Below are 53977 nucleotides of genomic sequence, written 5' to 3' on the forward strand. Positions count from 1 at the left end.
CGCTACAAAATGAATATTATCACAAAACTTTCGACATCATTTTCGTCATTTTGGAAGTTAAATTAAGTAAAATTTTAAAAATAGTCTTCAGATTTTACAATCGTAGTATAAAAGAATTACGTTTATTTAAATAGAATTATTGTAATAAAATACCTTTATTGAGGGTTTTGTATATTTTATACATTAAATTTATAAAATTTTAGTAAAACTTTTATAAATTTTATGAATAATATATACATAAATTTTATAAATTTTATTAAAATTACTATAATTATTTATAAAACTAAAATTATTTAGACTAAATCATTGACTTTGAAATGAATGATGTAAATTTTAATCAGAACAAATATATTCTAGTAAATATATTTTCATTAGTTAATACCAGATGTTATAAAAAAACAATACGTAAACATAAAATATACTTCATGGAATGCCGGATTAACTGGAATAATCGATTAATAATCAGTGAAAGAAATAATAAGATACTTTAATTATTTATTATTTATTTCTCAACCCCTGTTATATTTTAGTTACTTTTTTACTTTAATTATGTTGTTATTTAAAATTTTTTAAAATGTTCTAATACAAGCAGTATTAGAGGGATATTTCGTTTTACTATTTTTAGAGGAAACGAATTTAGGAAAAAAGTTGTTGTTTAAACAAATAATTAAGTACAGCAAGTTTAAACAATAAATTAAAAATAAAACAAAAGAAACATATTAAAATAAATTGTAATAACTGTACTAGTTTTAAAATTCTTTTATACGAATTTTATTATTGCATATTTTAAAATGCCGGAAAGTATGACGTCTTTAAACAAAGTAATCATGTTTAAACTCTTATTAAAAAGACTTGTACAAGACTTAATAATAGTTTTTAAACAATATTCACAAGGTAAAAGACACTTAGGCTCTATAATTAAAAACATGATAATGAAAAAAAGGTTTACGTTAGAAGCATATGTAAATTTTTTTATATTAGAATATTAAAATTTTATTAATTTAACGTATAAAATATAAAAAATTTTCCATAAAGATTTTTTATTACAACAATTCTATTTAAATAGACATAATTCTTTTATATGTTTTTTTGTATGTTTTTTACTTTTTATTAAATAATAATTTTTTATAGTTTGAAAAACATTTGTCGCAAATATTTTCAAAATATTTGTTTGATAATAAAACGTTAAATAATTTAAATCGAGTAATATATTTTTATAACTTTTTAGATACATGTATGAGAGGAATTATGAGCATTGTACTGTACATAATATATTTCACAAATTATCCGAATTAAAAATATACTTGTGTTTAAATTTCAAATATGGTCAAATGATATTTTGATGGATTTTCAATTTTTGTTTGAAGATTTTCGTCCGATGGCGATGATTATAGTTAATTTGAAGACATTGTCCTTCCCAGAAAGGAGCCACCATTTATTAGCTTCAATTATTGCGACGCTTCGAAGCTAAACTTATTTTCTAAATTACGTTTTAGTTTAACGAACTTATTAAATCAATTCGTTTTTTCATTTTGATTTTTGTAGTTTTGTTGTTTTCCGATTATACAAAAAGTTATTATGCCTTTTACGGTGCATGGAAGCACATCTAGAAAAGAGATTCACAGCCCGACCAGAGGTGACCAGCTCCACGTTAACGCCGAATTTACTTTATTCCTGGAGATCGCCCTTCAGATACTTATTTAAGTAACCTTAGATCTGTGCAAAGTTTAACAGGCAGAATCCTACTAACGTAGAGATCCGATTCCCGTTTTAATCGTTGAATAAGATCAATTTGAAATGTAACATAAACTCCTCTCATACATTAGGATGACCTGGATTCGTTACTTCTATACTTCTAGCACACAGGGGATGAAGACCTGGGACTACTCAGAGATATTGCCCGGGTGAGAAATAAAGAGAAAAGTAATATTTAGAGAAGAGGCGAAGGTGAAATATAAAGAGAAATAGGAAAGGGGATGAAGGAAGAAGGCTCATGGGCGTCTGCATCGTATTATTTACCGAAACCAACAAAATGTAAAGAAATATTGAGTACCGAGTGGTAACACTAATACAAAATTTTATGTACAGAGCCCACTACCACTTGTGGGTACCCTGGATTCGTTACGCATTAGAAGCATATCAGCGTTGTTTAACACATATAGAAAAAGAGATTCATTTCTTCGTGACTATTTACAGATGCACTATTGCATACAAAAAAGAGCGAGGGTAAAGAAACTAATAATGAATAATAATTAAGGGTGATAGATTCTCTCTAAAACCATATATTTAACACTTAAAATAAGTTAAAATTTACTTCCCGAACTTAACGATTTCCCGAAATTAATTATTTTAAACAAAATCTTAATTTCTAGGTATTTGCATAATATTAAATTTGAAATTCTAATACTTCGTTCTTGTAAGTCAAAATTACAATGAGATGATGTCGGATTATTAAACAGCCACATTCAGAAAAAAATATAATAAAACAAAAATTTGAATAATTAACAAAATATAGATCCAATATTGCCTTTATTAACGAGAGAAAATCTAGTACTGTGTACTCATATACATCAATATCTCAACAACTTTATATAAAGAAATAATTTGATATAAGTTTAAAAAGTTATTAAATGTATAATTTCATACTCAAAGATAAAGAAATTTGAATTATTTCACATCATCGTCGAATTTAAAAATATGAGAGAATATTAAATCAAACAAGTGTCTATTGATGTTGATCGAGTTATAACTAAATAAAAGATAAAAATATTTAATAATTCCGTGAGTTTTAATACAGTAAAAGTCTCCCCAGTGACCGAATGAAAAATCCATTGTAATCGTAGGTTCGTGCCAAGTCCTCCCAAGAGCAGCTTTCCTAGGCAGATCGCCCACGTCTTTCAGGGGTTGCCTTAATCTATCAATTCAATCCAACGTTTAATTACACGATGTGGTTAAAGAGTAAGTGTTATATCTAAAAAAATACTGAATGTCTACCGTTTAATTATGATTACATTGTATATTTAATTTTCCATTACTTGTGTTTCTTGACGATGCTTATTACAATACAAGAATAAAAATTGTAAGATTACAAACGCTAACATTATAAATGATCATTGCTAAAACAATTCATTGAAATAAAATATATGAAACACAAAGTGACTAAGCAGATCAAAATATTCAAAATTATTTTATGTTAGAATTATTTTTTTTTTAAATATATATTTAACAGTTTTTCTTTCAAAAGATTATTAAGTTAATTTTTATAAGAAGCTTATTGACGTAATCACAACGCAGACATTTTATGATCATAAACGGTCGCGATAAAAAGATAGTATGATAATTACATTTATTTCATAAAATATTTTCTACTAGAGGGATATCTTGTCAAGGTATATATAAAACGTAATTTGTTTTCAAGATTATTACTATAAAAGAAATTTGAGAGAAATTCAAACCATAGGTAAAACTAGAAATACCATAAGATTTTACTTCCTTTGGTAAATTATTTAATCGTATTCATAAAATTTTATTTGTTTCTTAAACTGTGCTTTCAGTTTGTATTTTCTTCAGCGATTAATGCTTTATTTTCTCTTATTAAATCATTTTAAAATTATAATATAATTTGTTTATATAATTAAGTTGATGCGAAAGTTTCATATATATAAGCAAAATTCTTATACAGTGTAGAGAAGACATATAGCCTAATCTTCAACTTACATTATATACTTAAGTTTTATATTTTTCAATTCTAAATTTCGACAGATACGGTTAATAGGTCTGAGCAATATATAAAAAACCTTGACATAAACATGCCATTCTTAAAAAATATTTATTTATAACGCCCATGTTCTTATGTAATTCAATTAACAGTATTGATCATATTGGATTAACATTAATAATAAAATAAATTTTCTTTGCAGATTACTGAAGTCATCAATCTTTAAATATGAAGATCTGTGTGCTATTTACAATCATCTTTATTCTTTGTTGTTTTGGTAATTATAAACTAATATTTATTTTTAGACTATGCTTTTATCTAATATCGTAATATTTAATAATAAAAATTTTCATTTACTTTTTCTTTTTATGAATCTTTAACAATCGTTTTCATAAACATTAGACAACTTTAATATATTACACTTTTTAGAAAATATATAGTTGAAATCTCTTACCTACTTATCATTGCAGAGATACAGGAGATATATGGTAAAGAAGGAGGTTATCCCAGATATTTCAGTTTTGCATACAAATGTCAAAGATGGGGAGAGAACGAATACTGCAAGGATGTTTGCAAACTTCATAAAGGAGGCTATGGATATTGTTATGCAGGAGAATGCTATTGCGAAGGTTTAACTGAAGAGAATATATACTTTTTTGATGTTTATAAAAAACATTGTAAAAATTCATTTTTTAATTAATATTCTATTTTCTTGTAATTAACGGAAGAATTATTACTTTCAATGTAAAAGACAAAAATTCAATGAAACTAATAAATATGAATAAATACTATTATTAGTAAATTCAATATAATCTATGAAAACATGCGCTTTACTTTCATTGGAAAATTTATGTATACGAAAAGTAATGAAAAGATGATAATAAAATGAAGTAAATGGATATATTATATAAATCAGTCGTATATTTCATATTTAGACATACAAAATTAAAATCGGAAAAAGCTTTTAAAAATAACATTAAATTGCCTAACTGAAAATGCAAAATTCCGTTTATAAAGGTACGAAGGTTGTTACTTTAACAGAAAAATACGTTTAATGTAAAATATTTCGATATCTTATGAATAAACAGAACTGGTGACAACGAGATATACTTTGTAGCCAAGACATTTATAACCTGTTGGCATGTATTTTTTTAGTGACAAAGAATTAACTAATAAGTGATATATACAGTATATATACACATCGCTTATTATGTTATACTATTTGACTTTTATTGCTAGTAGAATTATTTCATTGAATTATTATTAATTATTTAATGAAATAATCGTTATGTTCTTGTACTACTCCGTGAAAAAAAAGCCTGATCAAAATCTCAACTTGCAAAATTCACAGCTGAAATTGGTGGAGTAGGCATTTCTTTGTTCGTGCTTCTTTTTCAGGCTACTTATGATACACACACACAATAAAATCCAAATAAGATCTGAAAGTCATCTAATAATCCGTCTACTTTTCCAACGAAAAGAATGGCTAGAATAACGCTATCGATGATAGGATAATAAATAATCAAACTCAAAACGATCCTAAAAGTTTTGTTCAATGTCGCATAAGACGAGTTTGCAGCCATATTTCTAATTTGCAATTAGTCACAGTTTGTATGACTATTCTTACATTTGGGACATTAATGATATTTCAATTCGATAATTAAAGATAAAGGGAGTAAGGAGACAAAGGGAGGGCATGTGTCATATCACAGGTGAGGTCAAACATAATGAAAATTTTACTTGTTGCATTCACAGTTTTTTTCTAAAAAAAACATTACCTCCAACCTCAAAATAAGTCTTTGCATATTTATAATAATTAATAATATAAAAATTAATTTTTAATAAAATCTCCTAACATAGTTTCAACTCTTAGTGTTTTCTAAACTTTAATTAATCCATTTAAAGCTTTTATTATTATTAAACTTTATATTATACTACAATGTATAATTAGAAATAATCGGAATTCCTTCCTTATACTCTTAACTTCCTGTTCGAGAGCCAGGAAAGTCGTGCATGACTCTTGTCAACTTTCTAAAAAGCTAATAAAAGCTCCTCTACATTTTCCTGGCACTCTTAATACAGTTTGAAATTATGCGATTCATCCACCTAGTACAAAAAACGAAATTTTGTCAATAATTCACTTTTTTTTCTACAGTTCACAACGTAATTTGAGAATTTTAACTTCTTTAGACTCATTGCATTCTGTGTTTCTATTTCATAAGTCGAAGAGGTTTTAGAATCATATTTCGCTAATTGAAGATTTAAAAACTATTTCATGTCTAATTTCGTGTTATCTTTTGCTATTTGAAGGAAATAGATAGTATTATCACGAAGATGAAGATTGGTATTGCATAAAATTATGCCATTGATCGCACGACACAAAATCGAAAATCTTAACGTTTCACACCGAACGATCTTTATCATAAATACAAATTGGCAAATTATATCTTAGGGCTTTAAAATCGTTATTTTTAAAATTTTTTCATTTTGAAAATTTAAAAATGTAACGAAGATATCTGTGATTTAACAACTTATTGAGTGAGTGGATGAGTTCGTCTATGCATGCCGTATTTTTTTATTTGGTAATAAACGTTCATATGGCTTATTGGCTGCTGTTCTAATCATTTTTATTTCCTACCAAGACGTATTCACCATGAAAATTTCTAGCCAATTCCTTGAGTTTTCCTTGAGATTGCAATGTCTACGAACAGCAAAGACCATGCTGAAATTATTAAGAATTATAAAAAATCGCACTACGTTCTCATAAAAATATAATTTGAATTAAGAATGTTCGACTTATCGAGAGTCTATTGTATTCGTTCCAGAAGGCCGTTCGAAGTATGAATTGTTCGAAGTCCTTATAAGTTTTCTTCATTAGAAATAATGGAAAGTGAATTAGTCTGTTTCTGGACCATAAGTAATGCCCTTTTCGATAAACTAAAACTGCAAATATACATAATGATATATACACAATTAAATGCCCTAATAATAAATTAATACGTAAATACTGTATAATCAAATAAAATTTGAGTTAATTGGCGTCAAACAATCGATTTTGGCATGAAAATATAGCCGCAGATTCGCAACACATATACAGCTTTTATGCCTTGCATAAGTTTCTTTTTCACTTCAATTGCCGATACTACAACTTTCCTCTTAGACTACGTTGCAGACTTCTTAGATACCATAGTTAATAAAAGTTATATCTATTACAAAATACAAGAAATAAAACGTAACGCAAGAGATACTTTTACAGCGAGAGCGATAAACGACTTGGACATACAACAGAAAGCGTTTACGCAGCGAGCGCATTTTTTTCACTGACTGAAAAGTTCGAACATAGAAACATCGTTTGAACTTCAGCTCAAATTTCTTACGAATTCAGCATTCGAACTCTGGAACGTTCGAAGTTACAGCCTTTCGAATTACGAGGCAACACTGAACTTAAAATAGTTTTCTAATTCAATAATGACAAACACTAAAATATACTGTATGTAATAAAAGTTTGGACGCTAAAAATCATAACTAATATGATTTTCGTAACTATTTGTTTAATTTTTTAAGCTTAGCTATCCCAGATTAAGTAGTAATTAAGCATATTCAGTTTCAGTCTCACTGAAAGAAATTGCGTTATAATACTTTATATATACTAATAGAATATGCTACTTGAGAAAAATATATGAATGACAAAGTATTCGCCACATCGAGTAGCATTCCATACTTCGCTGTATTTGGATTATTAGATACTGGAGCAGGGAAGAGTCTGGTTTAAAAACCAGCATACAAGAGTAGGTTTAATTAGCTTCGGAATAAAATAAAATATACGATATTTACAAACTCATAAATTCGTAAATTTTATTATATCCAAATTATTACATTTTATAAAATAGAAACCGATTTAAGAAATTTACATGAATATTTGTTTTTTTTTTTTTAAATAATATAATAAATGCCAAGATAATAAAACTGAAATGGTACGGAAACGTGTAGTGATCTGTGCAAACATGTGGTTGTAAGAATAATATAACTAATTTAGTAAAATTTGTTGCTATTGGAGGAAATTTTATTGTTTGAGGAATTAGATTAATAACACTAATTCTACATTAGGGTATAAATAGCAGAAATTTGTTAAATAATTTTATAAGAATATACACCATTATATAAACTATTCTGCTGCAAAAGTTGAAAATATTTTTATCAACACATTAATTTGTAAAAATAAAAAAATTGGAAAGTATGAAATTCTTTTTGATTGTCTCTTTAGCAACATTGTGCTGTTTCCTGGGTACGTTAATGTTTATATTTATAATTATTTAGACAGAATAAATTTCTATATTCAGAGATTTCATAAATGATTTTCTTTTCAGAAATGAAAAGAAGTATACGGCGACGAGAAAGGAAATTATCCCGTCGATTTTCAAGGAGTTTATTATGAATGCATCGTACACCCTAATTGCCCATTTTACTGTAAAATACATGGTGTGAGTTACGGCTATTGCTATGCTGGAGTTTGCTATTGCGAAGGTTTACCTGATGCAGATATAAATTTCTGGGATGTAATGAAAAAACAATGCGATTATATGTAAAATCGTTATTTTCTTACAATAGTAATGGGAATAATGTAATTCGAAGCTGTAATAAAAGTGATACTAAATGAAAATGTGTTTTATTATTTTTAATTTTTGAAAATTATACATAAAACGTTCATAGTTTTGAGTGAAATAAGTTTTTTTTTTCTGAAAATAATAAGAGAATTGTTACGAAGGTTATTTGCAAAAGAAAACATCGAAATTTTATATCACATTCGCGGTAGTAAATTCGATGATAAGGACAAACGGAAAAAACGAAAACAGCTATCATAACAACTGCAATAAAGGAAAATGGAGAAAAAACGAACGAACAAACCACTGTGAATTACTTACATTAATGGATTGCGCAGTTGATATTTCAGTTTTTAAAATTTTTATTTTCTCCCTTTTTCAGTGTTACTACTATGCGCTATCAACGTGAATATATTAGTAATAAATAAAGAAGTTCACAAAATGCTTTATTGTATTAAAAAATGCTTTTTCCTTTTTTTTTTTTTTTTTTTTTTTTTTTTTGTAACTCTTTCCGCCCAGTGGACACTAAGAGGGCCTCTTATAGCAAGCCCATTATGGGTTCGGCCAGGCCCACAATGGGGCGGCCGGGTGGTGAGGGACGGGGACCGACATATCCGGACGGACCACCCCCCGAAAAATTCCTGGGGATTTCTCGACCCGTCCGGATTCGATCCCAGGTCCCCCAGGGCGGTAGGCTGCTAACCTTGACCGCTCGGCCATCCGGCCGCTAAATGCTTTTTCCTAGCAAGAATAAACAAATTTTCTACAAATACTTAGAAAATGATGCATTTTTAATCAAACGTTAATTGAAAGGTATAGTAAAGCAGTAAAATTAATAGTAATTTTAACTGCTTCATGGAGAAAAGTATTATTTAGTCATGCTGTCTTTTGTTTTATATGCTTCGCCGAAGAGACATGTTGTTTTAACAGTAGGTTTTTCTCATTTGAAGACAATAAAAGTAGTATAGACGTCTTGACTTTACAGTAAAACCTTTATTTGGAATTCAATCGCAACGCAGAAATACTTTAGTTTGTGATAGACTAAATCTATCAGTGACTCCACCTGAATACAGTTTAATCTCGTTGTCAACTAATTATTAAATTCTCTATTTTATCTTATAAAATGTATGTAAAGTATTTGGTATAATTAATCATCTTTTATGATAAATGATTTTTCCTGTTGATTATTGTAAATGTAGAATAAATTATTAATTTTAATACAGAAATAAAAAAAAGTAAGACAATTGACACTAAGCAGCACCATGTATGTTTGAATTTCACATTGGGTTCAGTAGAGAAATGCTTTAGAATGCCATTTGACCTGTAAATATGCTGTTGAAAACTTTAAATGCTTTATTGATTTTTAATGCTTTCATATTACACAAATTCTTTTTAATATGTGGTCCAATTACTGAAATGTCTTCTAAAGTTATCTACATATCAGCAAATAATGTTTCATGAGGCCTTTCGCAGGTTTTTAAAAAAATGCTTTGACTGCTTATAATGCTTTTGATTATCCTTAGTAATAAATTAATAGACTACTCGAATTCGTAGTTCCCAGTATCAAAGCTTTCAAACAGCTACAGTAATTACAGTGCACAGAGAATTTTATATAAAAAACATACATAAATAGATTGAAACTTTTATTGACATTATATACTTTTAATATTTATTTTAGATTATATTTAATTATCAGTTTTTGTATGTTTTTTTATGTTATTTTTATTTAATTTATTTTAAGAATTTTAATAGGTGACTGAAACATTTTGTTTATTTTTACATTAAATGACTACTGAATTGATATAGTTTGTTTTGTTGACATATGATATACAGTAATACCTCAATTTTGGTCTATAATTCGTCCGAAAACAATCGAAGAAATCCGAAACTGACGAAAACCGAGGCAATTATTTCCGTACGAATCAACATAAATCCAATTAATTCATTCTAGACACTTCAAAATACATACCAAAAACACAATTTATAGAGAATTAATATAGCGTTAAATACTAAAAGCAATAAGAAATTAATCTAAAAAGACTAAACTAAAGGAAAGCGGTGGAATTGTTTGGCTAGACGCTCTTGTCTTGTAGAAGTTAGTTGGACATGAGCTTCTAGCCTATATCGCCCCGTGGTAAAGTGTGACGTAATTGTCATGTAATAGTAGTTGTATGCGTTTATGGTGGTCGTATCGTGGGGAATAATGCCTTCCGGGAGGTACGTTTAAGGGTAACTGGCCCCTATTCAGGCGTTACAAACGTGGAGAAAACCCGAAAACTCCACCTGACCAGCCCGTCCTGGCGAAGCGCGAACCCACGACCGAACTCCCAGTGTTCAGAGAACGGAAACGGAAACGGAACGCGACGGCCCACCATTCAGCCAACGGAACGTTGGCCAATGGTGGGCCGTCGCGGGGTAATGCTCACACGAGAAATAACGCCACACAGCCGGAAAATGCGTGGGTCGCCATTTGTTTTCGCAAAATTATCAGCGAGGTCACTTGCCTACGCTGACGAAATCCGAGGCAATCGACGAAAACCGAGACAAATTTTTCAGGAAAAAAATCGACGAAAACCGAAACCGACGATAACCATAGTCAAACAAAACCGAGGCATTACTGCAATTTGTGTTTATTCGTATATTATTGATAAAATTCATAACCCAGAAAAAAGAAACCTCTTAAAATATAAAAAGTTTCTTACAATATTCACACTTTTAAAATAAAAGTATAAATTATAAAAAACTGTTTTATTGTTTGTTTGTTAATAAAATTTAATTTAAAATAGAATGAAATGAATTCCTTTCGTTTCATTCTTCACACAATACATTAATTAAATGAAAGGATATTTTTATAATATAATTGATGAATGCACTATTAAATTTAATAATTTTATTTATTGAATATTAAAAACGTTCTTATTTTTTAATTATATTTTGCGATTAAATCAAACATCAAAATCAAACAAACAAGAAAATATTTGTCAGAATTATAACACTTGAAAATCTTCAGTAGTTTCCATTGTATTTTAAATTTAAATATTATCAAATATAAAATTTATTTTTTTTTAAATTATAGATATTATAATCAAAGACAAATACTACATATCAAATCTAAATAAAAGATTTATTTTATGAAACAAACAAACTTTTATTATTGACTATTAGTGTCTAAAGATTCTTTAGAAAGAGGGCATAAAAAGAGAATTTTGTACAAAATTAACTATTCTACGATTGGCAAAAATGCTTTTAATAAAACTCGCAGACAAAACCGTAAATGTAATTAAAAACATTTTCCTCATAATAAGGAAAAAAATTATGTCAGCAGCATATGTTTTTCTAAATATTAGAATATTAAAGTGTTATAAATGTGATGTATAAAATACACAAAAGTCTATAAAGATACTTTATTGCAATGATTCTATTTAAATAAACATAATTTTTTTTTATTGTTGGAAAAACATTTGTCACAATTATTTTCGTAATGTTAATGCAAATTTTACAATAAAAATAAAATATTTTAAACTAACCGTTATATTTTTATGATAAGTTAAACAGAAACAATTTATATAACTTGCAGTCATTATAAAAAAATAATTTAACAAATTACCCAAAGTAAAACATTCTTGTGTTTGAATTTAACATATAGACAGAATAGTATTAGAATGGCTTTTCAATTATTACCAGGTTTTGGAGATAAAATGTTTATGAAAATTGTTTTCGTTTAACGAAAATATTAAATAATATATGTATTTTTAATGAAAATTTTTCGGTTTTAAAATATATTTTACGCAAATCTGTGATATTACTGCAAAAGAACTTGAGTTCTCGCTACAAGTTATTTTACGAAACTGATAAATACATTACACATTAAACAAACTTTCAACGTTTTCACGATTGAAAGTACATTTCAAATTGATTAAAAAACCTCAGTAAATCTCAATTATAGTTCGATATATAGGATTAGAGTCTCGATCGTTTTTAAGATGAATGATCTGAAAAAATGTGAATTTTTGAAAGTTTGCGACTCTGTAAGAAAATGCCAAGCGCGTGTGAATACGAAAGGACATGTAAAATATCTTTTCTAAATATCGAGATAAAAATTTTGTAAGATTATCCTCTCTTTCCAAGTCGCGTACAACATGCAGAAGCCAAAAAACAGTAATGATAATAGAAATTATTGAGTTTTTTTACCTATGTTTTGACCTATATTTACTAAAATTTTGTGAACTATCTACTATACAAATGCTGAACACCTAACAGACCGTATAAGTTCTATATTTTTCTATTTTAACAGAAAATTTTAAAAGATTAGAGTTAAATACTTGTTTTTCTCAATTACGTATTTAATTTTTAAAAATTTTATTATCAATTCTTTATTAATTTGTAATTTATAACTAAGTTACATAAATATAAATTAAACTTTACTGGTAAGTATTTTTAAACGTAAATGCAATTAATATGAAATAATTATGAGTTTAAAAATGTAAGGATGTAGATTCCGCTTATTGTTATCACAAATACTTTAATCAGTGTTTAATGTTACCAGAACTAGTAGATTCCAAAACATTAAAAGCTAATAATAATAATAATCAGAAATAAAATATCTTTAACCTGATGATTTATTTATTAATTCCTTTAACGTGCAGTTTTAATGTTTATTAAAATAAAATTAGAATTTTCTCAAACTGTAGTCTATTTATTCTGTTTATGTTACAATTCAGCTTTAATACTAGCGTTGACATGCTCCAAAGTAACTACAGTAAGCAGATTTTATTGTACTGTATATTTTAAAAATAAATTCCAACAACATACTAACATAGAGCATATGCATATAAATGTTCACAATATAAATTTTCAATTCACAATTGGTAACCGTCAGCGTTTAGCACTCACAAGAGGTTTTCATACTTTGTCGCGCTATTTTTACGATGTGAGCACTTTTCAAAAGCTAAAATGGTAAAATTTTACAAAGTGCTGTACAAAATTTTTATCTAAAGTACTAAATTTGCTCATGGACGTTCTTCGGTTAAAATGAGATCAGTGGCGGATCCAGAAGAACCCAAAAAGATCTTTTATTTATATGTGCAAGACGATTTTATTGCGGGTGGTCAGATAAATCATATTTGCCGCTATAATGTTTTTATAAACTGTTTTAAAGTTTGAACAAATAAACTTTAATTTTTTTTTTTTTTTGCTTGTGAATGGCTTAACCATCTATAAGACACGTAGATCTGTCCATAATTGAGGTCAAGTATAATCAATATTATTATTTAAGGTTATTATTACCACAGCATTTTGAGTACTTACCGTGTTGTTTCAACTGTTTACTACTTTGTAATAGCACTGGCATAATACTATTCTATTTTATTGAGAGTTATGTTTCATTTATCTATAACTGCACGTCATGTCTGTGTTATCAGCATTCAAAAGCAAGAAAAATAGTTAATTTTGTTATTGTAGCGGCTGAAATTTTAGTCCAATAAATATACGAATTAATTATGATTATATGTAACCAGTGTTTTCTTTCCGTTGGCGGTTTTTCTCCAAATCTTAGAAAACATTCCTTTCCGGAAGGTTGGCAATTATGATAAATATATAAATACTTCACATTCATTGAATACTAGGAGTATAGTAGTTAGCGTTGTCCAGAAATTAGAAAGATTATGTATTACATAATCGTTAAACATTACACTGTTGTAATGCCGTTAAACATTAACGGATTGTTGTACTAATTCGTTAATTATTTGTTTTATACGAAAAATTTAAATTCGATTTTTTAAATGAATTAATAAAACTCAGTTTCAAATTGAAAAGCATGAGTTTGTTTCCTTTGTTTTAAATGTTGAAACTTTCGAAGAAGTAATTCACTATTCAGGGGTGTCGATAGAGTTCGCGGCCTGGCGGAAAAATGTACATCTGTCTCAAGTAAAAATCGCAATATCCAAATATTTTTAAAGTTGCGGCAATTTTTTATCTGCTTCGGAGTAATTTTCAGTATCGTCTTACTGCTTATTTGCGCATAAAATAACAAATTGTGGGATGATATCTGGGTCTTTGTCAATCCCGTGGCTAGGAGTTTTACTTCATCCCCATCTCTCGTCAGTCCTCTTAGCAACATCACTATCATAATTTACTTCTGTACGCCATCTAATATTTTTTACTGTTCTTCCAACGAAAACTGATTGGGCTGCAATTTGAAAAACTTGTAGGCTTATAAATTCCCACTGTCCGCTTGCCTTTCGTTAATCTCGAGAACATAGATAGATGAAAGACGAGATAACATATAGAAACCTGCGAGACAGGAGGTCCCGATGAACTATATATAAACGTCCTATGCAAACCGGAAATCGTGTTATTTCAATATTTCAATTCAAAAAATTTCCCCTGAAACGAGTTTTACAGATGATTGGCACGACTCTATTGCTAATGGAAAGGTATGATGTACAGGGGCCAGACACTACTAATTTGAGGTGAAGAGCATATATTTAAATTAAAAAATTATTTTAGTTATGATTAAAAATTACAGCCCGGCATTGTGACGATGTCACAATAAATAATTGCTCGTTTAGTTTCTTTTTGTTTTTCTCTATTATCACTCTCTCATAAAATAAACTGTAGAGTAGTAACACCATATAATAAGCGAACGCATGAACGATATTTTATTCATTATATTCCTGACTCTATCTCAATATTTTGATATTAAATAAATGATTAATAAAGTAACATTCATATTTCATTTCACATCTTTTGTTTTTTTTAAACATTAATGACTAAAACGACCGGTAAGGGCTCTTGCTAGACTAGTTCCTACACTAGAACAGGAGGATAAGGAAGTCTGTATTTGTTTAATTAGGAGAGACCGGGGCAACTTCGGCATGTTAAGAATAAGTTAAATTTTGTGTAATAAATACTGCTGTAAACTGAAATAAAAGCGTTGTTTATTGTCTACCAGAATGAAACCTTACCATAGAACTGGTTAAAATCAGTTTGGAAATAAAAATAATTATAATAATGACAACTTTATAAAGAGATAGCGATTGCCGAAGTTGCCCCCATACCAGGGGCAACTTCGGCAACAGTAATAGAGCAATGTAGGGAGGTATGTAAATTTGTGTTATTAACAATGTATACGTTAAAATTCACTATTAAAACAAAGAAATACTCTTCCAAAGACCTATTTAATATTATAACAACGAAATACAAGATCAAAGGCATATTTAAGTAAAGAAAATGTAAAAAAAAAATTATTTACGAAAAAAATGAAACATAATAAATGAAAACATTATAATGCAAGTTAAAAGCAATATAAAGTAAAATGAATTAGTGAACTCAAATAAACAGTAGAAATGAAATTTGCTTAACAGCAAATTGTTTAAGATAGGCAACGCTGCCGAAGATGCCCCAATAGTGACGATTTAGAAACATTAAGTGGAACCAAGCCATGATCTGGTCACGTGAATAAGTTAATGTTTTATCTTCTAACAGGAAAAGCAACTTTCGTTATTATGGAATTATAACAAAACATGCCAATTCTATATAAATGGAAGCAAAATATTACATGAAATTGAATGAAAATGACAATTTACTTGTTAATTCAACTGCGCTTGTTAGAGAAAAATACAAACACCACACTCAACAAGCCACCAATAAAACTCAACTGCCTAACCTCTAAAGAGAGTCTCCTTTTATTTTGTTTCTAAAAAAATGCGATTGACGAACTTGCCCCGGTCTCCCCTATACAATGCTACCGTATAAAATGTAAATGCTAACAAAAGCTTAAACGGAATAATTTTGTTAAATTATGATAAATTTCCCTTTTTAACAACATTAAGACACAAAACTAAAAGCTAAATTGTGTGTGTAACGCCATCTGTTATGAGATTTTATTAAACAATAATTTTTATATTATTAACGATTATAAGATGTCAAAAGGCTTAATTTTTAGGATAGAGATAAATTTTCAAAAATTCGTAAGTGCAATGACGAGTATAACTTTTATGACAAATGTTCATTCACATTTCATTGCTGACTCAAGGTACAGAACGATACATGTCTTCTCTCGATCTCCTTGCCAGCGACTTTATACCTTGTCACAGGAAATGTCAAAACGTCGAGAAATGCAAAAAAAAAAAGGTTAAAATTTGACCGATTATCATACTTCTCCTGTTATATTTCATACCAACCGGAAAAGTAAACATAGAAAATGTAAACTTACAATTATTTACATAAAAATTGATCATTTCCGGCGTATAATTTTTTGCAATAAAAAATATTAAACACAAAATGGCTAAATAGTAGAAAGCATTATAAATTATGTTTATTTGATAACATAAATCTTGTTCGAAAATTTATTAAACTGATTTTTTTAATAAGAAGCTTATTGATACAACACAGACCTTTTATATTGATAATTATAACATTTTACGACGAAACATAACGTGGACATTTTACGATTATAAACGACCGCGGTAAAAACAAGTATTACGGTAATTATATCTATTTTCATAGAATGTTTTCTATTGGAAGGCTGGGTGTACTGCAAGGTATATATAAAACGTAATTTATTGTCAAAATTAGTATAAAAGAAGTCAAAGAGCAGAAACTCAAACAATAGGTAAAACTGAAAATATAACGTTTTATTTCATTTGGTAATTTGCTTGATTTAATTAATAACATTTTACTCATTTCTTAAATTTTCTCTTTATTTTGTACTGTCTTTATTTCGATTATTTTATAATCTGCAATTCAAATATGAAGCATAAGAGTAGCTCAAATCTGAATTGTTATTGAAATTAATGTTTTCTTCGCAGATTGATTCGTCGTCAATTAGTGAATATGAAGTTTTATATGCTGTTTGCAATAATCTTTGTTTTCTGTTTATTTGGTAATTATCGACTAATCGACCTTATCTTTTATCTAAGATTAGAGTATTTAAAAATAGTTTAATCATAAATTGCGAATAAGTAAAAAATTTTTATTTTCTATGTTTTTATTAAATATTTAACTATCATTACAGTATAAGAAACTTTTAACGTTAATTTAATGGTTTTAGAATGAAATTTCTTGAAATCCCTAACTTATTTAACATTCCAGAGATACAAGAGATATATGGTAAAGAAGAAGGAGGTTATCCCAGATATTTCAGTTTTGGATACAAATGTCAAAGATGGGGAGAGAACGAATACTGCAAGGATGTTTGCAAACTTCATAAAGGAGGCTATGGATATTGTTATGCAGGAGAATGCTATTGCGAAGGTTTAACTGAAGAGAATAAATACTTTTTTGATGTTTATAAAAAACATTGTAAAAATTCTTTCTTTAATTAATATTTTTTTTTCTTGTAATTGGTGAAAGAATTATTATTTTGAATGTAAAGGAGAAATATTCAATGAAATTAATAAATATTAATAAATACTAATATTAATACATTTAATGTGTGGAGATTAAAGCTTTCAGGTTTATATCCACATACTCATAAGATTAGAATTTTTTTAAATATATTGCTAACGAAATTAATTATTGCTATTTTTTCGTTACTAATCTGAATTTACGTGACTGAACTCATATAACTAATCTAAAAATTTATTTTTTACAACGAAACTTGAATTAAGCTGGCAAAATTATCGAGCATTTAATTTATAAAAAATGTAATATTACAAAATTTAATAATATAATAATTAAACTAAAAAGTAAGGCGATCACAAGAACAGATGACTTCAACGTCTGTTACACACATGTCCGGTCTAAAAAGTGGTGACCTTTCTCTCCTCTCTCCCCTGTCCAAGCTTTCCCTTCCCCTTCGTGACCCCTCAGTTCTCCGAATTCTTGACCATCGCAGATGTGGAGTTAAAGGGGAGGGGTGCTAATGAATAGCAGATTTTAAACTCTGCTTACAAAAGATTCGTGAAAGATCAGCTTTTTCCTATTATTAGAAGAGTCAAATTTTGTACAATAAAATAAATTACTAGGAACGAAGTCTAATTTTAGTTTTAATCACTTTATTTTAATCTTTTTGCTAATAATGTACTTGCTTTAATTAATCAGAAATTTTATTGTATTTTAAACTCTATATTTAGTTTATATCCTTTTTCTTTGTTCTGTTTGGTTGTGTAAAGAACAACTATTAGCTATCAGACAGGATGTCCATTGGATCCACATCTCGAAGATGCGTATGTAAATGCGACACCGTGATTGTTTATCTATCAACCAACGTTGTAAAGGAATTTTGCCTATTTTTCCGATTTTAGGGACCCTCCTTTTCAAATTTTTAGCAATATTGATTTAAAATAATTTAGAGAAACAAATTAGAATAAAAAATTATCAATTAATTGTTATAAATCTCACAACATGCGAAGGGAGAGGAGGAGGACCATTGGATAACCAATCATGGTTTTTACTAATTACTTCACCTTCCTCCGGAACAAAAGCATGATTGGTCAAAAACAAAGAATAAAACAAAAAGAAATGACGAAATCGACGGACTGGATTAAGAGACTGGACTGACTGACAGAACTGTACTGATTGACCGGAAATGACCCGACTTTGCCACGGACATAGTAAACGACGAAGTGAAGAACCAGGTAAAGGAAAAACAAGACAAAAAGGATAAGAGCACAGGGAGAGAAAGTTAAGAAAGAAGAGAAGACAACTCTTTTCCTGGTATGTTGTGAATCGCACATTTCGGATACCCCTCGCTGGGTACCCCCACCATTTTATAGATAGATGTAGGCCAACTTTCTAAATCGGATTTTATAAATTTTGTTTTAAAATTTTGTTTTTTATAATAAACTCGAAAGGTTAAGCCTGATGATGGCCTATTGAGTAGGCCGAAAACGTTAGTTCTTTCAATAAAACCATCTCAGCAACAAATAAAGGTGTAGTGTGGTGAATTAAGATAATAAACTCTCTTTTTTATTTGTACTTGACTATGAATTCATTCTCCTGAGAGGCTCATTCCTGGTCTTCGGAGTGACTCTTACCCTCGCGTCTTAACTAACTATCTGCTGTTTTTTTTCTGTTTTAACTCTGAAGTGTGTCCGACAAAACACACCTGGTAGCATGGTCCTACCCTAATCTTGCATAATCAAATTTTATAAGACCCCGAGCCCCACAACGTCTACCGTATTATATATTTAATATTATAATGAAACTTGAAAACTAACACCAGAAATCAATGATGTAAAGATAGACTTGGATATAATTTCGACATTACTTTCTTACTTCATAAATATATCGATACATAATAGAAAGTTTGCTGATTGCTTATGTCATATATTACCAATACATATATATATATATAAGAAAATAAAACAGATATTGTTAATTATTGTCCAATAATTATAGCCTCGTATATTTCAAACATAATATCGTTTCCTATTTTAACATGAACGAGTTAATTAAAACATATTTAATTCAGTGATATCAGTTGGATTTAAACTGAAGATCTACTGAAGAGGCTTTGAATCAAAAGAAGCAGTATATCGTTTCGAATCTGGATAAACCCGTTATTATGTGTACAATATTTGATGATTTACGATAGGTTTTTGATATGATTAATAATTTAATATTAATATATTGGAATCAAAACTCAAGGATATGGTGCTCCGTAGAACATCATCTATTGTTGATATTGGGTTGTTTAAAGAATAGAAAGTTTTATGTTAGAGTGGGTAATTCAGTGTCTAGTTCTTTTAGAGTAATACCTGGAGTACCACAAGGTTTGCTATTGTATCATACGTACATAAATGATTTACTTAAACTCATTGTTTTAGAAAATTATTTTAATTTTGCTTTCTTTAATAAATTCAGATTTTTTTACTAATATACATGAAAAATTTCAAAAATTTTGGTAGTGACCATGAGAAATCTAAGTGAGGATATATGTACAGATTATTACGGCATAAATATGTTATTGTTTTTAATTTTTATATAAAAAGTAATAGAAAAGTTTAGTAAATGGAATTGCACTATATATATAGTTTAACTTTTAAGAAACTTGTAAAGCAGAAACACATCAATCTGTTCTATAGAATAACTTCATTCTGATTAAGTATCGAGTATAGAAATGACAGAAAACGTTAGGCAAGATAACAAACAAAGAATGAAAAGAAATCAAAGTATGATCTTTTCCATTGTGAGATTCTGGAAATTTGAATAGAAATTTCTTTAATTTAAATATAATATTTCGTTATTTTATAAAAGTTAACAAAATTCAAAGAAAACAAGAAACAAATGTTTCCTGTGTTTAAAGTCAGTTCTCGAGAGAGATCCTTATCTCCCATGACTAAGTGGTTGACTAAAACACAAAATGACACTCAGACAAACACTCATCATGACACTCAGTCAGATGATCTAATATCTTAATCTCCATTGGAGGATAGGGAGTACAAAAGAGGGATACGCGCCAAAATCCGGCACATCATTTTAACGTCCAGTATCCTCTTCTATTTGAATTGCGTGCCATTCTCCCTGGGATTGTAACTTCCGTCCAAAGTAAAGAATTGTTATAAAACAACTTAATACAAAGGTAATATAATAGATATTGTAAACTCTCTCTCAATCTCTCATGTCAGGGACATATTTAGTTAATGTCGATAGATAACGAGATTCTTGTTATGTCTTTTTGTTTGACATTAATTTAACTCATTTGTAATCTTTATTTTTGTATCTATTAGATTAGTTTATTTTATTGTTAAATCGACGTGTTCAAATTCTTTTCCAGACTCATATCGCGTTCTCACAACCTCCCCCTCTTGTCATTCGAAATTAGCCCTCCTTTTTAAGAAGTAGTTTAGGTTAAGTTTTATCGCAAGTTAGGACGCGAGATTAAAATAAGTTCTATCCTAACTGGTGTCAGTCCTGACAAGGTTAAGATTTAACAATCTTAATCTAACTTAAAGCCATCCGACTATATTGAGAACGGGTTTAGTCAACCCGTGCCGAATAAGTGGTCAGAAAAGATCGACCCCCGATAGATTTGATCTAAGAATTTTCTTAAAATACGGCTGTTCACACCGTATTTTAAGAAAATTCTTCGATCAAATAACAGTTCTCGAATAGCACAAAACATGGAAATACATTCACGATGAATTTTAACATATCTGGTATTAACAATGTGAAAAGTGATTAGAATGTAGTCACAATGGAGAAACGTTTATAAATGTAAATAGTTTTTGAAAACTAAAATAAAAAATCAACAGTCATTGGTTAAATGTGTATGAATTGAAATGAAATAAACAAAATATTGTTATATAATTGATCATTTCTCAACATTACTGAAAACTATAAGAGAACTTAATCAAAATTGCGATATTTCGCATATTTTCATTTGTTCAATTATTAAATAATAGCATTTAAAATTCACATAACTGATAACCGTAATAAACTGTAATGAAAATCAAATTGTTTAAATGATTTATTTTACTTTTTAGAATTTTTTAAAATATTTCAGAAATTAAAATGATTAACACTTTTCGAACTCCTTTTTAAATTCCTTGACACACATAAATGCTTTTAATCGGTTGATAATTAACTAAATAATTAACTAAATAGATTTGAATTTAATATATTCTCATATTTCGCTTTACATTTAAAACAAAATTGTGTATTTATTTTTCTATACAAAGCCATAATCAAAACATTTTTTATATGAATTATTCATATGAATATTTAAAATGTTGTTTTATTAATATTTCGACTGATTTAATCTAAAATATTTCCAATGGTATATTTTTTTTGTTAAAAAAATACAAACAGTGTATCATTAAAACAATAGAACTTTAATAATTGATATTTTTTATAATATTTTCACCAAAATTGTCGTTTTATTGAAACAAGAAGTTTTCAAAATCAAAAAAATAAAAAAAGGTAAGTGTTAAAATCTTCAAATTGTATTTTATAAAATGATTGGAAATAGAAAATCTAAAGATAAGTATAAAAATCGTATTGTTTTTTATAATATGACAAAGATAAATATTAAGTTAAATCAGCGTATTTATTTTATAGCAGTCAGTTTCAGATAGAAGGAAATTATGAAATGCGGGATTTGTAATAATAAATTTCCTAACAAATAAAAATTCGAAGAATATCTAAATGACAAATCCTGCAATTTTGGCGTGTATCTAAAACAATTTGCAACAGTTTATAATGAGATGAATGTGATTGTTCAACTATAACTAATGCAACTTTGATCAGACACAAGAGAAAACATTCATCATAAAGTTCACTAAAATTTAATCATTGCAATTTCTCTACAAACCGGAAATTGTTTGAATTCTCATACCTTGGTAATACAAGGAAAAATTGCCATCTAATGACGAAATATATACTGTACTTCGAAAATTTCATTCTAAACAATTTTAATCTAGAAGTATATAAATCAACAATGTTTAAAATGTTTTGCAAATGTTCAGATAACTCGTGTTTTTCTAATGTTTTCAGTCTGTCTTCTTCTTTTAATTTAGATGCAATCATAAAAATTTAATTGTTTGGAGATTAATTATTATTATTATGTATATTGAATAATGTTAGATTTAGATTACACAATAGTAATAAACTTGTCAGATACTGTGAATTAAACAATACTCTCATTTACATCTGCTGCAATCTATAAATTAATTTTTATTGCAAGTGAATAACACTTACGTTAAAGCAATCAGTTTGTATCTGCTTTTGTTGCAAATATTTATTTTATATTGATGAATAATTGTTGTTTTTAAAATATGAACAGATATTTTAATTTCTACCGAACTGATTGTTTTTAATGACACAAGGATAAAATTTCAATAATTATGAGTAAAAGCACTATATTTATATTTAAAGTTCACCAGGAACTTTAAAAAATTACGCGAGGTATCATACAATGGAACGTCTATTACAGTGTAATGTATGCTTGAAAAGATTTACAAAAATGTCAAATTTAATTGCACACAAGAGAATACTTCGAGCAGAAGAAAAACAATTTTTGTCTCAGGTAAGGGAATAAATATCTAAGATATTATTTGTATAGAATAGTTACATAAAAGTTAAAATAATCAATAAACCATATATATATATATATAATTAAGTATACTTTTGTAACATTTTACTCGGCGTATTATTAATAAATCAGGAATTTTAGTGATTATAAATGTATTTTTTTCCTAACAATTCTTGTAAAACATTTTATGTTACGATAGTATTCTTTGAAGTACCATATTTTACGTCTTTAAGAAGCAAGTTTTGTCAAAAAGGTTCAAAAAATAACTGTCTTTATTGAAGTTACGATCTCTTTTAGCCTAATAAATTCCCCAAATGTATTTCAACAATTTATAGGTAACCTATATCTAGCCTAATTTTTGAATAAAAATGTTATTCTTTAATTAAACATATTATTATAATTATTTGTTATTTGCATGAATTCATGTAAAGTATTTTAACAATAAATTTTTAATTATAAATAAATTTAACTTCTTTTAAAAGCTCTTTCCATTGTAAATAAACGCGTGCATTCACATGTTACTTTAGGAACCGAGTGCCAATGTCACGGGACGGAATACACTAAATAGTTTTTTTCTAAATAATATGTGATTACATTGGGTCCTGTATGCCTAGTAATGTAGTCACGGTGGCTAAACAACGGCTTCACTGTTTGAGGCTCCTGTACACACAAAATCTCTTTCAGAAGAGGATTTAAGGTGGGGCAGTCGCCCTCCCATGTTGATACTCGAACTTATTGTACTGCTGCAACTATGGTTATTGCTGTACCCATAGTGATTAGAATTTTTAGTTGGTTGGCGGCTTTATATGGTGATTTTACATTATCTTATTTTACCTTTAATTTTTCTATGCTATGGGTTTTGAGATTTGTCTTTATTTTCACTGAGAGGATTTGACTAGAGTGATTTTGGAAATTTTTCTTTGGCTATTGTACTGCAGGACACTTATTATGTGGTCACTCACTGTCATTATCTGTTTTCTATGGGGACTGTGTTTGTAATTATCGCTGGAATTGTGAAGTGGTTTCCTATAATTTTATGTGTCAAAATTATTGAAATTGTATTTTTTTATTACAAAATACGTTCCTTAGGCCTACACGACCAAGCTCATTCAAATTTCGAACGTAGAAACTTTCTAACGATATATAAACATCTACCAAAAATGATCAAAATTAATCACAATTACGCCCTGTAGCAATCAATTATGAAAAGATCATCACTTTATTATTTATTAAATACGAACAAATTCCTTAACTCATTATTTTAGTTGGACAATTTTACTATTTTCTATCTGTTATCATAATTTGTAATTAATATAATAAATTCATATTTATCCTGCTTTAACATCAAGTGATTTCAAGGATTTCCAGATTCCTTGCCCTTAAAGTTTAATGAACTAATGTGCAAACTAAACTGAGAAATTGCGGTGCATAAATTTTTGTGCATGACTCTAAACAGTAAACTCAAAATGTCGTTCCTGTCATTGTGTAAAATTGTTTAGTTGTATAAAAATTGCTTTATTACTGTTTGTTGTGAAACTGCGCAAGTTCAATATCACACTCGTATTTTCTTCTTATTTGTAACTTCCGTGCGTATAAAAATGTAAATTTTATTATATTATGCAAATAGATGTAGGCATAATTTTATACATTTTACGTTTGTAGCACTACCCAATAAGTAAGAATACATAAGCGATAAGCAGAGGGTCAGAGGTTAAACCTTGCTGACCACTTACTCTGCACGGGTTGATAAAACCCGATCTCTTTGTCGTTAGATGGCTAAGAAGGCAAAAAGTTAGTGGGGAGGTCGCGAGTAAGTTGACAGGCGTTCGGAATGACAGGAGACCAGTTTAACATAAACACAACAACGCGCATTTAATTTCTCTAACCTAAGTTACAAAGTATAGCTAAATATGAATATACGATAAAATAAAAATACACAGATATAACCCGCGCGACAATCTATCGCTCGTCGCGTTCTTGGGATGAATATTACTAATAAACTCTTACTTATAACTATTACTTATAAATTTTTCGGCAGCAAGAGAGAGTTTACAATAATCGTTTCATTCTACTTGAATACCTCTGGAAATGCATAGCTCGCAGGTCATGCGGTGGATGTGTAGACACCGGCTGGTCGAGCTGAGTCAGAGGTGGAATGTCTGAGGTTATGGCGGAGTTGAACAGCAGGTGATCGTTGAGGAATAAGGCGGGACGGGTCCTCTGTCTATGGCCGCTGTTGATGTCCGCGCCCTGAGGACTGCATTTAGCCCCTTTTTATATCCGATTGAACGGAAGCTGACTAATACATCAGGTAATGTGAGAGGACAGAAGGTCAAATTGTGACTAATAATTGTTTTGGGTTAACGCGACGCAAATCGAACGTTTTATCGACGATATTACCTTTTAAGGAGTGTTATCACTCCTAACAAAGGGAAAAGGTCAAGATGAGTAATAGTTGTTTAGGGTTAATTCAATCGCCGATGGAGTCATCGAGTGAGACATGTGTCATTCCTGACCTTTCCGACCTTTGGTAAAATAAGTGAAAGTACTTTATTAATTATCATCTCCCCAAGCCATGGGATTTTCACAATTAATAAGCATTAAAACACGGTAAGCGTCGCTAGTATCGCAAGTATTTTTTGCGTTTGGTTCAATCTGTCCAATGAGTACACGAATAAAAGACACCTGGAAGCGCGTGTACAGAATGAAGGAAAGAGTGAGTGTATTATTGATTTTTTTAAGTTTTTACAATTTGGGTGCAATTAACAATAAACAACTGTATTTCATTCAGTTTTCCTCGATTTTGTTTTTAAGAGTGTATAATGATTACAATCTAGATCCGTCCCCGATTTCTTTTTATTAACATAAAAATATAACAGAAAAGTTGAAAATGGAATTAGTTATTCGTATTTTCTAATTATTTAGAAATTTAAAAAAGAAGATATATCGATGAGTTTTGAAACCTGGAAACAGTGTGTTTCGCAATTACAAATTCCTCCTGATGATATCTCGGCAGCAGGAACAACGCACGAGGAACACCTTAGAAACAATGACAAGGATAAACCTACGAAATATTCTAAATCATTATATCAATGTCGTCTGTGTTCCTTTAGTTCAAAGTACATGACTACGTTGCGCTTACATGAACGAAGAAGACATATTGGGAAAGCCTCATCCATATCAATGGTATGTATTTATTTTGTTACAGCAACTAAAAATATGATAAATTCAGAGTTTAAACGTAACTTTCCACTCCGTATCGATACTTATGCACGTTCAAAACAAGAAATGGTGTTTGAAAATTAAATAGAAATAAATTAAATTTCGAAAAAGAAAAGAATAATTTTCTATTATTCAGAATATTTTTTATGAGTTATCTGAAAAACTGCGGGTAAAAGTTGATTACTATATACATATTGTCTATACCGATGATACACATGTATCTAATGTTATCTGTATTATACAATAAGAAAATTCTTGGGCGTAACTGCACGCCTACTGTCAATCACAAATTAGATTTCGAGTAATAAACTAAGTTCACATATACGTTATGAACTAAGTGATTAATATAGGCATTATTTGCCTATTATATATATGCCTATTTCGCTTTTGTTCGTCATTATTCATAATGACAGACAAAATCGGCACTATAATGAATTTCATGTTTTTTTAAATCATAATTTATCAGACCGGTCACTATGAATACTGGTATCACTTGGTCGGGCAAAGTGATGATAATACTTTAAGGAATGATCATCTTACAGTTAAGCAATAAGTACTCGCGGCTGATTTGTGCGTGCAAATTTAGTATTTAGTTTAGTGTTAAATTTTAAAAATTCATGCGATCAGTAGTTAACCTTGTGCGAGATTTTAAATCTACTTTTGCATCTTAAAATAGTGTTTTCCTCTGAAAATAATAACGATCATGGAGCAATCATTAAATGATACGAATAACCGATTAAACGAGTCAGTATCAAAAGTTCAGAACAGTGAAATTTTTAGAAAATCAGCATATCTGACAATGATACAAAAAGTGTGTGTCAAAAATCAAAGTGACTTCGAAGTTACCGGAAGAGTATGCGTTTGTGTAGATATTACGTTGTATCTATTGAAGAAATAGGAAAATTAATTGTGCCTGATGAAATATTACATTTACACTGAAGAAATATTTGAGACATTGCACGATGCCTGTATTGTTATTGGCCACGGCGGCAGAAATCACACGGAAAAAGAATTAAGTACGAAATATAAAAATGTGAGAATCCGCACTTACTACGTAACTTATTAACAACAACCAAATCACAACATAACGTCTTGACAATAAAACTTTGTCGAATAACTGTCACCTTTCACACCTGAGTGGAAATCGTCTTTTAAGTTTTCAGCATCGAAAGCGACGATTTCTCATTACCTTCCGATCTGCTGGCTCTTTTCATCAGTTCCATATAGAAAATAGTACGAGTTTAGCCAGTCGTCGCCCGTTCATCTAACCGTTTAAAACTGTACCTTATCTAGTTACAACAGATACATCTAATTCTTACGGATACTTTATTTAAAAAAAAAGTTGGACTAAAGGATTTTATACTTGACCAACATTAGTACAGACGATGATTTGGAGACTCTTTCAAAACTAACGACAATGAATTTTTTTATATAATTTATATCAAAAATGACATTCCAGAAGTTTCCTTTAAGTTGAATTTTTGATTGAAGTATAAACTTGTTAATAATGATTTCGTTAACATTAGTTTAATTAATACAGTTAATAATACTGTAAAGGATCGCTTTTAACAGAGTAGGGACAAAAGTGACACGACCTTGTAAATTGGTCCCACCTGGTGTTGTATTTGTGAACAGTTGGGGGAACAAAGGGAGTATCGTCTTTGTTCATGGGACTTGTGTGTGGGGGGGCAATGTGTTTGTCACATGTTAACCTACCAAAAAAAATGTAAAGATCTTCACTGACGTGGTATTCTACGAGAGTGTCATTGGAGGTCTTCATTAATACTTTTAAAAGAATCTTGTTGTGAAAGTACGTATGCTCAATATCACACTCGTATTTTATTCGTATTTGTAACTTCATGCATATAAAAATGTAAATTTTATTGATTGCAAATGCATCTAGGCATAATTGTATACATTTTACGTCTGTAGCACTACCCAATAAGTAAGAATACATTTAATTAGTAAACACTAAAACACAGTAAGCGTCGCTAGTATCGCAAATATTTTTTGCGTTTGGTTCAATCGGGCCAATGAGTACACAAAGGACACCTGGAAGCGCGTGTAAAAAATAAAGGAAAGAGTGTGTGCATTATTGATTCTTTTAAGTTTTTACAATTTGGATACAATTAACAATAAACAACTATATTTCTTTCAGTTTTCCTCGATTTTGTTTGAAGATTGTATCGGGATTACAATCTGGATCCGTCCACAATTTTTTTATTAACATAAAAATATTACAGAAAAAGTTAAAAATGAAACTGCATGGTTATGCGTATTTTTTAATTATTTAGAAATTTAAAAGAGGAGATACACTGATGAGTTTTGAAACATGGAAACAGAATATTTCTGAAAGTACAAATCCCTCCTGATGATATCTCGGTTGCAGGAACATCGCACGAGAAACATCTTAAAAACAACGAGAAGGAATATTCTAAGTCATTATTTCAATGTCCTGTATGTTCCTTTAGGTACATAATTCAAAAATAGATGGTTTGTACATGAAAGAAAACCCACTGGGGAAGCCTCATCCACATCAATGGTATGTATTTATTTCGTTACATCAACTAAAAATATGATAAATTCAGAGTTTAAATGTATCTTTCCACACTGTATCGATACTTATTCACGTTTAAATTAAGAAATGCTGTTTAAAAATTAAATAGAAATTAACTAAATGTCGAATGAGCAAAAAAAATAGTTATCGATTATTGAGAATACCTTTTATAAATTATCTCAAAAACTGCGGAAAAAATTAATTCCTATATACATATTGTCTGTATCGATATTACACATGTATATAATGTTATCAGTATTATATGATAAGAAAATTCTTGAACGTAACTTTTCCTCTACTTTCAACCACAAATTAGATTTCTGTGTGATAAACTAAGTTCACATTTTATGTACATATTGATAATGTAACGATAATCGATTCTTAAGTTCCATTTATAAATGATAAATTGTATTTAAGCGTTGATATCTTTCACAAATTACATTTTGTACAGAATTTCCAATTTATAACAAGAATATTTATTGTTGCAGGATCCAAAATAAACAGGTACAGAAATATGAAGAGCAGCAGAAAATCTTCATAGTATTAAATACAGAAGAATGGAGACGATGAATCATGAAAAGGAGTCCTGACTTCTGATGAAGCCACCATTACACCCACTCTGTCTACTTCACGATAATTTATTTTTCAATATTAATTGCTGTCTTATTCAAACTTTATAAATTTTAACAAAAAGTTATTTATATACAAAATTCATTTAAATATTGGATTTAGAAAAAGGCGTTAAGATGAATTGAACTTTTAAATGTTTAGAATATTATGACAAAACTTCGTAGTAAATACAAGATAATTTATTAAAATATGAACTTTATTCTTGTCAAATATTATCAAACATTGAAATAATTTTTACATTTAAATAAATAATATCGTTTCTTGTCTATAATTTAATTATATTTTCTCAGAACTTCTTACTCTGTTGGACTAGACGGCTCCACGAAATCATTATGTTCTGTCGGAATTACTGTTAAACTCGATGGTTTATCATCGGTTTTATGTATGTATATATATGTATGCAATATGTACATTCACATTGCCTAATGCAAGATATATATTAGGGAATTTGTGAGGAGAAGCATTATTTCGTTCACACTATTTGAAGCTTAATTATTCCATGTTGAAAATTTTAAAATTTTGTCGGGAGATTTGTGTTTGCGAGAAATAATGCAATTAAGTTTTGGTGGGTAAAGGTTAAATGTGTGAGGAACTAAAGAATAGAAATTACATGGAGATCCGAAAAGGAAAACGAATTAATTCAAGAAGAGATTACGTAATAATCTTTATGTAACACTCAAGAAGATGTTACCAATAAGTAATAAGAGGTTACAGTCAGATGATGACGAATTAATTTCCAGTTACGTGAAGAGTTTCATCTTTGTGTATTACACTCTGCAGTATGTATGATACAATAAAACGCTACTGGTTGTGGTAGTATTATTATATTTTTGAAATATTTTAAGATAATTGATTTTCCACTGAATATATATTCAAATAAAATCAATTCAAGTGCTTTTTCACTTTTTGGTAATATATAGTGCATGTTATACGATATATTTTTAAAATATTAAATACAAAAACTATATTTATAGTTTTAAACAGTTTTTATAAGTTTTCGATGGCAAAGAACTATTAACTGATAACCGCAACCTTTGTTAAACGCACCGCCTGATTCTCTATTGTTACGTTAATAAGAAATGTTAATAATATAATTGTAACAATTGCCAAATCGAATTGTCTCATTGAAGCGATTGTTGTTCGATGCAAAGTTTTTCGAAGCGAAGTAATTGATAAAATGAGTTTTCAAAGTAAGTTAAATTATCTAATTATGTACATAATTACATTAGTTAGTTTACAGCATGTTTATAATGTGAATATAAATAATTTTTTTTATCATAATTCTAAACAAAAAGCTTAAAACATGAATGAAATTTTTATATACTAAATTATGACGAAGAATGCTGCTATTATGTGTCCTATTAAAGGAAAGTCTAAAGGGGGAATTTCATTAATAACAATTAGGTCATAAATCAAACCCTTTTTGTTTTCAAAAGCGAACGGCGCGATGTTCTCTTTTCATTTTATTAACGCATGCATACTTATTTAAAAAAAAAAATATTTAAAATAATTACTGTAACAATTTTTAAAAAAAATAGTATAAAAATCTATAAAACAAGTTATCAATGATTTATTTTCTATATTTTTATAAGTGACTTCCAGCTGCGTTATTTATAATTGAATGTCTGCCGTGCAAAACGTTATGTTTCACAAAGAGAAATTTAACAAATATTTCATTTAAACAAATCAAGAAATTCGTGTTTGGAATTAAACAGCCAGGTTTAATATAAACTGGTTTTATATTAACAAACATATCAATTTCAGAATTTGTTTAGAGATGTGACATTTCTTAAATTTTTCTTTGTGTGAATATAACCTTTCTCACCCAACACAAATAAGTATATTATTAGTCTGACAGATAAATAAATAAATAAATAAATATTAATGACATATTTGTTCACAGGTATTCAGTGTTTAAATATTGTAAGAGTTTTGTCATCTGAAAATGACTTTTTCTTTGTGTATGCTTATGAGGTAAGTGTAACAGGATATTAAAATTTATGTCTCGGATAATGTAAGAATAAATAATTTTCACATAAAATGTAAACTCAATTTGTTTGTTAGGTAAGACAAAAATGTAGCTATAACGAATACTTAACAAGCACCTTAAGTTTACTCTTTATTTTAATTTTGTGCCAATTTTTCTTTATTTTTAAATAATATGACGCTTATTGTAATAACGATGCAACAGAAAGTTGACAGAACAGAGATTCAATAATTTTTTTAAATATATCACACTATTAAATCAAACAAAATTCATTTATTACACACGTCTTTATTCTTCGTGGAAATATGACTTACGGAACAAAACAAAAAAATTGAGAGTATTCAATTTAGTAACTACAATTTTATATTATTTGAAAATGCAATGCACGTATGATATATTCTAGTAATTACATTATAGAGTTTTAGTGTTCGTTCACATGCAGAACCTTTAGATATTCTTGACAACAGTAAAACATTATAATAAATTTAAACCTTTCATCAACGAAAAAACATCAAGTGTCAATAGTGTTTTAATAAATGAAACTATACCTGAAACAAATACATTTTACTGTCTTGGTTAAATGTTCTAATAAAAAAGAAGGAAAAAAATAAAAATAATGCTACTTTATAAACTACTGTAATTTGTACATCACGGTACAAAAAGAATTTGAATGTTGTATAATACTACAATATTTAATTTAATGATAAATGAGAACTTGGAAAGAAATTGGACTAAAAAGATGCAAAATGCATATCCATATATGAAAGAGCACCTATTGTTATGTGACATTCGAGAAATACATAAGTTTTATTTAATATTACTTATAAACTATGTTGATAGCTCGAGAAAATTTCAGTTTTCATACAAACGCATTTGGACTGACACTTAAATTCTATTCAGAGGCTGCAATTAATTTTCATAATGGGAAAAACGTGTTTACTATATTACACTTTAAATTCTGTATGTTCATGTGAAGGTCGGGATCTTTATATTGTGAACTTTATCATCTCTATGTACTTTTATAATCTTTTAATATCATCTTTATATAATCTTAACCAAAACATTTAACTACATCTTATACAAAAACGGAACGAAGTAAAACAAAAAGGGTTAGTTAATGGGAAATCAACTGATCAAACTTTCTGATAAGATCGGTTTAAACTCAATTCCCACGAGTTGAGTTCATTGTTAAGATGAGTCAAATTTCTGTGTCACGACTATGTCACCGATTACTTTATTGGTCCAAGAAGATCATCTCCTCTGACGAAATCAAGGAAGGGCCTGCAACCCACCTCTCCATATAAAAAGGGAGTACGATGAGTAAGTGCAGGGAAGTTGTTACTAACCGTGTGTGTGCGCTCAAAAGGATAGTTACCCGTCGCCGCCGATCCTTCCTCATCACCTATATTCACGCCAAACTGTCGTCGTTATACTTCTTATCTGAACAACTATTATCTGTTGTTGAACAGAGTTATTACCCACAATCTACTACAAGATCATCTATTCTTGGCCCGAACACCGACAACGGACTATAAGGATATCATCTAGTATTACATCGACGTCCGACTACATATCTTAAGGTATTTATCCTACTCGCGAATATTTGTAAGCTCTCTCTCTAATCTGTGTAGAATACGTTCGCGGATCGTGAGCCATGTGCCTTATCATGTGTCTCTCTGTAAAGTAACCGTTTGTATCTAATTAGACATATGAGAAAATAAACGGGTATATTTTATATATATATAAATCTCCGAGTGCGTTCTTTCCGTCATCCTCTCCACTTGCTTCATTCCGGGTCTAACCCATAAGTAACCGCTCGCGCAATTGATTTTCTGTATCAATCTTAGAATACAGTGGTGTCATCCTGACGCGGTATCAAAGAGATACCGACCCTATGGTCACATTCAAATTGTTGCTTAATGTTGATAAATATAATTATTACCAATATATTATATAACGTGAACAATTATAATCAGCTGACAAATTATTAATATACTTTTATCTTTCATTTTTTTTCACTTTTCCATTCAGATGAGACACAAGCAAAAACAATGTCTTTTGAATAGTTTAGTTATTATTTTTACGATAAAATTTTAAACTTATTTTTACGAAATTGAAATGACAGAAATTGCAAATAAATAATAATACTAAGAAGAAAATAAATTTTCATTCATTTTTAAGAGATCAAATTCAAATTATTGTTGATGTTCTACAATTCATTTTCTCCTCACCTCGAATTTGCACGAGAGTTTCGAAATAATCGTAATGCGAAGTATTATAAACCGTAAAAACTGCACCAAATTCTTGAATTTACGTGCCGAAATTGGTCTTACATTTATGTATAATGATTTTAGATCAAATGCATTTAAGTTTCGTTGTCTTTCCCGAAGCGACAATAAATTAAGAATTTTTAATTGCGCATCCACCTCCAATCATGTTTTAAGAAGCATTTTATAGCATTCAATTCTGAAAACTTGTGTGCAACGTATCTTTAGCCAATTTACAATCTCTCTATCAGTATTTTTTAATCCTTTATAAATTTCCCCCCGAAGAAGATTAATCGAAAAGAAATCCTCTCGTTTCAATTCATTTAACATAAAATATTTAATTTTCCGACACTTTTTATGACTTTGTAATAGTCTTGGTAAATAGACAATAAATTATTTCTTATTAGAGCCATTTCTACAATTACAAAATCACTATCTATCGGTGTATATGTATGTCCTGACAGTAGAAAGTTATGAACAATGAGATCTATAGTATAACGATCTAACCGAAGTCTAACGTAAAAATTGTTTTGTTTTCAATACTTACGTTTAATTTTTCTAGTAACGAAGTAATGCAACCTCCAGAGCGTTACAATGGTAAAAACATGAACATACACCACTTTCATTTCAAAATGCTCATTTATAGTATTGTCAATAATTAGAATAATAAATAAACAAATTAATATTTTTCTTTTATGTAAGTACACATTATGTTAGGAAACACATTTATTGTAAATAAATTTTGTGAAAATAATTTAATTTTACTTAATAAAATAACTGCTTTCAAATATTATTATTTGATGTGTTTCTAAAATGAATAACTAATATTCAATTTAATCCTGATGATATAAAATTGTTAGATATTATAAATCAAAGATAGGACATATGTATATGTAAATTTTTTATATTAATTAATTTTATGCTTCTCATTTTAGTACAGAATACCAGTTCCGCATGATGACTTGTGGAGTGAAATGAATAGATATGGGTCGGTGCCAGATTTTGGCAAAATGGATCTCTAAAATATGATTTTGGATATTGTCCGGAATCAGAAACGACTGATTATTGGTCCTATCCAGAAACGAATCAGTATGGATGGACTTCAGAAGAAAATAATCATTGGTCGTATCCCGAAATGAATGAGTATGAAGGGACTTCACAAAGAAATAATTATTGCTCGAATCCACAAATAAATGAGTATGGACAGACTTCAGAAGAAAATAATTATTGGTCCTATCCTGAAGTAAACGAATATGGACGGTCTTCAGAAACTAACAGTTATTGGCCGTATCCCGAAGTGAACGGTTATGGACGGCCTTCAGAAACAACTGATTATTGGCCGTATCTCGAAGTGAATGAGTATGGAGGGACGACAGAAGCAAATAATTATTGGTCCTATCCGAAGTAAACGGTTATGTGAAGATCGGGATCTTTATATTGTGAACTTTATCATCTTTATGTACCTTTATAATCTTTTAATATCATCTTTATATAATCTTAACCAAACCATTTAACTACATTTTATTCAAAAACGGAACGAAGTAGGCCAAAAAGGGTTAGTTAATGGGAAATCAACTGATCAAACTTTCTGATAAGATCGGTTTAAACTCAATTCCCACGAGTTGAGTTCATTGTTAAGATGAGTCAAATTTCTGTGTCACGACTATGTCACCGATTACTTTATTGGTCCAAGAAGATCATCCGCTCTGACGAAATCAAGGAAGGGCCTGCAACCCACCTCTCCATAGAAAAAGGGAGTACGATGAATAAGCACGGGGGAAGTTGTTACTAACCGTGTGTGTGCGCTCAAAAGGATAGTTACCCGTCGCCTCCGATCCTCCCTCATCACCTATATTCACGCCGAACTGTCGTCGTTACACTTCCTATCTGAACAACTATTATCTGTTGTTGGACAGAGTTATTACCCACAATCTACTACAAGATCATCTATTCTTGGCCCGAACACCGACAACGGTCTATAAGGATATCATCTAGTATTACATCGACGTCCGACTACATATCTTAAGGTATTTATCCTACCCGCGAATATTTGTAAGCTCTCTCTCTAATCTGTGTAGAATACGTTCGCGGATCGTGAGCCATGTGCCTTATCATGTGTCTCTCTGTAAAGTAACCGGTTGTATCTAATTAGACATATGAGAATATATATGGGTATATTTTTATATATATAAATCTCCGAGTGCGTTCTTTCCGTCATCCTCTCCTCTTGCTTCATTCCGGGTCTAACCCATACGTAAACGCTCGCGCAATTGATTTTCTGTATCAATTTAAGGATACAGTGGTGTCATCCTAACGCGGTATCAAAGAGATACCGGCCCTATGGTCACACGAATATGGACGGTCTTCAGAAACTAACAGTTATTGGCCGTATCCCGAAGTGAACGGTTATGGACGGCCTTTAGAAACAACTGATTATTGGCCGTATCCCGAAGTGAATGAGTATGGAGGGAAGGCAGAAGCAAATAATTATTGGTCCTATCCTGAAGTAAACAATTATGGACGGTCTTCAGAAACAACTGATTATTGGTCGTCACCTGAAATTATGGGCCACTATCAGATACAACTGAGCATTCTCCATTCTCTGAAACTATTGGATATGGCTCCCAATCAATAATATTCGAATATTGGTCATTCCCAGAAATGAGGGAATATGAACAGCTGCAAAAACATCAGCATTATGCGCCAGCAACAGAAATGGTACAACATGGTGCAGGGCTAGAGTTATCGGAAAATGTGCAGCAGCCATTTATACTTTCCAGAAATGAGAAAGAAACTGAACTTTCCGGATATGACTTTTCATCTCTTAATTCTTCAAAAGTAGTAAAACCAAACCTGCATGTACAGTCAGAAAATTTTCATATTCAATTAGATACGAGCGATCAGCATGTCAACGGTAAATTTGATGAATATTATTATACTAATAATTTAATACTAATGTCAATATATCTACATGGACAGTTATATTTCATATAACTGTTCACGTTGCCAGTGACAAAAAGGAAATGCCTAGGCTGTATCTCCATAATCGTTGCAATGTTCTGCAAGGCAATTCAGCCAAAATATACATAATACAATTTTAATTGTAAAGTGTATAAAATTGATTTAACAATTAAAGGTAGATTAACAAACAAAAAGTATGATAAACCGGTAGCCTCACTATCGGAAAGACGTATCGAGAAGTCTGTAAGTCTCTCCTTGCTTGTAACTGTTCATAGAGGTCGGTGAATTATCGTGAGGCTTTTGAGCCCATTTGTAAAAAACTTAAATCACATCTACACAGTATACACTAATGTTTTAGTGTTAGTGTTTAATCTACAGACTGTAACTTGATTCTACACTTCTACATTTTTTGTAATTCATCAACAGTGTTATTTTATATTTACCTTTTTCTAAATCATGTTACTATTCATCCATATTGCAAGATCTAATGTTTGTAATCACACTATTTATCTAAGTGAAAATTATAACATCGTTCATGAAGATATAAACTCCTTCTATAATGACTACCAAATGAAGCAAATTTCTTTCTCATTTTATTCATTGAATTACATATTGAATTTCGTTTTATAAAAATTATCGTTTGATTTAAAGTAAATGACTATAAAATTATAAATTTAATTTCAATGCATAATAAAGACAGAAATTCAGATTAGATATTTAAATAAATAAAATATGTAAAGAAAGTTACAGATATTAAATAACCATATAACAATATGTCTGACGATTACAGTCTATTTCAGTGTTAAATAAACATAATATTTTGTCAATGTTTATATTGTTATTTCTCCATGTAAGAAATTGTAAGCATTGTGATGATTGCTTTTTAATTTTGTAAGATAATGTTCATTTAACTCTTCTTTCTATAATTATTGGAATAACGAATGTAAGAAATTTTGGCAATTTACTTTGAATGAATATACACATTAGTAATTTTTGTTAATAATGTAGGATACAAACATCAAAGTTAAGATGACAAAAATTTAAAATTTATTTTCAACTCAGTTAGATATTTTCAAATAATTCTGAAAAGCATTTTTCTTATGTACTGATTTGATAAATTTACTCCATGTACAAATTTTAATTTGTTTTCCTTTACTCTTCTCTGATGCTTATACAATACTTGTATTCTCCTAACCTAAGATTTGCTAATTTTTAAAATGTTTTGTTATACTTTAGTTACTGAAATGAAGGGAATTTACTGGAATGACAACGGTTCTGCTATATATAATTCAGTGGAAAACCTTACTCAAGACGAAGAACAAAAACTCTCTGAATTTAAAATTGGAGACTGCATAAATGAAGAATATTTTAGTGAGTCCGATGAAACAGAAGAGTCTTTTGCTGTAAGTTTAAATTTACTTAAATTATTTTACATGAATTTTTAAATTCTGAGAGCATTTAAACATTGATTACTGATAAATATCCGTACAACGTTGTTTTAGTACAGGTTATTCAACCCGTTTTTTAATGGGCCGAATTAGAAATTTAGGTATATTTAGCGGGCCACAAAGGTACTTTATATAAATGTATGCTTCTAAAAAGTCCAGAACATGAATATCACATTTTAATAACAAGTATACATAACTACAAAAATACTGTGTTATTGACAGTAAAAATAAAATTATACTCATACAAAATAAAAATAAATTTAATGCGATTTTTGACATTGCCTTTCTTTTGTAATACAGTAGAGAACCGAAAATCGGAATCAATTGGGGATTGGGGTTGTTCAGATTAGGGATTTGTTCCGATTACGGTCTATGTACGAAAAAATATATTAACCTGTCCGATGTTCAAATTTTTCTCCGTTGCGTGTCGCTTCGTGTTGAATTTTCGTCGATTTTAAGCCTAACGAAAATTTTTATAATAATAATCGAGGCTATCGTATCGTTAAAAATTATTTCTGCATTTTGTACAAACAAAATAAATATATTGAAGAATATAAAAACATGAAAATTATACTGTAGAAGTAAATTTAGTATCAAAAACGTTCGATTCAGCACGACACAGTCCGACTGAAAATCGTGCCGATTACCGGCGATTCCGATTACCAGGGTGCCGATTTACGACTCTCTACTGTATTGTCAACATCTGTTTTATGGTGTTAGTCTTTTTTCTAAATGTTAGTTAAATGGGAATAACTCTTCCTATTTCGTTCAGCAGTTTTGATGTTTTTCATGAAGGAATATAATTGTTCATAATAGTATGTACTACTCCACATGCTTAACAGTTTTCTAGATAATTGACAATTTCATCAAATTAGAAAGAAATAAAGAATAAAACGCCCCTTCCACTTAGGCATTATGCCTAGACTCAGGTCACTGAAAGTGGCTGACACTGTTTTAAAAAGAGGGATTAGGTGTCTTTTTCATCTAGCTGATAAAAGATACCCATTCTTTGTCACTAACAACATCACTTCATTGCATAAATCGTTGAAACAAACAAAATGACAGACCACGCACCTTATTTCTTGACTGAAAAGTTCCAAATTACGTTACCAATTACGTAATTACGACATCAAAATATATCCAGTGAAACGAGAATAATTATTCGACATACTTTACCAAAATAAATGAAAATGTACCTAAAACCTTAGTGTGCACTGAGCCGCAGGTTTGACATCACCTGGTTTAGGAAATACTGTATAAATTCTGTATATATTACTTATTAATTCCATTATGATTTTATTCGCTCTTTACTTTTTTACATTTTAAAATATTTCTTGTAATTATTATTTGTAAGAATATTAAAGTATTTATAAATAATAAATTTAATTTGACGTGAAACTTTGATTTGCATAGAAATATGTATGATTAAATCTCATGTCTGAAGATTCGTAATAAAAAAATATGATTCTTAATTAATAAAATATGTAAAGATTGCAGGATATTCTCTAAACAAAAATTACAACAATAACAATAAATGCATTATTGTTAATCATGATTTAATTATTATTATTTCTATGGGCTAACATGGAAAAAATACGATTTTAGTAATGTTATTTCCAATTGAAATTTCTATCACTTTCCGATGCCTGTAAACACGTTCGCTCGGCCATTTGGCCATTACAATAAAACTGTTAAATACAGTATTTATTGAATTATTCTTCACTTAATGTTTAATATTATACAGTTTATGAGAAAATATGTAATTTTTTTTTTTTTAGGAAAACATTCGAAATTTTCTTCTCTCTGCAGCAGAAATCAATTCAAATGATCGTGAAGACAATAGAATACGACCATTATTTAATGCTTTCTGTGAACTGGAAATGTATTCCTTAGTAACAGAAATAATATATGAAGAAGAAGAGCCAGACTCAACAGATGATCTGTCAGAAAGTGATTACAGTATTGAGTCAGATACAATCTCAAGTGAAGACGAACTTTCTGATGACATGAACAAAAATGAAATATTTGACGAGTGTGATATCACTGAAAATAGGTTAATAATGGCTCAAAATCAACAACCAAATAATGAAACATACGAATTGGCATCAGTGACTGCAACTTCCACTTGTCCTGATATCGAATCTTACATATCAGGTTTAACAACAAAAACAGATACAATGTCAAGTATTTCTGAGGAACGGACTATAACAAATTGGAATGAACACATAGACGATAATATTTCATTCAATTGTTCTAATGAAATAGTCGAAGACAAACTTATTAAAGCGCAACCAGAAAGAGATCTTGATTTATGTCAAGAAATAGCAGAAAATAAATTGGACGTACTTCAGTTTGATGAAAGAAAATATGAAGTAAATATGAAACTTTCGCAACTTAAGGATGTTGTGGAAGATACAATTGAATCAGAAAAATTAGAAGGTAAGATCACAAATATTTCATCTGTTATCGAATGTTTGATTTTTACATTTGCTATAACTCCATAATTTTTATTTCTTTCTTTAACAATTATTCGATTATATATACATTTAGATATAAACGTAATTGTGAAATATTTTAAATACATTATTAACCGTAATATTAATATCACATCTTCAGTCTTTCACAGCTGTTTGGTTTAAAGTAATACTTTTATAATTATCTTTTATGTATACAGAGAATTTTTTCTAATAACAAATATGTTCTTTATATACGTTGTTACTATTTTAACTAAGAATTTAAGTTGCACAATATAAATATTCATAAAATACTTATTTATTAATGCTTTTCAATAATTATTGATGTCTTCTTAACATATAAATTAAATATTTGCAAAAAGATACAATTATAATTTATGACTTTGTCAGTAATTTATTTGATTAATTAAAGAACTAATTTATATTTGATATGATGATTATATTTAATAATGGCCCTACTCGATACATGCAATGAAATTAATAAACATCCGTCAAAATATATGAATTGAAAGACTTCTTGTAATCAGTATAATTGTATTTTCTCAAATTTAAGTAAACAAGTAATATTGTTGACAAAATTTTTTGCATATGAAGTACGCAGATGATCTATAAATGTATGGATAGAGCTTGTAAGATTGTGATATTAACATTACAAATAAAACGGTTAGATCTTGTGAAAGTTTAGTATGTTTGACAACAATAATTTCATCTCTGACATTAATGTTTTCTCTTGCAACTCACCGTAATAGTCTTTGGTTTCAGTATCTGCCATAAAGTGAAACGTAGAGTGAATTTCACTTATTTCTTGTTACACACGCAACAACATATAACCTCCATTCTGAATGTAACCCACAATAATTGATTCAGTAGAACACATAACCTGCACATGGTTTTAAATTGACTTTTAGACACAGATTCTCTAAGTTATGAAGAAAATCACAATACTATATGATTTTATATTCAGGGTGTTATATTCATTATTATCACGATTCATTTGGTGTTAGAGAAAGCTACGTTGGTATTTATTTTCATTGCGATAATGTTATAGGCTACACTTACTGTCTATAGTACAACGTAATCAGTTTGTTCGTTTGAATACTTTGTACATTATACGTACTTAAATCATTTCGTATAGTTTAAATTCGATGAATTATTTTATTACCCTGTGCGCTTTTAATCATAGTTGGATAATTTGTATTCAAGATATACGAATTCTCCCTTATTGTATCAATTTCAAACGAGGACAGTGGAATTAAAATTTATAAGAATTGTATTAATTCTGGTGTATTTTATCGTTGTTTAATATTTTATTTATACTTACTTAACGGCAGAATTATAACTTATTATCAAGAAAAGATTAAAATTAAATTTATAAAATTATTCTGTGTTTCAGAAAGCAATAAGACAAATGTTGACAATAAGAACGAAGGGCAAAAGTCAAATCAATTAACTGATTTCGAAGTAATTAAACGAGATGACAATCCAAATTTCGACAATGAGGAATTCAATGCAGAAACAGAAAAAGAGGTGAGAAAATACTTTGTAGTTTTGCTCTTGTTTAGATATAAGAACTGATTAATATCTTTAAATATACGAAGCACAGTTTGATTTCAATTTTTTTTCTTATCATGTCTGATTATAATGTAACATATGTTAAAGAAAATTAAAATATTGTATTCTAATCGGAAAATAGGCGATGTTTGTTAAAAGATTTAATAATTTGAAAATTGTGTGCTAGAAGTGAACATGGTATCATTTAACGATGTTGTTAATTATAATTACCAAATTTGTGATAATTTAATTTAACTGTAGAACCTTTCTACATTGAAATGAATTTTCGAATTTATTTATTTTAATTGTATTTAGAGATAACAATTTTTATTATTTTTTCTTATCGCAAATGTCGGAAATTTAATTATTCGTAGCCTATTTTACAATATTTTTCTAATTCTGTTTATGTATAAATATTTACTTTTATTTATTTATATTTTATTTTCTTTGAAAGAAGTAACTTAATATTAGAAGAATTTATATACGAATTGCTTTATTAATTTAAAATTACCGTATCTATTATTTTTCAAACGTAAACGACTCTGAAGTTTATATATAATTTCATTAATTAGAATATATTTTAAAATTTCTTTTCTTATTGTTTATTTATAATTTTTTTTATTTTTTAGAAAGTTCCTCGCAAAATGGATTTCCTCGTAAATTTTTTTCGTCGACTACGACGTTTAATTTGCACTTCAGATAAAAAATAGCATCATTGCTAATGAAAAATGAAGAATTATTTTTCTTCTTATTATTATATGAAATATAATTTATAATATCATAATTACAATTTCCTTTAAAACTTTCAAATTTATATTAATTATTTATCTTTTAATTGAATAATTAAAATTAACTTTTAATCGGTAAAAGTTCTAATGTAATAAATTATTAGAATAAAAGTAAACAAATTTCTGTTTTGTTTTTGATGGATTTTCGCGATTCTATATTTTTAGTATGTTAATGATCTCCCGGTTGTATTAACATTTACATCCTTAGGACAATAATTTTAAACAAAAAAGAATAACTGAGATGTGTATCGTAATATTTTCAATTAAAACCGATTTGCTCTTTTTCACCACTTCGTTATCTGTATTATTTATGTACGGTCTTCAAGCTTGTTTCCGGGAGGGACAGTTACGAATCGCTTAACAATACCTGAACGAATAGCAAAGCTTCTAGAACTTTTATACTAACCACAAATGAGCGAAAACAGAACAAGAAGACTGCTTAACAGGTAGAAGGACACTTCAACAACAACACTTGGTATTGTTGTAGTAAAATCGGCAGTACTGTGTATAATCTACTACAATACTCCAATAGACGAATAGACAGAAAACAGACGAAATAGCGGATTCCGCTATTTCGTCTCTTTGTCGAATAATTAACAAATTATGTAGTTTTGAGTAGATAAACATTTATTTCCCTGTTTGCATAACTCTGATAGAACCGTTTATGTCTCTTGAAAGAAAAAATAAAAAAGATTTGTGTCTGCTTGATCCGGTTCCTAGAAATTCTATTTATAGAATGTATTTAGATTTCGAGAACCTTCGAGATACTTTTTGATCTTTTACATTTTTGGTCATTGAAACGAAAATTCTTTTTACTGAACAAAATATCTGAAGTAACAATAGTTTGTGATCAAATGGACATGATTTAAATCAGGCCTGGCCAACCCGCGGCTCGTCACGTTAAATTGTGTGGCCCGCTAAGCGATATTATATATCTATTAAAACTTTTGTTTTCCGTTAAATGTATACCAAAACAATTAAATAAATGAAAATTTGCGTGTGTTATTGTTATAATGCGCAAGTCCGAGTACGAACTATTGGTATAACAATAAAATCTTATTCATTTTGTATTTGTTTTACTTTTTTAAAAGCATATTTGCCTAAATTGTGGCCCACCGTAATGTTACGCGTGATCAAAGTGGCCCGGAAAACAATTTGGGTTGGCCAGGCCTGATTTAAATGATCAATAGCAATAAATTTAGAAGTGATTTTTGCTTTTTCAAAACAAATATCATTCGTACAGTACAAGCTGGTTTACGTATTTTGTTTTGACGTTACGAGATTCTGCAAAAAAGTCTTCCCCTCTAGTGTGATTATTTCACATCTGTTAGCCAATAATCTACAAGTAATTACTCGTAGATTATTGGCTACCTCTCTGAGAAACAATACCGTTGCTAGGATTAATATTATCTATTTAATTTCAGTAATATAAAAAGAGCCGTGCGAAGAAAGACAAGACGTTTGTTATAAAAATTTTAAGTACATTTCGTGGAAAAAATATTAAAGTATATATTATTTTTATCAAAAGGAAAACGTCGTAGAATTAATCAATTCAGAACTATACATAATGAAATGTTTAAACAATTACTGTATAACAAAATTCGAATTAATTCTAAACACTTTTTTAAATTATATAAAAATCATTTTAATACACTTACTCAATGTTTATTTGTTTCTAATTTAACAGTTTTAAGCATAAATTTTTATTGATACATATTCCACAAGTTTAGTGTTGAAGCTATGAAGTTTTATCACAAGCGTCATGACTTTAACTCCCCGTGAAATGTCTTTTTGTATCAGTTTATTATTTGAGGATAATAATAACACCACCAAATACTTTCCTAATGAGTATTCTCAATGAACTTTGCAGATATCCGGAGATGGTCTGAGCGGATAGGCAGCCGAACAAAACTTTTAACTTTAATTAACTTGTTAAAAGTATACGGAAAATTATTTTTCCTTTCTATTCTGACTTATGGATCTTAAATATAACTAAAAATTTTTTCAAAACATTTATAAAAACAAACTTAAAAAATCTTAAAGTTAATAAAAAGTTAAAACGAAATCAATTCGCAGAGGAAAATATCATTTATTACTTCGATAACGTTCCTAAATGCATTTCGCCTTTGCCAGGCCTCCTCAGTAGGTTTAAGTTTACAAAGCTCATTCCTCGTCCACAAACTTTTAACGTTCATAACTTCTGATAAGTGCATTTTTTGCAAAATGTTTCAGATAAAAGTTCGTTGTTTATTTATAATTATAATTCGCAATAAACTTTTATGTTTATTTACAAAATACGTCGATCATTTTGTGCAATTTTGAGAGAATAATCGAGAAGTGTTTCAAAATTTTTCTGTCCATACATTTGTTTTCGAAATCTTCAAAGTTGTTATCTCACAACTTTCACTTTCAAATTATGCGTACTCGTCACACTGGCGACTTGAATATTTACCGAATGAAATATATTTTTATCTGTAATGAATGAAAAGCACAATGACGTAGCGAACATAACTGGCGCCCGGGACATAACTGGCTCCCGACACTTTATTGGCGCCCCCTCCCCTTCAAGAAACACATATAGTTTGTCTTGGAGACCATTTGGGCGGCCCTCTGCGAGTGGCGCCCGGTGCATGATACACCCCCTTGCACCCCCCTCGCTACGCCACTGTAAAAGCATAACAACTGTATTATTATTGCACTGTGAATTAAATTAATTATGTGTATTCATTATAATCACAAATCTAATATAAGCTATAATACTAATGATTGGTTATGCATAAAAATGTTTAAATAAAATAATTGCATGTTTAGCAGCGTATAATTTATTAATATAAGTTAAGAAAAAGAGACGAATATCTATTATAAATAGTCATTTTACACATGCATTAGAAAACTGTTAGTTATAAAAATTCTTATAGTTGAAAATAAATTTTTATTATCTTAAGTTTTGTATTCTTTTATTCTAAATTGCAAAAAAATTGTCGTTTCGGGTATATTTTTTATTGTAATTATCACAGAACGAAGAGCTAAATTAACATAATCCTACATAATTAAAATAACACAATATTTGTAATTTCTTATTTGAAGAAATAACATGATAAACATTGAAAAAGTAATGTTTACTTAACACTAAAATAGGCTCTAATCCTTAGACATACTCTTATCAAATGTATTCTGACATTCGTATTAGACGAAATAGACGTTACCCAACAGTCACAGACACACAACATACATACAACTGAATCTGGTTTTTGTTTTTACCTTTTCTGGTTCAGGGGTTTCATAATGTCGAAATTTAAAAAATAAAAACTGTAAGGGGCATATTTGACACGATTAGAATACTTTTCCGCATTATGAAGCGGAACTTAAGAGAGGCAAGAGTGTCGCCAGCAAATGGGCCAGGGGGGCAAGATGATGTAAATTGATAGAGGATATGAATTGTATGTAGGTAAAATAAAAACGATTCATAAAGTTTTAATCATTTATTATGTACCGGAAAAAAAATATCTTAATTAAAACATTTTTTAAACTTACAAAAAGCCTAAGAAGATTATTTTAATTAAAACTTAGCATTTAAATAATTTTTTTTTGAATTTCTAGGTGGGGCAGCTGCCCCCTCCTGCCCCCTTCCCTTGGCGACACCCTTGAGCAGAGGTTACATATGTCAAAAGGTATTTTGTCTGTGATCGAAATTAAGGCAACCGCACGACCACTAGACACAATTCTTTGTAAATATGTAGTACAACACTGCAAGACCGATGTTGAGACGAAGCAAGAATTTCGAAATTCGGTCTATAGGCTGGGATATTCGTGATTTAAATTCGCCATATAAGCTTAGTGGGCCTATTGCCGATTGTAAGTTGGTCGCGTGCTACGTGTCAATTGACCTTCCGACTGCTGTCAATTTACATTGATTACTACGACAATTTTTTTTTTATTTTAAAGTTTACGACTCGCGACGAAATGAATTTTTCAAAACACGCACATGTGCGTGTTTTAAACGTCCTTTCACGTTGTTGTTTGTTATGACGTTGGATATGCACGTGTAGCAAGCCCATTATGGATTCGGGCAGGGCCACAATAAGACCTCCGGGTGATGAGGGACGGGACCCGACATATCCAAACGGACCACCCCCCCGAAAAATTCCTGAGGATTTATTGACCCGTCCGGATTCGAGCCCGAGTCTCCCAGCCACCTTGACCGCATGGTCAAATGACCTGATTAACTAAATTGAATAACCGTAAAAGAAAAAAAATATATATATATACAGGGTGGGCCAACGAAAACGAAACGGCAGTGTTCGTGTTCATCCAAGCAAATTGCTCGGACAGGTCGATTTTATTCTCGAGGGGACATCTTTTGCAATAAAGTTTTTGCGATTCTGAATACAACAGACAACAAAAAATTTTAAAAACTCATTTATTTTGTATTAACTAAACAAACATTTATTTCGAAAAAAAATGTTTGTTTAGTTAATATTCAGATTCGCAAAAACTTTATTGCATAAGATGTCCCCTCGAGAATGAAATCGACCTGTCCGAACGATTTGCTTGGACGAACACGAACACTCTACCGTTTCGTTTTCGTTGGCCCACCCTGTATATATATATTATATCAAAAAATTTACTGTTTGTATAGTTGAATAAAGATATTTAATTATCTGGCGCAAAATAATTCAGTGTTCCTCTAAACAATATCATTATCTACTCTATTACATGATTATTTAAATTATTTATTCTATTTAAAATGTTCAGCTGTACGACCATAAACGTTAATGAATAATGTAAATTTAAATACAATAAATGCTTAATTATTATTTTAAATTGTACATATGCAATTATACACAAATTTTTAAACGTAAAATTTATTAACAAAGAAAGTTTTGAAACCGTATAAACGGAATGCGTTGCATTTATACAGTTAACTAAGGGAGAATTATATCAATTTGTCATCTTATAATTATGCAGAGATATCTTTTCATATACAGACCTAGCTATTTAATTAACGTTACTAATGTTTTATCCACGTAAATGTATTGAGAAAAATTAGTAAGATGTTGTACGTATAAATAAATAAAAAGCAGATATATGTATTGGATTATATATATTTATATATAGTTATTCCTTACGTCCTGATGTTTTCAACTTAATTGTTTATTTGCTGGTATTACGTTCACATTTACTCTGATTAATCATTTACTTGCTATTCTGATAAAAATTGTTTTCAACTCTGCATGGAGAACAATCAAACGGTTTAGACTTACAATGTTACTGCAATTGACTGTAAAATCAAAACGTATTTTATATATAAAAACAAAAGAAATATACGGTTTCTATGTTTTCACTTCATTTATTTAACTATTTGAATAATTAGAGCAAAATTGTTTTCAGTCACGCATCCTGCATTAACATCACCCTTAAAAAGCCATTAACATAATTGTTAATGGTTTGATGTTAATGCAGGATGAGTGACTGAAAACAATTTTGCTCTAATTATTTAAAAACCATTAACATAATGCCAATTATGTTAATGGTTTTTAAATAGTTTCCTGCATTTCTGGTTTAATATATAAATTTTATAATAACGTTTTAGTAAGAAGCTGTATTTTATATTCTAAATGCTTTCATTATTCATGTGAGTATAGTTTTGTAGAATAGTAATTAACTTGATTTATTAATATAAAATGAGCATTAATAGGTACATTATTTTAATTCAATCAGATAAGTTTTATAATTCATATTTCATTATTTATTTTATTTTTTCATAATCTGATTACTTATGAATATTTAAATTTTAAGAATATTAAATTTTCATATTACAAAACAATAATCTACGTTTGAATAACGTTTTGGTAAATATGATTAAACGAAAATTAATTGAGTAATTCAATGTTAACCCCGTTATTTTTCTAATATGTGCGAAATAAACGAAAAAATGAGACTATACTAAAATTATAGAAGTAAGAGGAAAGACTAAATATCCTTTGTATCAATCATTTTATTAAATTATGTCATTAACATTTATTTGACATTGATTAATACATATTTTTTAATTTTTGAGGACTACATTTAATACACTTAAAATACGTCTTTAAGATTTGATTTATTTGTTTATTCATATATGTCCTGTTTAGATCATAGTGTAATGCTTCCTGTTTTTAAGATAGATAAATAACTATCGCTAAATCGTTATAGTTCTAATTTTAAAATTAGGCCAGGACGATATAATACAATAAAAAAAAAATTATATATCTCTTTGCAGACAATACATACATAATGTGTCTTTAAACTATACGATGGAATTGTCTTATCCCTCAACTGCGTGAGAAAGGACGTATAGTTTATAGACATTACGTATGTATTGTCTGCAAAGAGAAATATAAATTTTCTTTATTGCGTTATAGTTCTAGTTTATTATAGTATAGTTCTAAATTGTTATAGTTCTAACTATAATTCTGTTTTAGCCAACGTATTTAATGCAATATATTCTGCTAAATTTGATAATTATATAAGAAAGTCGCATGGATTAAACAACGTTTATTTGAATTTAAACACAATATTTCTCATCTTCCTAGAAACATTCTATTTAAATCCAAATTGATGTTTTGAACTAACAGCGGTTAACAATAAATTTAGCTAATTTCAGTTACTATATCAGCTATTCCTTACAATTAATTGAATCTTAATAAATATCCTGATGCACTTAGGGAAAATCGAACTTATTGATTATATATTATTGGTAAATATTGACACGATTAGAATACTTTTCCGCATTATGAAGCAGAACGTAAGAGAGGCAAGAGTGTCGCCAGCCAATGGGCCAGGGGGGCAAGATGATGTAAATTGATAGAGGATATGAATTGTATGTAGGTAAAATAAAAACGATTCATAAAGTTTTAATCATTTATTATGTACCGGAAAAGAAATATCTTAATTAAAACATTTTTTAAACTTACAAAAAGCCTAAGAAGATTATTTTAATTAAAACTTAGCATTTAAATAATTTTTTTTTGAATTTCTAGGTGGGGCAGCTGCCCCCTCCTGCCCCCTTCCCTTGGCGACACCCTTGAGCAGAGGTTACATATGTCAAAAGGTATTTTGTCTGTGATCGAAATTAAGGCAACCGCATTATTTTTTCTTTAGAATGTAATATAATATATAGGTTTTATCATTTCGATTGAATAAATTTTATTTTTTTGACTAAACAAGTTAAGATATTTTAAAATTATTTTTTCAGATTCTAAATTACATTAACTCATATTTTATGATTGTGAAACTTTTAATTCATCTATCATTATAAATTAATTACATAAAATGACTAAATTTTAGATGGACAATGTCGAGATGCAACATTTAATTATATTTTTAATGTATTTATTTTAAAATATATGCTCTTTACCTCAAAGTAGTAGTAGTAGTAGCTTACCTCTGTACAGTACATCATACCTTTCCTTTTAAGAATTGAGTCGTGCCAGTCATCTAACTAACATTTTTCAGGGGAAAATTTTTGAATTGTAATAACGTCACTTCTGTTTGGAAATGAAAGTTTATATACAGTTAATCAGGGCTTACCGCTGGTCTTGGCTTTCATCTATCTAACACTGTTCTCGGGATTAAAGAAAAACAATCAAAATTCATCTGATAGTTTTCCGTACCAATTTTTCAAATTTTGCTTTCAATAATATATAAGATTAATCTGTTAAAAACACAAATTAAGAATAATGTTTTCGTTTTTCGTTACGATGTTTAGTTGTTCGAACAAGTGAATTGTCCTGTTAACAGAACTGGTTATTAATTTAATAATAAAACAATTGGATGTGAATGATTATAATTATAATTTTCATATTTAAAAATGTTGCAAATGATTTTTTAATCCATTAATTATACATTTTTTTTTATTATAGCTAACAGCGTAAAATTTTATACTCTACTACATTTGGATAATGTCATCAATAGTTAATGAGAGATTTGAAAGAAACTGTATCAAATGCATAATAGAACCTTGTTATCGTATGCTAAATATATTTGGACTTAATTTTATTCTTCCTTGCAAACATGAGAATAATTCCACTTATATTTTAATTCGTCGGCCATTTAAAATATATGCTTTTGTTATAGAATGCTACTTGTGGAGTTACGCATTACTACATCTATTAATACTAATTTTTATTTACAATAATCTTAGTTTTTCTTGTTTTTCATGGTCTACTGAGTTAGCAGAAAACAGATTTATTTATCAGTCAATTGGATTAGCATTTATGTTCTTTATTTGTAATGTATTTTCCCTAATAAAGAGAGGACAAATTAAAATACCGTTAATATTGTGTGAGTACGAGAGAGAGAAACTAAAAATTCAAAACTTAGAAGGTAAAATTCTTAACTTTCAATCATTGTCGATCACGCTATTTGTGCTTTGTAATACTTTACAGATTGTGATAGATAGATATTCCAGAATAACAAAAATAGAAGGAGAAACGACTGCCTTATTCTGTAGTATATTTATGTCTTTGGGTGATTGCTATATATATGGATCGCTAATTTCCTTAGCAATGCTTTTGTATTTAGTAGGAAACATTATAAGATGGAAACTATTCAATTTATCTAAACAACTAAAAAAAATTAATGCAGGGAGAAGAGATAAAATTGTTTATTATAATATTGATATATTAATAAGAAGTCACCATGAAATATTACATTTCATAGAAATGGCAAATTATCAATACGAAAACGTAACATTCTTAATTTATTACGCTATTGTTTGGTTTATGACTTTATCATTTTCTGTAATCTACTATACGAAAACAAGTACAATGACTTATTATTTTATCTTCATTTTCATAACAATTGGATTAATGGGATCTGTAATTTTTACATTTTTGCTTTCTTCGATTTCTTCTGCGGTAAGTAAAAGTATCTTTTATTCTAATGCAAACTACATTATTACTTTTTACATTTAATGTAAATAATAATTCTGTATTGAATATTCTGCAATTATATAATTTATACGTTATAAATTGGACTAATTTTAGAAAACGTAATAACTACATTTTTATAACAATTATATATGATTTTTTTAATTTTATATAATATTAATTATATACGAATTAATCTATTTTATGTGTAATCATATTATATCTAGCATATTGAATGATGTTTCTGTCTTGAGAGTCCAAATTCGAAATTAATTTAGATTCTCGTTATTTATCTTTCATTTCATTTCCAACACTCACTCTTACTGTCAAACTTTATTGAAGATAGTAATAAATAAAATTGAAGCTGATCATATGGAGTATTGTAATCTTTTTCTTAGTAAATCTAATCCCTATTACATAATAAAGCATCGTGATAAACAAATAAATAATTAAATAATGGGAATATTAAAATTTATATTCTTAAGAATGTGTCCATTTTTTGTTTTAACAATACAGAGGTTTACCACCTGATATCAGTATACATTCCGGACGAAAACGTTAATTATAAATATATTTACCATTATTGTAAAGAGGAAAAATTATACTGCACGATATTATCGACCCAAAACCCCAACCAATTTTCTGAAACGTTTTTCTAAAGGATAATCTACAATATAACGCCTAAATGTAAATAGCAAGGTATACTAACAAGCCAAGTAAAATGCTTGAAACAATCAATATTGTTTTTAATCTGCAAACAATCAATATCGTTCTTAAAAATATTCAACGCAATATCACGTATATTCTTTATATCGTACCGTAAACATTGCATTTATAACATGGCACAGCAAATAACACATAACAATAAAGAGATTTGTTATAAAAAACACAGAGAAAAATTTACAATTAAAAACAAGGAATAAATTTCAAGACTTGTGTTCGGTACTTCTGTTTATAGAATTGATGACAGCTGTTATTGACGTCAGGAAAGCGTTTATGCTTTGTGTTGGTATCCGTATGTTCCTAAATTCATTGGTGAAACAATTTTAGGGGAAGTCCAAGTTACGCCACGATGAGCACCGATAAACCAGAATAGGAATGATCGAGCGTGATAACACTGTTAAATAAACACGGCTGACTCTATAGTACAAGCTATAGGCTATGGTAACTAATTACTTGTGCACAGTTATTTATACAAACCTGTTAATAACTTATTATACATATCGTTTTCACGCAAATTCTCACAAAAAATTCCTCACGTGTCAAATGAACGCGTTTTATGGAATCAGCCATATTGCTCACCACTCCTCACTTGATTTACAGATTGATGAGTTAGATGTCACATTATTGCAAACTTGTTGCATTTACAGACATTTCCAGTGGAATGCATCGGTAAATTTAGGAATAGTATCCATACATGGGTGAATTTAGGTATACGCGGTATGACATGACTCTGAGATGTCTCCCCGAGCACCAGCTTTATTTCAGATGATATTTCGTAATTCCCTTTTATTGGAAATATTCTGACAAATACTTAGATTTAGTTAATGTTACATCTATTGGAGAAAAGAACTCCAACTTCTGTTTTACCTTCCCATACTACTATTTGCTGAAATAGTGTCAAGTGTAGTTCAGTCTGTTTTATCTTTGACAACTTAATAAAGGTTTCTATTAAGAGTAGAAGCACAGTATAAGTATCCTAAGAAGCTAATAGCTTTCTTGACACTCTCAGCACTTTTCTGAACGTCTCTATGTAATTCTGACGTTCTAACCAATTATATTTTGGATGAGACATTGTTGGAAATTGTTTTGTTAGAGATTTATTAAAATTTTGTTATTAAAATTATACGAGTACAAATATAATTTATATATATATATATAAAT

The 53977-nt window shown here is 29.0% G+C and overlaps 1 protein-coding gene across 3 annotated transcripts; it reads left to right on the forward strand.

Moving 5' to 3' along the window:
- Positions 1-3443: 3443 nt before the first annotated feature.
- Positions 3444-17737, forward strand: LOC136977515 (putative sodium channel toxin Ts41). Of its 3 annotated transcripts, none has more exons than XR_010881100.1 (3): positions 3444-3460; positions 3921-3995; positions 17413-17622. XR_010881100.1 is itself a non-coding variant. In XM_067273004.1 (3 exons), exons 2-3 carry the CDS (start codon positions 17155-17157, stop codon positions 17643-17645), a joined length of 282 nt encoding a protein of 93 aa, XP_067129105.1. In that variant the 5' UTR covers positions 16914-16933; positions 17130-17154; the 3' UTR covers positions 17646-17737. The 3 variants fall into 3 exon arrangements, 1 of the variants encoding a protein (XP_067129105.1); XR_010881101.1 differs by lacking the exon at positions 3444-3460 and adding an exon at positions 3470-3497; XM_067273004.1 differs by lacking the exons at positions 3444-3460; positions 3921-3995 and adding exons at positions 16914-16933; positions 17130-17203 and having other exon boundaries at positions 17413-17737.
- Positions 17738-53977: the final 36240 nt, after the last annotated feature.

This window comes from Centruroides vittatus, unplaced genomic scaffold (assembly GCF_030686945.1).
Source record: "Centruroides vittatus isolate TY-2023 unplaced genomic scaffold, ASM3068694v2 contig_460, whole genome shotgun sequence".
NCBI classification, from domain to species: Eukaryota; Metazoa; Arthropoda; class Arachnida; order Scorpiones; family Buthidae; genus Centruroides; species Centruroides vittatus.

Excerpts from the sequence above, each read along its gene's own strand:
- LOC136977515 (XM_067273004.1), top strand. The coding sequence starts at position 17,155 with ATGAAGTTTTATATGCTGTTTGCAATAATCTTTGTTTTCTGTTTATTT. Across the intron at positions 17,204-17,412 it reads CTTTGTTTTCTGTTTATTTG|AGATACAAGAGATATATGGT; the intron begins GTAATTATCGAC and ends TTAACATTCCAG.